General features: G+C 35.3%; 1 long non-coding RNA gene across 1 annotated transcript; it reads left to right on the top strand.

Annotated features, from left to right (window-relative positions):
• The first annotated feature begins 37,160 nt into the window (after positions 1-37,160).
• LOC112208345 (uncharacterized) lies at positions 37,161-45,291 on the top strand. Its single transcript, XR_002942761.1, has 4 exons — positions 37,161-37,223; positions 41,000-41,110; positions 41,957-42,194; positions 45,079-45,291. It is a non-coding gene; the product is annotated as an uncharacterized LOC112208345 (long non-coding RNA).
• The last annotated feature ends 26,798 nt before the right edge of the window (positions 45,292-72,089 follow it).

Here is a 72,089-nt window from a genome sequence, read left to right as displayed (position 1 = left end):
GAGAAAATCTAGATAATTGTGGGTATGAAAATAACTTTTTAGATACAATACCAAAGGCATGATTCATGAAATAAATAATGTATAAGCTAGACTTCATTAAAATTAAAAATTTCTGCTCTGCTGAAGACATTATCAAGAGAATTAGAAGACAAACCGTATACTGAGAAAATATATTTGCAAAAATATATCTAATAAACCACTGTCACCAAAAATACACAAAGAACTCTTAAAACTCAACAAGAAGAAAACATACAACACAATGAAAACATGGGAGAAAGATCTGAAGAGATACTTCACAAAAGAAGATTTACATATAGCAAATAAGCAGAAGAAAATATGCTGAACATCATATGTCACTAGGGAATTGCAAATTAAACAAATTAAACAAATACCACTACACACATATTAGAATAAAAAATGTCTAAAACACTAACACCACCAAATGCTGGCAAGGACATGGAACCACAAGAATAATCATTCATCGGTGTTGAGTATTTAAAATAGTACAGCCACTTTGAAAGACATTTTGGCAGTTTCTTTAAAAAACTAAACATAGTCTTACCATATGGCCAGCATTCTCACTTCTTGGTATTTACCCAAATAAATTGAAAACTTATGTCCACACCAAAACCTGCACATGGATGTTTATAGCAGGTTTATTCATAATTGCTAAAACTTGGAAGCAACCAAGATATCATTCAGCTGGTGAAAGAATGAATAAGCTCTTTCATACATAGACAATAGGGTATTATTTCATGCTGAAAAGAAATCACTAGCATTCCTAAACACCACCACCAACAGTCAAGCTGAGAGCCAAATTAGGACCACAGTCCCATTTTCAATGGCCACAGAAATAATAAAATAGGAATACAGCTAATAAGAAAGGTAAAATATCTGTATAATGAGAACTGCAAAACACTGCTCAAAGAAATTAGAGATGACACAAACAAATAAAAAAAATCCCATGCTCATGGATAGGAAATATCAACATCATGAAAATGGTCATACTGCCCAAAGCAATTAAAGATTCAATGCTATTCCTATCAAAAACTACCAATGACATCCTTTACAGAACTAGGAAAAGCTATTTTAAAATTTATATGAAACAGAAAAAGAGTCCTAATAGCCAAGGCAATTCTAAGCAGGAAGAAAAAACCTGGAGGCATCACACTACCTGATTTCAAACCGTACTAAAGAGCTACAGTAACCAAAACAGCATGGCACTGGTACAAAAGGAGGCACATAAACCAATGGAACAGAATAGAGAACCCAGAAATAATGTCACACATCTACAACCATCTGCTCTTTGACAAAGCTGACAAAAACAAGCAATTGGGAATGGACTTCCTATTTAATAAAAGGTACTGTAATAACTGGCTAGCCATATGCAGAAGATTGAAACAGGGCCCCTTCCTCACACCATATACAAACATTAACTCAAAATGCATTAATTACTTAAATGTAAAACCCAAAACTATAAAAACCTTAGAAGACGACATAGGCAATACCCCTCTGGACATGGGAAAGGACAACAATATCATGACAAAGGCATCAAAAGCAAATGGAACAAAAGCAAAAATTGAGAAATGCGATCTAATTCAGCTTATGAGCTTCTACACAGCAAAAGAAACTATCAACAAATTGAACAGACAACATACAGAATGGGAGAATATATTTGCACACTTTGCACACTATGCATCTTACAAAGGTCTAATATCCAGCATCTATAAAGGAACATAAATTTACAAAAAAAGCAACCCCATTAAAAAGTGGACAAAGGATATGAACAGACACTTTTCAAAAGAAGACATACATGCAGCCAAAAATGAAAAAGATTGACATCACTGATTATTAGAGAAATGCAAATCAAACCCACAATGAGATATCACCTGCAGCAGTCAGAATGCCTACTATTAAAAAGTTAAAAAAGAACAGATGCTCGTAAGGTTGTGGATAAAAGGGAACACTTAAACATTGTTGGTGGGAGTGTAAATTGGCTTAATCATTGTGGAAAGCACTATGACAATTCCTCAAAGAGCTAAACAGAACTACCATCTGACCCAGCAATCCTATTACTGGGTATATTACCCAGAGGGTATAAATCCTTCTGCCATAAAGACACATGCACGCTGTGCTCATATGTTCATTGCAGCAGAATTCACCATAGCAAAGACATGGAATAAACCTACATACCCATCAATGACAGACTGAATAAAGAAAATGTAGTACATATACACCATGGAATACTATGCAGCCATAAAAAAAACCAAAATTCTGTGTTTTGTGGGAATATTGATGGAACTGAAGGTCATTATTTTTAGCAAACTAATGCAGCAACAGAAAACCAAATGTTGCATGTTCTCACTTATAAGTGGGAGCTAAAGGATGAGAACACATGGATACAAAGAAGGGAACAACAGACACTGTGGCCTACTTGAGGGTTGAGGTTGGGAGGAGGAAGAGGAGCAAAAAAATAACTGTTGAACACTAGGCTTAGTAACTGAGTGATAAAATCATCTGTAAAACAAACCCCTGTGACCCAAGTTTACCTATATAACAAATATGCACATGTACCCTGAACCTAAAATAAAAGTTAAAATTAAAAAAAAAGAAATAAAATATCAAGCCATGAAAAGACATAGAGGGAACTTAAATTCATACTGCTAAGTGGAAAAAGCCAGTTGGAAAAGTCTACATACTGTATGATTCCAACTAAATGACATTCTGGAAAAGGCAAAGCTATGGTTAAATGGTTTGGCTCTATGTCCCCACTTAAATCTCGCCTTGAATTGTAATCTCCGTAATCCCCACATGTCAAGGGTGGGACCAGGTGGAGGTAATTGAATCATAGCGGCGGTTTACCCTATGCTGTTTTCATGATAATCAGTGAGTCTTGTGAAATCTGATTTTTTTAAGCATCTGGCATTTCCCCTGCTTACACTCATTTTCTCTCCTGGTGCCATATGAAGAAAAACATGTTTGCTTCCCCTTCCACCATGATTGTAAGCTTCCTGAGGCCTCCAGGCCATGTGAAACTGTGAGTCAATCAAACCTGTTTTCTTTATAAAATTACTCATTCTCAGGTATTTCTTCATAGCAGCGTGAGAACAGACTAATAGAGTAAATTGGTACCAGAAATGGGGTATTACTTTAAATACCTGAAAATGTGGAAACAACTTTGGAACTGGGTAAGAGGCAGAGGTTGGAACAGTTCAAAAGGCTCAGAAGAAGACAGGAAGATGTGGTAAAGTTTAGAACTTCCTAGAGACTTGTTGAATGGCTTTGACCAAAATGCTGATAGTGATATGGACAATTAAGTCCAGGCTAAGGCGGTCTCAGATGGAGATATGGAACGTATTGGGAACTGGAGCAAAGGTGACTCTTGCTATGCTTTAGCAAAGAGACTGGTGGCATTTTGCCCCTGCCCTAGGGATCTATGGAACTTTTAACTTGAGAGAGATGATTTAGGATATTTGGTAGAAGAAATTTCAATGCAGCAAAGCATTCAAGAAAAAGTAGAACATAAACATTTGCAGCCTGATGATGTGATAAAAAAGAAAAGCCCATTTTCTAAGGAGAAATTCAAGCCTGTTGCAGAAATTTGCATAAGTAATGAGGAGCCAAATGTTATTCAGCAAGAATTGGAGAAAATGTCTCCAGGGCATATCAGGGACCTCCACAGCAGCCTCTCCCATTACAGGCCCAAATGCCTAGGAAAGAAAAACAGTTTTGTGAGCTAGACCCAGGGCCCCTCTACTCTGTGCATCCTTGGGACATTTTGCCCAGCGTCTCAGCTGCTTCAGCTCCAGCCATGGCTAAAAGGGGCCAAAGTAAAGCTTGGGCAATTGCTTCAGAGGGGCAAGCCCCAAACCTTGGCAGCTTGCATGTGATGTTGGGCCTGTGGGTGCACAGAAGTCAAGAATTGAGGTTGGGGAGCCTTCACCTGGATTTCAGAGGATGTGTAAGTGCCTGGATGCCCAGACAGAAGTTTGCTGCAGGGGTGGAGCCTTCATGGAGAACCTCTGCTAGGGCAGTGGCAAAGGGAAATGTGGGGTCAGAGACCCCACACAGAGTCCCCACTGGGGCACTCCTTAGTGGAGCTGTGAGAAGAGGGCCATCATTCTCCAGACCCCAGAATGGTAGATCCACCAATAGCTTGCACCATGTGCCTGGAAAAGTTGCAGACACTCAACAACAGCCTGTGAATCATCCAGGAGGTGGGCTGTACTCAAGAAAGCCACAGAGTCAGAGGTGCCTAAGCCATGGGAGCCCACCTCTTACATCAACGTGGACTTGATGTGAGACATGGAGTCAAAGGAGATAATTTTGGAACTTTAATGTTTAATAACTGCCCTATTGAATTTCAGACTTATATGGGGCCTGTAGCCCCTTCACTTTGGCCAATTTCATCTATTTGGAATGGGTGTATTTACCCAATGCCTGTACTCTCATTGTATCTAGGAAGTAATTTGCTTTTGATTTTACAGGTTCGTAGGTGGAAGGAACTTGCCTTGTCACAGATGAAACTTTGGACTTGGACCTTTGGGTTAATGCTGGAATGAGTTAAGACTTTGGGGGACTGTTGGAAGGGCATAATTGTGTTTTGAAATGTAAGGACATGAGATTTGGGAGGGACCAGGGGCTGAATATTATAGTTTGACTCTGTGTTCCTACCGAAATCTCACCTTTAATTGTGGTCTCTGTAATCCCCACATGTCAAGGGCATAGCCAGGTGGAGGTTATTGAATCATGGGGTGGTTTCCTTCATGCTGTTCTTGTCATAATCAATGAGTCTCATGAACTCTGATGGTTTTAAAAGTATTGGGCATTTCTCCTGCTTGCACTCATTCTCTCTCCTGCCACCATGTGAAGAAGGATGGTTTGCTTCCCCTTCTACCATGATTGTAAGTTTCCTGGAGCCTCTCAGTCATGTGGAACTGTGAGTCAGTTAAACCACTTTTATTTATAGATTACCCAGCCTTGAGTTTTTTGTCATAGCAGCACAAGAACAGACTAATTCATATGGAGACAGTAAAATTCTCATTAGTGTCAGGAGTTAGGGATAAATCTGTGGAGCACCAAGAATTTTTACGATATACATAGACTATTCTGTTTGATACTATAATGGTGGATACCTGTCACTATGCATTTGTCTAACCCATTGAATGTACAATACCACAAATGAACCTTATAAACTGGACTTTGGGTGAGACTGACATGTCAACATAGGTGCACCAATTTTAACAAATGCACTACTCTGGTGAGGGAAGGTGATAGTCGGAATGTGGTATGGGTGTAGGTGGGGACAGAGGGATATTTGGGAATACCTTGTACCTTTGGCTCAATTGTGCTGTGAACCTAAAGTTGCTTTAAAATAAAGTCTATTTTAAAAAGTACTATGTAATATATTGGAATGTGATAAGTGCCACTAAGAGTAAGATGAATAGTAAAATAATTCAAGGAAGGCAGGATGAGAATGTGGGAGTTATGATTTTAGCTTGATTTTTCAGGTAAGCTGGTGGGCTCCACATCCAGACAAGAGACCATATGCAAGACCCAGAATGTGTGATAAGGGACAAGTTATACAGGGCTTTGGAGGTATCTGAAAGGAGTTTCTAAGAGCACAGGGAGCTATTGGAGCATCAGGTAAAATGTTCTTAAAACTAATTCAAATGAGAGAGGAAGAAACTCTTGATTAAGACACTGGCAAGGGAGGTAACTAGTGGAGAAGAGAGGCATGAGGAGTTTTAAAGAAAGAATGGCCGAGTGTACCACTGAGTTTCTTAGCCAGGGCAGATTAATAAGTGCAAAGGAGAAGGTAGGAAAGGCAATATGTAGACTAAAAATCAGTGCTCACAGCTAGAAGGGAATAGTAGACTACAGCTTGTCTAGGCTGAGGCTTTCAGGATGTAAACTATATCACTATCCTTATTGAACAGGACACCAGACAGGTGCAGTGTGATTAAGTGACATACAGCACAAATCTCTTTAATTGAAGTTTACTGAGTAAGTGCCCTTAATATACTGCAAAGTAAAATCTAATTAAGCACGGAGGCCAATAGCAATTTTAAAGCCACAAATTGTATTTAACCAATTATTGAGATAACAGGGACTAATCCTATCATCTTATTAAATAATATTTTGAAAGCAAGGGGCCAATTCTTGTTCCCCTTTCTTTTGGAATTGGTTATTGGAGAACAATGAGAAGAAAGTCATAAGCCATTTTGATATTTCAAACACTTTTAAAGTAATTTTTGATTAGCTTTTTAGTGAATTTTGTGGCCTTCTGTTTAGGCTGGATTTAATGAGAATGCTACTTACATATGCATCAAATATATGCATATTGCATTTTTTTGTACTTTGTATTAGTTTCCTATTGCTGAAGTAACAAGTTGCCATACATTTGCCAGCTTTAAAGAACACAAATTTATTACTTTACAACTCTAGAGGCCATAAGTGTGAAAACATCTTCACCAGGATAAAGTCAAGGTGTTGGCAGGGCTTGTTCCCCCTGGAGGATCTAAGAGAGAATCTGTTCCCTTGCCTTTTCCAGCTTTGGAGGCCACCTGCATTCATTGTGGGTTCAGACCCTTTCCTTACATAACTACAACCTCTTACATTTGTCACCATATCTCCTACGTCCTCTGCTATAGTAAAACATCTTTCTGCCATCCTCTTACAAGAACATTTGTGATTATATTCAGCACCAACCCAAATAATCCAGGATTTTCTTTGTATCCCCAAATCCTTAAAATAATCACCTCTGCAAAGTACCTTTTCCATATAAAGTAATAGTCACAGGTTCTGGGTATGAGGATGTGAATACCTTTGATAGATGACAGTCCAGCATGCCATACATGCTATTTACTGTATACCACTTCATGGATTAGAAAGGCAGTTTATTAAGTAAAATAGAGTGCAATTTAGAATAAGAAGCAGATTGACTCTAGTACAAGCTCCACTACATAATCACCTTTTGATCTTGGGCAGTTCCTAACTTTAACTTCAGACTTTCTGGAAGAGTCTCAAGCTGGGAAATAAAGGTAATACCTTGTAGAGTATTTTAATATGAAGAAAGAATAATTATAACAGCATCCATTAATTAAACCTATTATAAACCTGGACCAACCACTGAAGTTACAACTGTAATTGTACAGACCGATTATCATGCTCACAGAGAAGATAACTGAGCAGGGGAACAGACATTGAAATAAGCAAGAATGCTAACCAGTGATGACTGCAGGGACGGCAGAAAGATTTCATATGACAGTAAGCTGTGTAACATCAAAACAATCAATCTTGGACCACTTCCAAGAAGAGTGAGCTCCAAACTAAGATCAGCATTATGAGAAGGAGTTAGCAAGTCAGAGGAGAGTAAGTGTCTTTCAGGCAGAATGTTCCAAAGCTTAGGAAAAAAGAGAGGGGGTGGAGAACAAAAACTTGAGAAACTGAAAATATATTTTTTTCTGTAAATGTATCATGAAATTAATAAGACATAAAGCAAAAGAGAAATTTAAAAAATTAAACAGCATCAAGATCCAGACAGGCCAGATCAATTATGTTTGAGCTTTATCCTCAGAACCTTGTAAACAGACTAATGTTTTCAAGGTCCAGGATGACGATACTAGACTCTAATACAAGGTGCTACAGAAAGATCCATGGACAGCACCAAGGAATGAATGGGGTGATCATGCCCTGGGGGTCACAGCACCTTGAGAGTAAGAATTCTGTTGATATTAAACAGTTAGAACAGGCCGGGCATGGTGGCTCATGCCTGTAATTCCAGCACTTTGGGAAGCCAAGGTGGGCGGATCACGAGGCCAGGAGATCGAGACCATCCTGGTTAACACGGTGAAACTCCATCTCTACTGAAAATACAAAAACTTAGCTGAGCATGGTGGCGGGTGCCTGTAATCCCAGCTACTTAGGAGGCAGAGGTTGCAGTGAGCAGAGATCGAAACACAGCACTCCAGCCTGGGTGACAGAGCGAGACTCCATCTCACACACACACACAAAAAAGAGTTAGAATGGATAGGACTTGAAGGACATTGAGAGATAAGTGAGAAGTAGTAGTTAGAAAAATGTCAGCTTCTTCTCTTGGAGAAATGTTAATGCCAAGCTTGGAGATATTGGAGATAGGTGACAAGGGGATAAGGGGAGTTTGGGCATGTACATAGGGATAGAAGGGAGTGGTGGTGAGCTCTCACCCTTGAATATGTTTGGATTGAGATTCCTTTGAAAAATCCATGTAGCGTGCTCTATGGCAACACTGTTCAAAGTAGCCAGCTGTGAGCAGAGTCTATCGAAATTTCTTCATCATATTTTGGTAGAAGTGTTGTGAGTCACAGGGATGAGGAATGTATCAAGTAGCTACTGACTGTGGAAGGTGATGTGTGAATGCTGGTTTAAGGGTAGGTTAGGAAGAGAAAAGATGTAAACTTTCATGAAAAAGTACCACATGTGAGCCCAACTACAGGAATAAAGAGAGTCTGGCTTCTACCACATAGTTTGTGAGCTTCGGAATTCTTGGAGAAAAGCTGAGAAAATAAACATCCTCCTCAGGTGAGTTCCCTGGGTAAGAGAGGTAGGAGAAAAAGACGTATTGAAGTAGTCTCTCCCAATGTAAAATATGGAGTTGCACAGTCAGGCTAAAGCTGTTTTTTCATCTGTGCTCTTTCATTCTTTCTGATCACACACACAGAGACACACACAACCTAGATGTTAGTTGCTAATGGTCTTGAACTCCTCTGGGATTCTGGCACCTTTTGTTTCCAACAAGAAAGTGTGATCTTTTTAGGCAAATACCTTGCCCGGGCCACAGGATGGGGAAGCTCAGTAGAAGACAGAGCAGACACTGGAGACTATGCTGTACAGCCTGAAATCAAGAGCATCCAATGTGAATCAGACTGACTTTGTCAGAAATGGGATGATGGATTACCATGCAATTGACTGTTGTGACAGTGGAAAAACTCAAATCAGCTTCTGAATACTCAATTACAGGAGGGACACATAAACAGAGGCAGGCAGCAGAAACTAAGGATTCAATTTCCTTGAGTTCCTCTGCCTGATTTTCATTACACCCACTTTAATTTATTTGAGGCCTCAGGCTTGAGTACTCAGCCTTTCTTGATTTTCATGCATAAATGACATTTTCTTAGTTTCTACCTCATCTCCCTTCCTTTGTCATTTCCTAATGGGCTCTGCTCTGACCATGCTCAGCCTGGGGTGGCAGTGTGGCCCTGTGGGCTGCTGAGTGCCTTGAGCTTGGTTAATTACCATAAATGTATTTTAAGTAATTATCCAAGGAAGAAATGCCAGCACCTACCATGGGAACCACCAGTAGGTGAAAATAAGCAGCTCCTTAACAACAGCCTCCAGTCAAATTTGATCAGGAATATTGGGCTCTGTCCCTCTAACAAAACCAGCTAGTGCACATAAAGAGGCCCTTGCCACTGTCTTACAAAACCAAAATCTATAAATCAATAAGTCAATAATTATCAGCCCAGATAATTATAGCTTTCCTTTGTTGTTGAAAAAGCAAAAATTGTTTCTGTCACCTCCCTATAAACTTCTTTAGTGACAAAAAGCACATGTCAAGAAAATCTAATTGATCTTATTATGTCAAAAACAATTCTTATTAAGGGACTGAACAGATCAGAGCTTTTAGAAAGAGCTCATGATCAAAGCCCAGGATAGAACACACTGGTTAGAGCCATGGTTACTCACATGCCCAGAAATATCAGAAATATCAAGGCCAGGTATGTTTTTAATAAAAAGAACAATATAACAGCTAAAGTTTATTGTCTAATTATTATAAATTATTCTGATAAAAACTCAATTTTTAATTTGTAAATGAAAACTTAGAAAGATAAAAATTAACCTAAATTAATCCATACAGAGCAAGAGTTTGAAAACAGGTCTTCTAAGTGGAGCACCTGCACATTCAAGCAGGATCTTGATCTTTGAGTAGAAGCACTGGGCTCACCCTGGGTCCCTGCGATCCTCCCATGGCTTGCTCTTATCCTTCCTTCCACTAAATCAGGATGTCTCATGGACTTTTGAACAGTGAGTGCAGAGTGAAATGCATTAAGTTTTCAATAAGCTATCCTTGATTTCATATGTAGACCTTGCCACTTACTGTAGCCTCACTTTCTTAGTCAATACCATAGAATAATATTATTCCTCTAAAAAGGTCTACAAGAGAACATAGCATGTTGAGTTGATCCGTACCCCTTAAGAAAGGAAAGATCGTTTGTGTCTCTATCTGGCTTACTATGTTTTTTCCTCTGCATCCCATAGTATCGCTGCGCCATACAACAGTTTTTAATCTATCCTTCTCTTCTCCATTAAAATATGCTCTAACAAAATTATTTTCCATCAGTAACTTGATGGAAAATCTAGTTGTTAAGTTGATGAAAAGAAGCTCATTATCTTATTCTTCAAACAGCTCATTTTTTGCTTCGAATGTATCTATTAGGAATTTAATCACCTTATTTAGCTGAAGCATTCAATTTTAAAACTTTCATTTGTTTGGACAAACGTTCTTACTCTTTAATGACCCCATTACCTATTTGAAAACACACTGAGTGCCACTATAACTATTAACTACACTAGGCTAAATGATGCCAAGTTTTTTTAGCCACTGAACTTCAGGGGACATGTGTGTGTGTGTAAACATGTATATGTAAGGGTTTGAATGAAAAATTTTAAGCAAACTTAAACATAGCAAAAACAGTATGATATATACACATGGTAGCCATCACTCAATTTCCAAAATTATCTACATTTTATCAAATAATTTTTCACTAGAATAGCATATCATCTTGCTCTATTCCTCTCAGTCTTCCTCTGTTAAAAAATAATGGTACTCTGACATACTGAAGAATGCATCAGAGTCTCTTAACAGCAGAATTGATCAAGCAGAAGAAAGAATTAGTGAGCTTGAAACAGGCTATTTGAAAATATCACTCAAATGAGACAAAAGAAAAAAGAAAAGAATAAAGCATGCCTATAATATCTAGAAAATAGCCCCAAAAAGCAAACCTAGGAGTCACTGGACTTTAAGAGGAGGTAGAGAGAGAGCTATGGGTAGAAAGTGTATTCAAAGACATAATAACAGAGAACTTCCTAAACCTAGAGAAAGATAGAAAGATATCAATATTCAAGTACAAGAAGATTATAAAACACTAAGCAGGTTTAACCCAAATAAGACTACCTGAGGACCTTTTTTTATACAAATTCTCAAAGGCCAAGGAAAATAAAAGGATCCTTAAAGCAGCAAGAGAAAAGAAACAACTAATATACAATGAAGCAACAATACGCCAGATAGCAGACTGCGCAGTGGAAACATATGCCAGAGTGAGTGGCATGACATATTTAAAATGCTGAAGAAAAAAAAATCCTATAATAGTATATTCAAACAGCAAAAAAAAAAAGGCTATTTGACAAATAAGATAATGAGCTTCCTGTCATCAACTTAACAACTAGATTTTCCACTAAGTTACTAATATAAAATAATTTTGTTAGAGCATATTTTAATAGAGAGGAAAGGGATGGATTAAAAAGTATTATATATTGCAGTCATATGATGGAATGTTCTTCAAATATAAATAAGAAATAAAGACTTTCCTAGAAACACAAAAGCTGAGGTATTTTAGCAACACCAGACCTGTCTCGAAAGAAATGCTAAAGGGAGTTCTTCAATATGAAAGAAAAGGGTGTTAATAAGCAAGAAGAAATAATCTGAAGGTACAAATCTCACTGGTAATAGTAGGTACAGAGAAAAACACAGAATAAAATAACATTGTAATTGTGGTGTGTAGACCACTCTTTAATAGAAAGACATCAAGATGAAGTGACAAAAATAGCTATAATAATTTTTTAAAACATAGACAATACAATAAGATATAGATAGAAACAACAAAAACTGAAAAAGCATGGAGATGAAGTTAAATTGTATAATTTTTATTAGTTTTCTCTTTGCTTGTCTGTTTATGCAATCGGTGTTACATTGTCATCAGTTTAAAATAATGAATTATAAGATATTATTGGTAAGCCTTATGATAACATCAAGTCAAAAAACATAGAACAGATACACAAAAAATGAAAAGAAAGAAATTAAAATATATCACCTGAAAAAGTCATCTTCACTAAAATGAAAAAAAGAAGGAATGAAAGAAAGAAGATAAGATTACAAAATAACCAGAAAACAAATAACAAAATATAGTATTTGCTTATCAGTAACAACACCGAATGGAAATGGACTAACTTCCTCAACAAAAGACATAGAGTGACTACGTAAATGAAAGAAACAAGAACCAATGATCTGTTGCTTACAAGAAACACACTTCTAAAAAGATACACATATACTGAAAATAAAAGGAATGAAAAAGATATTCCATGAGAATGCAAACAAAAAATGGCCAGAGTAGCTATATTTAAATCAGACAAAATAGATTTCAAGAAAACTATAAAAAGAGAAAAAGAAAGTTAGTATATAATGATAAATTTGTAATTAAGCAAGAGACTGTAAAAATTATAAATATATATACAGTCAGCACTATATATATATATATATATATATATATATATATATATATATGGCAAATGTTATTAGAGCTAAAGAGAGGGATGGACCCCATTACAATAATAGCTGGAGACTTCAATATACCACTTTCAGCAATGGACAGATCATCCTGACCAAAAAATCAACAAAGAAATATTGGACTTAATCTGCACTATGGATCAAATGGACCTAAAAGATATTTACAGACCATTTCATCCAATGGCTGCAGAATACACATTCTTCTCCTCAAAACATGGATCATTCTCAAAAATAGACCATATGTCAAGCCACAAAACACATCTTAAAAGATTCAAAAGAATTGAAATTATATAAAGCATCTTCTTTGACCATAATGGCATAAAATCAGAAATCAATAATAAGAGGAATTTTGGAATATTGTTCACTTTCATGGAAATTAAACTACATGTTCCTGAATGACCAGTGAGTCAATGAAGAAATTAAAAAGTAAATTTAAAAATTTCTTGAAACAAATGATCATGGAAGCATAATATACCAAAACCTGTGAGGTACAGCAAAAGCAGTGCTAAGAGGAAAATTTATAGCTATCATTGCCTACATTGGAATAGTAGAAAAACTTCAACTAAATAATCTAATATTACATCTTCAAGAATTAGGAAAGCAAGAGCAAACACAACCCAAAATTAGTAGAATAATATAAATAATAAACCTCAGAGCAGAAATAAATGAAATTCAAACAAAGCAATACGAAAGATCCACAAAACAAAAAGTTGGTGTTTTGAGAAGACAAACAATATCAGCAAACAGCCAAACTGACTAGAAAAAAAAAGGTCTAAATGAATAAAATCAGACATGAAAAATGAGACATTACAAAAAATACTACAGAAATTCAAAAGATCATTAGAGGTCACTATGAATAACTATATGCCAATAAATTGAAAAACCTTTATAAAATGGACACATTTGTAGACACATCCAACCTACCAAGATTCAATCATGAAGAAATCCAAAACCTGGGCAAACCAATAACAAGTAACAAGATTAAAGCTATAAAAAAAAGTCTCCCAGCAAAGAAAAGCCTGGGGCCCAATGGCTTCACTGTTGAATTTTACCAAACATTTAAAGAAGAAATAATACCAATTTTACTCAAACTATTTCAAAAAATAGAGAAGGAGGAAATACTTACAAACCCATTCAATGAGGCCGGTACTACCCAGATACCCAAACCATAAAAAGGCTTAAAAAAAAAAAAAGAAACAAAAGGAAAATGACAGACCAATATCTCAGATGAACATTCATGCAAAAATCCTCAACAAAATACTAGCAAAGTGCATTCAACAATACATTTAAAAGCTCATTTACTGTGACTAAGTGGGATATATTCCAGGAATGCAAGAATGGTTGACCATATGCGAATCAACCAATGTGATAGATTATATCAACAGAATGGAGGACAAATCTATATGATTATTTGAATTGATGTTACAAAAGCATTTGATAAAATTCAACATCTCTTCATGATAATAATCCTTAAAAAACTGTGTAAAAAGCATATGTGACCGTCCCTCACCTAGTATACTGAATGGAGAAAAACTGAAAGCCTTTTCTTTAAAATGTGCAACATGACAAGGATGCCCACTTTCACAACTGTTATTTAACATAGTACTAGAAGTCCTAGCTAGAGAAATCAGGCAAGAAAAAAGACAGAAATAAAAGGCATTCAATTGGAAAGAAAGATGTCAGATTATCTTTGTTTTCAGATGATATAATCTTATATTTGAAAAAAACTAAAGATTGTTAGAACTTATAAACGATTCAATAAAGTTGCAGAATACAAAATCAACATAGAAAAATCAGTAACATTTCTATATGCCAACATCAAACAATCTGAAAAAGAAGTCAAGAAACAGTCCCATTTACAATAACTATAAATAAAATAAAATACCTGGGGATTAATCAAAGAAGTGAAAGACCTCTACAGTGAAAACTATAAAATATAAATTTAAGAAATCAAAAAGGACACAAAAAAGGGAAAGGTATTCTATATTCATGGATTGGAAGACCAATATTTTTAAAATGTCCTAAAGCAATCTACCTAAAACAATCTATAGATTCAATAAAATCCTTATCGAGTTAACAATGACATTCTTCACAGAAATAGAAAAAAAAATCCTAAAATTTATATGGAACCACAAAAGACCCAGAATAGCCACAGCTATGCCGAGCAAAAAGAACAAAACTGGAGGAATCACATCACCTTACTTACTTACTTACTTAATTTATTTATTTATTTAAGACAGAGTCTTGCTCTGTCACCCAGGCTGGAGTTCAGTGCAGTGATCTCAGCTCACCTAAACCTCCCCCTCCCAGGTTCAAGCAATTCTCCTGCCTCAGCCACCGGAGTATTTGGGATACCGGCCAGAACTTCCTTCCTTACAGAGGCCTAACTTTGATACAAACCTACATGCAATGTCACCGTCTGAGATGAGACACAACTCTTTAATTGGACTGACCTATTTTCAGATCTCTTACTACTCAGCTACATACCAACAAATTTTTTTCTCTCCACCGACATCAGCTCAGCTTTCACTGTGTAGAAGTTTTAGGAAAGGTTTAGACAGGGGGAATGAAAAGCTCAGAACATGCCATCCCTCAGTATGCCACTTTGATATGATAATTACTTCAAACTGAGGGCCTTTGGGGAAAGCAAATGTAAAAAGGGGCTTTCTCTGAACTTTCCTTATCTGCTTAGTAGATCATCCAAAAGAAACTTAATTGTCACCAACTCCCTCCCCAGGAATGTCATCAACCAAGGAAGATTAGCTGACAGAAGAGACTGGACATTGACACTACACCCAGACAGTCTTTGTCACAGGTTATTATCTATTCTTCTAAAAACCCATTCGTCTTTTCCAAAATCATTTACCATCTTCAAAATTGCCTACATCACTCCTTCCTTTTCACTTGTGAAGAGGTTAGTCAACCTTCTAGATCATCCTGGGTTTTGAAGTATTCACTTTTCTTTCCTGGGATGTCCTAAATGCATGTAATAAATTTGTGTATCTTTTTTCCTGTTAATTTGCCTGCTGTCAGTTTATTTCATAGGCTTAATTTTCAAACCGTCAGAGGGAAGAGAGAAAGTGTTTTATTTCCTGAAATTGTTGAGGATGGACTCTGTTTTATTTGTCACTGTAGACTTAGACTCTGTACAGTAGAAGAAAAGACAGAAAGAGAAGAACATAAGAGGGAGAGATAGAAAAGCTTTAAAAAAGGATAAGAGATGAAGGAATGGATGGAGGGAAAGAAGGAAGGAATAAAGACAAGAAAGTAGGAATTCAGGAAGGAAAGAAGAAAGGAAAGAGAGAATTAAGGAAGTACAGGAATGAAGCCTTCTGGAGTAACAATCTGTAATGTTTTTGAGGATTTGAAATATTGCTATGAGTTTATTATTGTAGGGAAAATTGTGCAGTATTAATTTCAGCAAATATTTGCATTTTGCTTTACACTTTGCAATGTTATTTAATACAAAATATCACAGTTTATATTACGACAATAAATAATATAATAAATAACTCACCAAGCCAGCCTGTGCCAGAGGAAAAAGGAAGATATCCACTGGGGATATTTATCTTTGTGATAATATAGCACACGTTTCCAGAAAATCTGTAATAATAGTCTCTGTCCTTCTATATAAACAAAACCACTGATTTAGCTACTTGTTCCCCCAAGTATAACTACAAAACTGATAATGCTATATTTGCATTTATAATTTATATTTAGAATTTTATTTATTTGTTTATTTGTTTATTGGACAGAGAGAAAGACTTATCTGGGAACATAAAACTACATGGAAGAAGAAAAGGACTTTTAAATATTTTAAACTTAACATTTAAAAATTTTCATAAGACTCCAGTCAAACCCAAAGTCAATCTTCTGAAGCAGACTCTACTTGACCCCGGAGGATGCAACTGACCAGAGGCTAGTAAGCTTGCTAAATTATTATGGATAACAGGGATGTATGGTGACAAGAATTTACATATGAACGAAATGTGAACAGTCGGCTTAATTTCCCTCAGGATGCAAACTTGGTAGAATACCAAGAATAAAAAGTCACTTTTTATTCAGAAAGCAGCATCAAATTATTTCACGAAACACACATGTTTTTAGAAGGAGCGCTGTAGTGTAAAATTAATTTTATCTTTTTTATTGCAATTTATTTAATAACACATTCTCTGATATATGCAGTCTGTCATATTAAGCTGGGTGATTTGAAAATGGAACCCCCTTTCCTCCAGCCTCCACACATACCCAAATAAATGATGAGTAGAAGTTCTACTTTGGAAGCTCTTTGTACTTCAACTTCTAGTTTTCTGTGCTTTTTCAATTATAAAGTCACGTATTTGGATTAGGTTTTTACATATATTAGCAAAATAAATGCTTTTCATAATGTGAAAATGCTTCTTCTTTTAAAGCTAAATGGTGTCACTGTGGTGATTCTAATCTATGACTTTCTAAACTAAAGCGTAAACTTTCTATTTAATATAGCTTCTTTATATCTCCAAGTTTGGGGCAGTTAAAGAAAGTCTTCATAGTCCCTAAATATTATGAAGATAGTGACAATTAATATTGTTTTGGTCTTCACACAGTTTTTTCTCTTCTGTCTGTGCTTTCTGGCCAAATATGATACTTGAAATTCTACCATTGAAATCACGCTTCCCTTCAGATTATATCAGAATGCTCCTAAATAAAAACTCATTTCCTAAAAAGGGGATACACCAAGTCATTTGTTTTTGGTCTTAGTAGGAAAAGAACCAGTGTATATAAAAAGTGTATAATATGTCAATGGTTTGCTAATCCAAACAACAAACATCATATTTTACTTCTGTTTTACCACAAAAGAGATTGAGGTTTAGAGAAGGTCTATAATTACTAACAGTCACACATTTCAGAGGAGAGGGAGTCAGAATTCTAGCCCTTTGATGGTCTCTTAAGATAATACAAAGCTATCAACCTTTAGGGATCTTTGTTATTGTAGAACTCACGAGAGAATTTACATGCCTTAGCATGATCTGAAACCTTAATATTTTCATTCTTCTCCTCCTCCTCCAGCATCATTTCTCATCATCTACCTCTTTCTATTTGATTTCAAACCTAACGTCACAGCCATGCTAAATATAGAAATGTGACAGTAAGATTGCACTTAGATGTCTAAGTAACAAATAATTAACCTGTCCTTTAGAATGCAGAGGATACTATCACGTGGAAATTTGGATCTGCAAAAAGAAATAAAGAGCACCAGAAGTAGTAAATATGTGGGTAACTATGATTTGTGAGCTTGTACTCTCTACCACTTTAAAAGCAACTGACTGTTAAAAATAAAATAACAATACTGTATTATGAGATTTATCAGTGAAAATAAAATATGCAAAATACAAAAATATCTAGATGGAATATGGAAATTTACTGGTCAAGCAGTACAAATATGTTAAATGAAGTGATACAATAGTAATTGTAAGTAAACTTTGGTAAGTATGCTTATTGTAATTCCTATGGCAACTGATATAAAAATACAAAGAAGTATAAGCTAAGAGGCAATAGGGAAATTAATGAAATATACATAATGTTTCAGCATGTTTTTTTCTTTTTTCATTATTATTATTAATTTTTATCTCCAGTTCTTCTACATTGACAAAAAAACTCACATAACAGAAAATTAACCATTTTAACGTGAAATTCAGTGTCATTTAATACAGTCACAATGTTGTGCAACCATTTCCTCCATCTAGTTCAGAAGCATTTCATCGACCCCAAAGGAGACCCTGTAGCCACTAAGGTACATTCCCTCCTTTTGTTAGCCCTAACCACTAATCTGCTTTCTGTCTCTATGGATTTACCTATTCTGATTATTTCATGTATTAGTAAAAGAAATCATATATTCCTGGCAAGAATGCGAAATTGTAAAAATACTTAGAAAATCTCTTTGAAATTTTTTCTTATAAAATTAAACATTCCTACCTTTTGATACAGAAATTCTACTCAGGTATTTCTCAAGAGAAATATGAAACAACTTTATTCATAACAGCTCCAAACTGGAGGCAACCCAAATGTCTATCATTAGGTGGCTTGAAAAACACTGTGTGCTATATTTAAACAATGGGCACTACTTATCAATTAAGCAAAATAAAATACTGATATAATACATAGCATGGATGCATCTCAGAAACTTTATTTTCAGTGAAATAAGTCAGACACAAAAGTATACATATTGTTTAATTCTATTAATAACAGATTCATAGTGAGGCAAAACAAATGTATATTATAACAATTGCAGCAGTGGTAGCTCCAGTGAGTAGGGATTGCCTGGACAAGACATAAGAAAATATTCTGGGGTAATAAAAATGTTCTGTATTTTGATTGGTGTGACCCTTTCACTGTATTTAAATCTGAACTCAATTTTAAAATAAATAATATAAAGCAGATACTTCTATACTATGAATAAAGAAGAAATTAGATCACTGAGATCCAACAGTTTGAAACAAACATATTTCAAAGTGATGAGTCCTCCATAGACACTTATACATAAGGAAGAACTTTGAAGTTTCTTTAATACAACTCCTTTCTTCCTTATTTCAGAAAAGTGAGGCCCAGAGATCAAGTTTCCTTTATCTTACTCTACATTAGAGATTGTGCTTTTATTGCAATTTAAAAAATCGTTTCCTATAATAACCAATCAGATTGTAATCCATGAACTAGAGAGAAAATTTCAACAAACATGTTAGCTCAATTAGACTAATTCATTTTTTGAATTATTTAATTGAAGGAAAACACATAAAGAGGAGCATATAAACATAATTGTACAGTGTAACAACCATAGAGATCAATAAACAGCTCTCTAGAAGACATCTATTTTCTAATCCGATTGCTATTTCTTTCCATATTCCCAAAGATACTGCCCATCCTTACTTCGAATCTAGCCAACTAAAGTAGATGTGGCTGTTTTTGAAATCTATGTAAGTGAGATTTTACTAGATTTACTCATTGATGTCTATCTTCTTTCCGTTAGTAGTATTTTTATGAAATTTAATCACATTATTTTTAAAAAACTATAGTTAAAAAAGAGTAAATTTACTATTGATAATCTATCCTAACAATGATTCAGTTTTTCCAGTGTTTATATTACAAATAACGAACATTCTTGTACATTTATTGTATATTTGTGCGTGTGCTATTGTTGAATATTTCACAGCAGAGAAATTATAGAATTATTTAGTATATGATTGCTCATTTTTAGTAAACCATATTCCAAAATGGATTGACTAGTTTATGTCTTCACCAGCAAAAGAAGAGTTGCTCATTGCTTCCTTTCCTCACTCACACGTTTTTACTCTCAGTCTTTTTATGATTACCCAGACTAGTGTGTGCCTATTAGTATTTCATGGTGGATAATTCTTATTTCCCTGATTGCTAATAAAATAAGGACTTTTTTATAGGTTGAACTGCCAAGTGCCCATCTTCTTTTTGAAAGATGACCATTGAAGTTTCTTGCCCATTTTTAAGTTAGGTTACCTGTTTTTGTAAGAATATTTCTATATTTTTAATGTACATCACTTTCAATTTATGTGTTTCAAATATGTTTTCTATTCTATGGTATTTTTTCTCCCTCTTTTTTGATAATAGGACCTTTCTAATTTCTTTTTTGCCAGATGTAACAATACCTTTACTTATTTACTGTTTTTGTCTTATTTTAAAAAACCCTTCCACACACCAAATTCTTGAATGTATTTTTTCTACTTTATTTTATAAACATTTTATTGTTTAGGCTTTTATAGTTTAATCTACAATACAACTGGAACTGCTTCATGTATATTGTGGTGTGCATGTCAAATTTTTTTCATATTTATATAAAAATTATACCATACATTGAAAATATTATCTTTTCTTTACTATTTTTATAGAATCAACAATGTCATAAATCAAATGTCCATATATATGTTTATAATTGTTTCTAGTTCATTCTTTTTGTTCTATTGCATATATCTCTATTGTACTCCCAATATTATACTGTCTTAATTACTATAACTGTATAATAAGTCTTAATGTGGTGTTCCTTTTTTGTATTAAAATATACATATGTGGTCAGCTTTTTAATTATCACACTTTTTTGTACACATAAAAGTAAGGCCTGGGTTATTGATGAGGATTTCACTGAATCTGTAAGTTAACTTAAGATAAATTTTTATTTTTACAACAACTTGCCTTGAAAAACATGACCATGGTGCACTCCTTCATACATATAGGTCTTCATTCATTTCTTTCAAAAATGTTTTGTCATCTCACCAAACCCTTTCAACATCATACTGGAAGTCCTAAATATGCAGTAAGAAAAGAAAAAGAAAATAGAATATATCCAGATTAAGAAGAAGAAATAAAACTACGTTGGATAGTAGATGACATAATTGTTTATGTAGACAGTCTGAAAAAATCAATAAAAAATTCTTGAAACTAGTAAGTGATTATAGCAAGGTTGTCAGATACAAAATTAAAATACAAAAGTCTATCACTTTCCTATATACCAGCAATGAACAAGTAGAATGTGACATTAAAACTGCAATACTATTTACATTAGCACTCTCACAATTTAATACTTAGGCATGTCTAATAAAATATGTGGAATATCTATATAAGGAAAACTAAACTTGGATGAAGCGAATAATAGAAAAACTAAATAAATGGAGAGGTATCCATGTTCATGGATAGAAAAATTTAATATCACCAAAATGCAGCTCTTTCCCACTTTCTTTATTAATTCAAGGCAGCTCCAATCAAAGTCTCAACCTTTTACTTTCTGGATCGTGATAAATTGATTCTAAAATTTATCTGCCGAGGCAGAAGAGCCAGAAGAGCCAACACAATATTGTAGGAGAAGAACAAAGTCAGAAGACTGACACTATTTGACATCAAGACTTACTATAAAGCTACAGTAATTAAAACTGTATAATATTGGTGAAAGAAAAGGCAAGTGGATGAATGCAACATAATAGATAGCTTAGAAATAGACTTACATATATATAGCCAACTGACTTTTGACAAAGGAGCAAAGGAAATACAATGAACAGCTTTGGTTTGTTCATTTTAATTTCTGTAAAGTTTTCAATTGCGTAAATAAAACACATTGTTTTATGTATTCATTATAATGCCGATGGGGCATTTGGGTTGTTTCAAGTTTTAAAACGTAATAGTTTAAAACTTAAAAGTTCAAAATCTAATAGTTTTAAATGCAAAAGTTTTAAACATAGTTGTTTAAATGCAATATATAGTTTAAAAGGATAGTTTAAACTATTATGATAAAGTTATGTAGATTTTTGTTGATTTAGGGGCATAAATGCAAATATATATTGGGTGCATACCTAAGAATAAAATCGTAGGGTTGGTATTCAGTGTTAGTAGATTTTGACAAATAGATTTTCTAAGATAGGAGTCTTTATTTCTATCATCAGTAAAAGATAGTTTTTATAGCTCCATATCTTCATTAAATTTTCATATTACATAATTCATCAATGTTAGCAATTCTGCTGAGTTTTTATTATATCTCACTGTGGAATTAATTTTTGCCTCCCTGATTTTTAATAATAGAAAACATTCTTTTATGTATTTATTGACCATTTTGGTATCTGCTTTTGGGAAATATCTGTTGAAATTGTTCCTTTTCCTTTTGGTTTGTTGGGTTTTTTTATTGTTTTTTATGGTGCTTAATTATATATTCAATGTATGTACCCCACATTAATTATGTCTGTTTTAAATACATACTCTATGACTTGGCCTTTGCACTTTCCTAATTGTGCTTTCATTAAAAGTTTCTTATTTTAATGTAGGAAAATTTATCAATTACTTCCTTTTAGCATGAGTGTTCTTTATATCATGTTAAAGAAGTCTCTGTCTCCAAGGCATGAAGCTATTATCCTATGTTATTTTGTAAATAATTTATTGTATTTTTTATTTCATAATTAAATATACAGTCCCTCTGGAATTTATTTATATGTATGGCAGGAAGTAGATTGTCAATGGCTGTTTTTTTAATACAGATTTGCAAGAGACTCCACAACATTTATTGAAAAAAGAAAATTTCAGTGTTTTTCAATGTATCTTGATAACGACTTTTGATTTTTTTGTGTAGAGGATTAGCACAACTTTTATTTATTCTTAGGTATTTAGTGCTTTTCATTAATTTAAATATTTTTATTTTCTAAATCTCAGCTTCTAATTGTTGCTGAAATACAGATATGTGGTTGACTTTTAATCAGGTAACATTTAAAAATTCACTTGTTATGTCAACTAATATGTGTCTTTTTTTTTTTTTAACAACCTCTCTTTTTTTTTTTTTAACAACCTAGTTACTCAAAATGTTGGTGGTTTTATTATTTCATGCCTGATTGCACTCATTAGAACACTCTTAGCATAATAGTGAATAGAACCTGAGAGTGTAATTGTTTTATAGTCTTCCAGACTCAGAGAGAAAACCATAGTATTTCACCTTGAAGTAATATGCTTGCTCTAAGTGTTACCTGGTATCAGATTTAAGAAAATTGTGTCCTTCTTAGTTTAAAATTCTTCAAAATGTATTTTGTATGTATTAAATGTCTTTGCATCTATTAATACTTTATCCTTTATTTTATTATGTGATATATATTGCAATAATTTTAAATAAATATTTTCTTATTAAACTACATAAGCAAAGAAAAGTGCACAAATCATAAATGTACAGGTTAATTAATTTTTCGTTATTTTCAGTTTTGTTTCACATGTGTTAACTTTTGTATTAGATATTTACCTAGTAGTGGAGTTCCTGGATTATATGTACCTTTCTCATGAGTTTTTCTTGAAAGTTCTGTTTAACTTGTAACATCATCTCACTCTCAGTAGCCTTTTTCAGGTTTGACAAACGCCTCCAAACTTAAAGAGATTCCAAATAATGGCGTATCTCTCCATTTCTCTTTTCCTGAATTCTATGCAGTAATATTTGTCTATATTTATATATTTATTTACTTAATTATTTACTTAGTATAGTTTTTCCAAGTGTCCTCATCACAAGTTTCGGGTCAGTTTATGTAGTAAGCTACCAGAGGCATCTGACAGACCATTTGTTGACTAAATTAGTGAACTGCCTATCTGGTCTTTAATGTTAAATTCAAAAGATTTGGTTCATCACAACCAGTAAATTACCTTTGTAACAACTGTATTTCAGATTATTTCTGACTCCTTTTAAAACAAGATCTAAAGTCCCACGCTATCATTAATTAATAAGGCAATCAGTCAGAAAACAGAAACTACTTTAGAACTGTCTTACATGTGCTAGAATACTATTAATTAATTTGGGAAAAAACAGTGAAGTTAAAATTTATACGTGCTGACTAATTTAAAGTCTTTAGCTCATGATTTTATTTTTGAAAAGTAGATTTCTTTTGACAAGTTTTCATTTGCAATAATGAGCAGATAAACCAAAAAATGGTAAAGATATTTAGAAGATGAGTACAAATGTCATAGAACTTGATAGTTTTGTGTGCATGTTTATTCATATTTATGTATGTAGCTTTTTCAGGAGTAAATCAGCTGTTAAAAATTTATGCATCTAGCCCAAAGATATAAGAATCCATGCATAAATAAATAAGACTTTGAATACATTTCACAGAGAAAGAAAGCACCAAAGATAAGGAACTATTTAAATCTGTTTAACTATTTGAAATGAGAATTATTTGGTATTCTAATTATGAAGAGATGCTCCATTTAAAAAATAAGTTTACTTAGGGATTTTAAGGTCTGCTGTAGTAACCAGAATACAATGTAATTTGTTGCTGTTATTGGCTCACAGATACAATGAAACATCTGATAGGGAGTTTGAAAGAACAGAAATCAATTGAAAGCATAATGTAAAGGCATTTAAAAAATCCTAATGCAATTCTCAGCCAGCTTTTTTTGTTGTTCGTATGTGTGTTTACTTATTCATTCATTCATTGTATATAGTAATATATTTCCATGTTGCAATATTGAACCATGCTTACTATACGTCTTTTGTGGTATCTGGTGAATTATTTCTATACTCTCACTAAGAAACAAGGAAGGCTTTATCACGGTGTTTAATTTTATGCTAATCATTGAATCATCTGTGTAAGGATTTATTTAACAAATATGCTGATTTATCACAATGTTACCTTCTTTACTGTAGAAAGTAAAGAGTTTCCTTTTCAAAGTTCCCCTTCTTGTTAAAGAATAAATCATAAGTGTTAGAAATAATAGTTTCTTTTAAAGACGAACTTTCTTCAAGCTTCCTTGCTTTGTGCTAATAACTCTTTGCTAAGCCCTATCCTATGTAACTGTTGGACATGCTCACAGGTACATTCCAGCTCACAGCCTATGCCCCTTCCTTATTTGGAAATGTTACTGCTTCCTTAAACCTTTCATAAGCAACTTCTTTGCTCTTCCTTGCACTTACCTATTTAGGAAAGTTTTAGGATATTAGCAAATTCGGTGTCAGTTTGAGAGTGTGAGGTCCCGCTGTAGCCAATGGATGCAGGACACAGCAGTAAGGACTACCCAAATGTGTAAGAGATAAATACATCTGCTTTTCCTTTGTTCAGGTGTGCTCTCGCCATTGTTCCATCTGCAATTGAGCACCCTTTCTGCTGAAAGCAAAGATGGCCTTGCTGAGAGATCTTTTGTCTCCGTGCTGACTTTTTTTTGCAGCACCCATTATCTATTTCTAACAATTTTGATATTTCTAACATTTATCATAGTTTACACAGAAACTTCACAATGGAGTGTAAGTGGCAGGGATTTTGTCACTCTAATCTCAAGTTTGACTCTTTTGACTGTGGAGATTTCTTAAGTTTTCTGTTCCTCAGGAATTATCACCTGATGGGGTGTTGTAGAATAAAACATGTCAGTACAAATGCTTGTTCTCTCTGCTTCTCACTGCGTCAAGAATCAATTCTTAGTCTAAAATACGTGGCCCTTTATTATATTCTATAATGAAGTTTTCTAATTATTTCCTGTTGCTCTTGTTACCCAAATTATTTTGACTTCTTTCAAAAATTAAAATGGTATTATAAAAAAGGAGTGTTGGATTTAAACTCAGAAAGACCAAAAATAGAATTTTCCCTCTAATACTTCTTAACTGTTGGATCTTAGGCAAGTTACTTCATCTTTCTAGTTTCATTTTCCTCATCTGTGAGATGGAGTTAAAAATGTCCACCAAATGGAATGGTTACAAGAATTAAATGAGACACTATATGAAAACTCATTAGCTGAGTTCCTGGCAGAATGTATGAATTCCATGAGTCCTCTATTTTTCCCTGCCTTTCTTTCTTGAGAGCAGGCATTATATATTTTTTCCTAAAACATTCCATTCCCCACTGCACTTATTGTCTAGCGTGGATTGGGTCTATGGCTGATCAGAAAGAGTACTTGGTGTTTCAAACACAACTTGATAGTCAACATGCTTCTTCCCTGATATTGCCTTCATCTTTTTTTCCACACATATGTTGTGAGTGCCTGCTGTACACCAGGCATGCTCCTGGCAGCTTGCTGAAACCACTGTAAGAAACAGCAACTATTAAGACACTGCTTTGCCAGAACTTGAGGGTTAATTGATTAATCAGATAAGATAAAAAGAGAACAATAAAGTCATAAAGGTGAGGATGGCAGTGAACAGCCTTCAAATAGCTATGTGTTATAGTCCTCCTTATTACCCACATCCCAGTCAGTGTCTTATCCTTCATGAGGGGGATCCTTTTCCTTTCGGTCACAGCATCAAAAAATATTTGGTGTCTTTGGGGCATCATTGTTTGAAAAGAGGCATGGGGAGAGAGAAAGTCCTCAGACTGGTGTACAAGGCTGTTTCTGGACGAGCTTCCTACCCTTCCTACATAACCTTAGTATCATGTACCCACCTACACATACACACATCCTGAGCTCTGTCCACAGAAACTACCCAATGTTATTATTCTGTGTGTGTGTCTTCATATGTGCATATGGATAACGGGACGACTAAACACTCATTTGAATCACTTATATGCCAAGTGGTTTAAAAATACCAGGTATTTGACTGACAGATGCACTTTTTATTTGCTCATTGATGACATTCAGACCCAGAATTGAAGAATCATACATAAACAAGTTGGAAATTATGCCCATATTGGTCTCTGGGAACTTTCTACTCAGCCCCAACATAGTTCTAATTAAGTTAAAATAATCACGTGGGCTATGTTTCAAAGACAGAGAGAGAGCACTCCCCTCTGAGAATTTATGTTAAAGTCAGTTATTATGAACTAAATTTGAAATCCAAAAAAAGATACTCAGTATTCTGTATTTAAATCCAAACCTGCATTATCATATTATTTTTTATTCAGCTTGTATTATGAATATTTGTTAAAGGCTTTTGTTTCCAACCCTTCTCATAATATATTAAGGTGGTTTCATCTCAGTCATTTTCTGAAATTGGATATTGTATCATGACAATTCCATGTGCATGTTAATTGAGAAGTTATTGAAAATAAAATTAAAACTAATGGCAGGCATTGTTATTACCATTGTTATTATCATTATTATTACACAGCTGTGTTTGGATATAATTTGATCTTTTCAATAGCTCTGTGAGGTAGAAAAGACAGTATTATAATCAAGAATTTATAAACGGCATCTAGTGCCTAGCTGAGGATATTTATCCGTTGGGTAAATAGTTATGTAGCTATTTTGTGCCAGGATTGGAATGAGGTCTCCCAACCTTTGACCTGGTTTTCTTCATTGATCATAGACTTCATTTTATTTTTTTTCCCACTGTAAGAATCAAAGTATTTAAGTGCCACCTACAGCAAATTCAGCCCTAGAAGGTTTTGGGCTAAAGCACACATGCAGACATTTCCTTAAAGGTAGCTTTTAAAGAACACAGTATTTCCTTTGCCCCCTTCAAAAATTAAGATTGTCTTTCTAGCCTATTTTCCATTGTGGTTGTGTCTTTCTTAGCTTTGGAAAGATTCTGCTAATTTTCCCTTCTGGTCAACTACTTTGCCCAATATTTTATCTATTTAGAAGAGAAAAAATGTCACCTCATTTGGCATATGGAAATAGAGAACTCTTTAGTTTCTCATCTGAGCAGGGAGATAATGGCTTTAAGCAAATGCTTGGGTATTTTGCACAAGGGTGTACTGCCTTCCTTATGGTCTCATCTTCTATCGGCACCTGCCTCTGATTCTTTAGGCTCCCGCGTTTCCTTCCATCCTTTCTTCCGCTTGGAAAGCTGATGGGATTGGGGATATGTGTTTCCTGCCCAGGTCTTCTGGCAGTGATTAGATAATCTTATCTACTTTGGAAAGATAAGCAAACAAATAAAAAACTTGGAAACAAACCTTTGACAGCCTCTCATGATAAGAGCATGCCCATCTTTCTACCCTCACACCCCACTTGCATATACTCAGATTCTTTTCTTGGGTAGCATGGGCCGTTGACGAAGGTCTGTACCTTTCATTAAACCTGTGTGTAAGTCCCATTATTACATTATCATTTATTTTGCCTCATAGCTTCCAATGTTGAGGAAGACATTACTTATCCGTGCCTTGGTAGAAGACACGTTTCTTTCTCTCTGTGTGCTATTTGAATGGGCTGTTTGTTGTGGCTCATCTTCAGTTGGGGCTCTTTCTAGACACTTTCTCTGTGGCCTCCAGCTCTGAGGTCTAGAGTCACATCCAGAGTTTCTGAGAGATAAGGTAATGGATAAATTTCAAAGTAAGTAAATAAATGCAAATAAAAATGAAAGTACTGCTTGCTGAGCTGCTTTGCAGAGGTTCCACAGATGCTCTGCACATTTCTCTGAGTTAGGCTCTACTTCATGAACTGAAGATCCTAAGGCCTAGAGAAATGAAGATATTAAGCCAAGTGACAAGTCAGTGAAATATCTCTGTATTTCACCCCAGCTCTCTTTTGCACCAAAGTGTCATCTCTTTCTGCTCCACTATATCACCCTGAATACACACAGGAAAAAAGGCATAATGAGAAATGGATGCATTGTTAAGACAATATATCTCCAGTGAAGAAGAAGAAAATTCCAGATCTCAAACCCAAGTTTTGCCATTACTACCTGTATCCTCAGTCAAATTTTGTAATCTCTAAGGACCTCAGTGTTTTCAACTCTAAAATGAGTCTAGCAATGCCTTCCTGAAAGGGCTGTTGTGATGATAAAATGTGAATAAAAACACTTTCACTACCTGGAAAGTGCAATGAGGGCTAAGACACTTGAAATGTCTTTGAAATGCATGTTATTCATCTTAAAACTGAAATAATTGCCAGTTACTATCTGCATGGTCTCATCCAGTTCTTAGACTTCATGATTCTATCTTGATTGTGATCTTTATATTTGATCCTTTTACTGTTGTCTGATTCTGTAAGTGCTTAATTCATCCTAACCCAAACAAAAGTGCATTGTTGTAGCATGTACAAGTATATCCACCACCATTCAGATGAAAGTTCAGCCAGAATACAAAGATATGCCCTTGGGCAGTGGCTCCTACCAAATCTGAGACATGTGCAGCGACAGGAAGCACCACTCACACATTACTCATACCAGTGCCAGGTATGAGAGCAGGACTAGGAGGCCATAAGGATTTTATGGCAGCCCTGGGCCATGCGAGTGCATAAGAGGTCCGTACTCTAGAGGTGCAATAGCACAGCCAATAGCATGGCAACCTCTGGAGTCCCACTGTCTGAGTTCAAGTCCTGTGTGACCACTTTCTAATTGTGTGGCAAGTTACTTCTACGCACAACTGTCCCATGTGTACAATGAGAATAATAGCTTCAACCTTTCAGGGTTTTGACAAAGATTAAATGACCTAATAAGTATTTAGCACTTAGAAAAATATCTCACAAATAATATAAATTAGATATATTTCTTGCTTGATTCTCAAAATAATCCTGGGTAATAGGAATTGTAATAAGCAAATGAAGGTTTGATAGGTAAAACAATTTTCCCTATATTATACCTCCAGTAAGGAGATGCATCTGGTATTCAAGCCCTGATTGTCTGGACTTAAAGCCTGGGCATCTCTAATTTAACACAACACTATCTGTGTCCAGTGAAATGATTATGTGTATGCAACTATAAGCCTGGAAAAGCAAATCTGCAATGACAGGTGTGTTACTCCAAAAAATTTTTCAGAGTAAAATGTCAACACTAAGAAGTATACCTGCTAAAACTTAGAGATGCTTGAGGGACAACAAATCTTGGGGCAGAACACAGCCACAGAAAATAATGATTTAACAAGTTTTCTAACTATCAGGGAGCAAAATAATATAAACACTTAACTGCTAATGGCAATGATTGTAAAATCAATGGAGTATTTCATGAGATTTAGTGCGATGCCTACGAAATGGGGGTTATGTTTTCTCAACTTTTGAAAGTGAGCTGAAAATAAAATTGCACATCATTTTATAATTAAAGACTTTGAGGGCCTCTAAAAATTTGTATGCTCACCCCTTAGTTATGTTACTGTATTGCCTGTTGTCAATGAAAAATCAAATGGCTTTAGCAGTAGTAAATTATCAAGGTATAACAATTTAATATTCAGTGTGATGAATGAGGCCCCAAATTAAACAAAAAAATCACACTGAATTCAAGGTCATCTAAGAGAAAATCTACCAGCTAATGTTAGGTACAGAGGCAAGTAACCTAACATTGACTAAGTATCACTATTTAATGTTCCAGGCTCTGTCGTGGGTGTTTTAAATGGCTACTTCATATCATCCTCATAACAGACCTAGGAGACCTAATTTATTAACAGGTAAATAGTAACAGAACTATGTTTGAAAAACTGGTCACTATAACATGTCCTTCTTATCGTTTTTGTTTTTCCCACCTTTCCTCTTGGACCCTCTGTTTTTCCTTCTTTCTCTTCTTTCTTTTTTGATTCCCACTTTCCCCAAATAATTTAACCAACATTTACTGAACATGGATTACATATGGGACACTGGATTAGTTGATAAAGATTGAATGGGGAGTGAAATCCTCTCTGGACCATTTCAGTGGAGCTGAACCTGAAGTGGAGGAAATGAACATAAACTATTACACCCATGAAGGTAAAATGACACCTAAGATAAGTGCCGTGAAAGAAAGAATATGATTCCACAGCAAAAAGGAATATGCAGTTAAAGAAGTCATCCTTAGGAAATGATACTTTAACTGCTACGTAGAAAGTGAGCAAATTACCTAGGATAATGGATGAATGTGTGAGGGCTTGAGAAGTATTCAAGGTAATTGAATTGTACCTGAAGAGGCCAATGACCTCGGTGAGTGGATTACTGGGATACAGAAGCAGGACAGGAAGGCTGAAGCACAAAGACCTAAGGTGGGTAGTGAAAGATGAAGCTGAGTACGAGAGCCTTCTGAGGTTCCTTTTAAAAATGTAATTTCATTGTGGTTTTGATTTGCATTTCTCTGATGGCCAGTGATGAAAAAAAAAAAAAGAAAAGAAAACTGCACTTGTAACCTCTAAATCTATAAAAATAAGAAAATTTTAAAATTAAAAAATAAATAAAAATGTAATTTCATTTTATTGTCCCCAGGATAAATATTTTATTTTATCTTAAGAAAAATAAAAAACAATAATACATCAGTGTTTCAAAAAGTTGAATATGATGGCTAATAAAAAAAAAGGATAGATAATTTGGGCGGGGGAGGAGAATAGGAATGAAGAAAATGTATGTGGTACTACCAAAAAGAAAAGGGAAATTACCATGCCCTGAGCAAGAAGAAATAATGTCTATAACTATAGAAGTAGAGGGGTGGTAGTGAAGATAAAGGGAAAATTCTTAAAAGAATATCCTTTATGTGAACTCTGTTATTTCTAGGTATTAGCAATTTTCTTCCCAAATGTGATTAAAATACTCCTATTAGTTAGGATAAGTAGTATCTGAGATTGTCACTAAATGTCCACGGGGGGGCTTAACTCAGTCAATGAACCCAGTGGATTGGGAAAAAAAATATCACTGGGAGGAATATGAGGACACAACGGTAGTCACAGCATAAGTGTCATAGCTTATACAAACATTAACTCAAAATTGATCATGGACTTAACCATAAATCATAAAACTATAACACTTTTAGGAAAGAACATAGAAGAAAGTTTTTGAAATTTAGCATTAGGTAAAAAGTTCTCAGACTTCACACCAAAAGTGTGACCATAAAAAGAGAAATTGATAAATTGGACTTTATTAAAATTAAAAAATTTTTTGTGTTATGCAAGTTCCTGTTAAAGGGATGAAGTAAACCTACAGACTAGAATACAATAGTGTGGCCAGGCGCAGTGGCTTGTGCCAGGCACAATGGCTAATCCCAGCACTTTGGGAAGTTGAGTCGGGTGAATCACAAGGTCAGGAGTTCAAGACCAACCTAGCCAACATGGTGAAACCCTGTCTCTACTAAAAATACAAAAATTAGCCGGGCGTGGGGATGCACACCTGTAATCCCAGCTATTTGAGAGGCTGAGACAGGAGAATCTCTTGAACCTGGGAGGCAGAGGTTGTGGTAAGCTGAGATGGCTTCACTGCACTCCAGCCTGGGAGACAGAGCAAGACTCCATCTCAAAAAAAAAAAAGTACAATAGTGCTTATCTAATAAAAGACTAGTGTGTAGAATCAATAACTCACAAAATTCAACATTAAAAAGCAATCAAATTAGAAAATACAAAAAAGACATGAAGAGTCACTTCACCAAAGAGAATATATAGGTGGAAAATAATCCCATGGAATGATCATCAGTCATCAGGGGAAAAAAAAAAGAACTGATTAAAACCACAATGAGATATCATGACACACCTATAAGAATGGTTAAGTTGAAAATTAATGGCAGCACCAAGCATCCAGGGATAACTTATGCTTCATCTATTGCTGGTGAAAATGTGAAATGGCAGAGCAACCCTAAAAGGCAGTTTGACAGTATCTTACAAAAATCAACATGCAGCTTCATAAAATCCAACAGTTGTATTCTTGGGAATTATTACCAGAGAAATAAAAACTTACACTCACACACAAAAAAACTGTTTATAGAATCTTTATTCACAATAGCAAAAAATGGGAAACAACACTGATACCTTTAATAGGTAAATGGCTAACAAATGGGTATGTTCATAACAAGGAATATTACTCAGAAATAAAAGGAAGTGAGCTACTAATACAAGCAACAACCTGCAGGATTCTCAAGAGAATTACGCTGAGTTTTTTTTAAAAAGCCAAAAAGGTTACAAACTATATTATTCCACTTATATAATGTTCTTAAAATGGCAAAATTATAGAAATGGAGAAGATTAGTGGTTACTAGAAGATTGAGTGGCATGTTTAAGCAAGAAGGAAGTGATGCAGATATAGAAGAGCAACATGAGGAATCCTTGTGGCGATGAAAATATTCTGTTTGTTGACTCTGTCAACGTTACCATTGGGAGCATGATGGTATACTATAGTTTTGCAAGATGTTAACATTGAGAAAACAGGATAAAGTGCTAATGGGATACTTACATTATTTTTCTACCTGCATGTGAATTGACAATTCTATCAAAATAAAGCATTCAATTAAAATAATAATTTCTCATAGAAACAAAGAGTAGAATGGTGGTGGGGTGAGATCCCAGAGATAGTCAAAGCATACAAAATTGCAGTTAAATAGGAGACATAAGTTTAGTAGCTGACGTACACATGGTGACTATAGTTAATAACAATGTATTGTAGTTTTAAAAATTTATTGGAGTAAAAGAAAAGAACAATTGAAATACATTTCTATACATCTGAAAAATATCTGTGATATATTAATAAATAAAAGAAGTAAATTGCAAAGTAATACAAATAATGAGACTCAATTTCTGATCTAAAGAAAAAGACAGAAAACAAAAAATTATATGTGTACATATTTGTATAAGCGGACACACCCCAGACTATTGACACTGGTTTCCTCAGGGATAAACTTATTAAGGAAAGGACTACTATTTTTCTTTATATATTTTTATATGGCTTAAATTATTAAAATAAACATCTATAGTTTTGTGATTAAGGAAAATATGAAAGATCATATTTTTGGAGAAAAAAATCCTAGCGTTTATAACACATAAAATGAATCATGTTTTTACTAAGTCTGGGTGTGTGCAAGCAAGTGTAGGGGCCTGCATAGAAGGTGGCCACCTTCTGTTGGGGTTTTCTGCCTCCTGCGTAATTAGCTCCAGCTGCTGATGTACTTTACAGAGTCCCTGCAATTCTATGCGTCATGGTTTGAAAACCACTGCACTACACAGTATCAAATATATTGTCAATGTCTAAGATTATTGAACAGATGGGAAGTCCAAAGTCAATGGGAAGATCTCCATGGTCTCAGGCTGCACATGACATTCAGAATGACCTCTCTAGTCTTGCTCCACTAGTGACTGTTCACTTACCCCATATACATGTCCACGTGGTCTCTTATACTTTTGTAAAAGTATAACCTAGGTCAAGGTCATCCTTATGAAAGTTGGGTGCCCTAGCCTGGATATAGGCTTTCTCTGGGAATACCATGTAACCACTCACCCTGTCAGCATTGCTGACCCTGTGGGGCCTACACTCTTTTTGGTAGTCCTGATCCTAAAGTGACTTCTACAGCAAGTTAATTACTCCCAAGTTCACAATTGTCTTCTAGATTCAGGGAAGGCTGCCATTCAAGATGCTACTCATTTCCCACTGAGACTCACAAATTTAATTGCACAAGTTCATTATACATTACTCATTTAAAAGATAGCTATGTGTTTAGGTCCGTGTGTGTGTGTGTGTGTGTGTGTGTGTGTTCCCCTAATATATACACATGTATCTTCATCTATTACTATTTTTATTTCTATATCTGCATCTATATAAACACATATGTACATACACATACGCGTGCGCACACACACACACACACACACACATATATATATCTTTTAGAAGTTTTAGATTCTGAAGGCAAATGAAATAAATCCTTTCCATAGTAAAAAAAAAATTGTTTATTTCTAGTATGGTTTTCTCAAGTAAAATCCATTTCATCTAACTTCCATTGCTTTCTGGAGATGGCCTTGTTGCAAAGGGGAAAAAGACACAAACAAATATACACACAGCAACAGCAAGGCAATCCTTTCCTGTTCCACACATGATTAAAAACATAATACATTTTCCATTCTGTGACACTATCAACTTTTCTCCAGCCGTGTTTAATCCCATGACCTTGAAAGGCTTCAGTCATAATAGAATGAAAGGAGGAGGAATGTGGGGTTTGATCTCGCAAGTGGAAAGAGTCTCCTATTTTGAGCCGGAGCTCCTATTTTGATCCAGAATTCTGAAAACGAATTAATCTTTTCACTCACTGAAGAGGCAAAAGACCCTTGGCTGCCCAAAGATGCTCAGAGATGAGTGTCTTTGACAAGGGCAGAGCCTGGGTCTTTACGTTAGTGATTGGCAATAAGAAAAGAAAGAAATATTGGGGCAAATGGAGGGCAGAATGCTTCAAAATCTCAGAAAGATAGAGTAGAAAACGGAAAATGTATCCCTTGGTCTTAATGGCTCAGCATGAACCAAAACACCTATTTGGAATGTGTAGAAGACATTGTACAGTTTCAAGAGTTCACAGAAATTCTTTCAAATGTTCTCCCACTAAAACAAATTAACACCTTTTTAGTGTTGGGAAAAGGTAGGGAGAAAAAATATTCTTAATCCTATCATCAAAAACAATGTGTTAACATTTAAGGTTATTTCCTTATAGAGTTTCTCTATACTCCATATATGTACTGTATAATTATGATAATTCTGGTTTAAAGCCATTTTTCCTATTTATTAAAGCTAAATACTTCCTCTATACTATAACAAGTTCTTGTTATAGTAGACTACATGGGAACAAGGAATATGGTTTTGAGTCTGAGTCTTTCACATGTACATCTTATCTGATTTAGACAAAATTCTAATTAAATTGATTTCATTTTTCTCATTTTAAAATAGTAGCTTGAGTAATACATTCCTTATAGGATTATTGAGATGCTCAAATAATAAAATATATAAATAATTACATAAAAATCATCATATGTTTATGACAATTTATGGTACATAGTAGTCAATAAAAATTAGCTAAAAATAATAACATGATTTGATACTCCTATTTTAGTTTATTCTATGACCGCCTAATAATTTAGTTAACCAAATAGCTATTGTTAGACTTTTAAATTATAGCAAATCTTTACTTTTAAAAACTGTCAAGATACTATGGATCACTTGACTTGTATTTTTTTTTTTAAAGCCTTATCCACCATGATCAAGTGGGCTTCATCCCTGGGATGCAAGGCTGGTTCAACATATGCAAATCAATAAATGTAATCCAGCATATAAACAGAACCAAAGACAAAAACCACATGATTATCTCAATAGATGCAGAAAAGGCCTTTGACAAAATTCAACACTTCATGCTAAAAACTCTCAATAAATTAGGTATTGATGGGACGTATCTCAAAATAATAAGAGCTATCTATGACAAACCCACAGCCAATATCATACTGAATGGGCAAAAACTGGAAGCATTCCCTTTGAAAACTGGCACAAGACAGGGATGCCCTCTCTCACCACTCCTATTCAACATAGTGTTGGAAGTTCTGGCCAGGGCAATTAGGCAGGAGAAGGAAATAAAGGGTATTCAATTGACTTGCATTTTTAATTATTATTTATTTAGGATAGTTTCCCAGAAGTAAGATTGTCGTGCTAGCAGTTATTCTCTTTTTAATTGTTCTTGATACATATGAATTTTGTTTTCATTAGGAATTTACCAATCAATTTTTTATGTCAACAACATATGAGCATGTATATCTCTTAAATACATTTTCAAGGACATAGTTTTATATTTATTTCTCTCAAATCAATACTTCATCATTGAAAATTAAGTCATTGTTTTTGTTATTCTAATTTAATGTTTTCAAATTTTATTAGTTATATATCAATTATATATTATATAATTTTACTTGTTAATCAATTATATATTACTTATTAATTATATATTAATTTTAGTTATTAACTATATATTACACATTTTTGAAATATTAAGTATCAAATGTCCTTATCTTTTTATAAAAAATAAATATTCCATTTGAAGGTCAATCATTATTTCATATTTACACTGTTTATTTATAAATACTACCTAATCAATACTTTATGAACTTTAAAAAATTTCTTACAGGTGAACAAAATAAATGTAGACATATTTATTCTTGCTTACTTATTTATGTGTGTTGGGCTGCCAGAGGTATGTTTATGAAGGGCATCATAAATTGCTAAATTTACTTAACAAATAATTAAGCTTACTTGTCAAATGACTCATAACACAATTTGATCAAGTTCCATGGCTAAAATTATGTTATGACAAAACACTACAATAAGGGGCTGGTTGGTTCTTAAGTATGTTAGATTTTAAAGGAAAAAGACTTCTATTTTTATGGTATCTGTTGACTTCTAAAATTATTGTGGTGTCATCATTCTCCTTTCCACCTCTGTGAATTCATCCATGCCATTTCCTCTGCCTGAACTGTCCTCCCAACAAAATCCTGCTCACCCTTTAAAACATACCTCTGACAGCTCCTTCTCTGGGCAAGTCGCATGAGCCTCTCCTCTCAAGGTATATAGGTACACTCTACACTGCCACTCAGCACATACCTATCATAACATATGCGTGGTTTTGGAATTACTTAATTTAGATTCTCATTTCCCATATTATCCTGCCAGATTCTTGAGGGTAGTAATTGTCTCATTCGTCTACCAGATCAATGTTTGGCTTTAAAAAGGTGCTTTGTAAATATTAACATGGCTTCATCTTAAGGAAACTATATTGGTCTCTCGAAGTATGTGCCCATGTGTGAAGCCCAGTGTCCTCTGGTCAACATTTCTCCAATTACATTCTCTAAGATTATGGACTCTTATGGTGCTCTTCCCTTCTAGGGCCCATCAAGGCAAATTGGCATATTCTCCTGATGTTTTGTCCACTGTATCCCACAGGTCATTAGGTGAATTTGTGTTATTTTTTCACTTGTCTAAAAGTGCTTATTAAGTATAGTCCAGAGTTATATGGAGATTTTTTACCATTCAAGGATGGATGCTAGTGGGTATACTGAGAGCCCAAAGGAAAATAGTAATATAAGATCTTTGCTGTAAGCTGGAGTCAAAATTTCATTGGCGATGTTGATGCTCCCGTGTCTGCTAATATCTTTGTCAAATACCATATGATGTAAATTGTTTGATCATGGTGAGAGGGTTTAGGGGAAGGGGTAGAAACATGCTGAAATAGAAGAATATTACAAAATGTTGCAGTTGGAGAACAATTTCTAAATTAACTTGATCTATATTTTCTTTTTAGTTAGGCCTGATGCAAACACATTTTTCACGACTCCACTGGAAATCATGTTGCTAATTAAAACTCCTGTGCTATTGGAAACCCAGAATTGTCCTTTTCACTGTATACTACACAAAACCCCAGGTGCAATAGCAATGCAAATATTGCTCTGGGAGAGATAATAGTTTGTTGAATGAATGAGTGATCTAGTAAATTACTGAGCTGCTAAAAACAGTAATTAACTGTGGATACACATGATAAATTTTATTTCTACCTCTCCCATTATATGCCTACATTTAGGATGGCATTTGTGCTGCAGAGCAGATACTCAATGAATGTTTTTATTTAGGGAATAAAATCATTTGCCATTGTATATGTGCACTTTTTAAGTCCTCTACCATTAGAAGAAAATCTCCATGAAGCCAGAAATCTATTTTGTAGTTTCTATTTTCTGGGAAGAATTTACTGAAGCACAGACTCACAGTGGGAGGCCAGTTATTCATTGACTGAGTGGATACTTGGATTTAAAAGAAAAGCATCAACGCTGGACTATGGCACAGGATGATAACAAATTCATCAATGTAACAATTTTGCTGATTTCTAATGGCTACCCGCCTATCACAGTTCCAATCAGATTGATGGTGTAATGAGCTAAATTTGCACCAAAATAACAGTTTGATTATTGAGTGGTTTTGTAAGCTAAGTTGACAGGAATGTAGTCATTAAATCCATTGTTTATCACTTGCTTTTTATTTATTTAATTGGAATAGGTTTCTTTTGAAGCCATTCGACAGATGTTTGATTACGATAAGATTTATTTTGGCTTGAAATGCTCAATTAAAGGGTCACTGATTATATCAGTCAGGGTTCAACTAAGGGAGCAGAAAAGTCAGACAGGTAGTCAGGAAGGGAGGGTCACAGGCAAGCTCAAAGCCACAAGCACAAGTTGAAGCTGTCATCCACACAGGAAGAGAAGCTCAGGAGCAGGACTGGAACCCCATGGGGATGGAGCAGGCTGCTATCCACAGGTGGAATCTCTTCCCCCTCCCAGGGAAGCCACAGTTTTGCCTTGGCACCTTTCAGCAGATTCAGTCTGAGCCATGCAGTTATCCAGGATAATCACCATAACTTAAAGGCAGCTAATTGGGGCCTTCATTACATCCGCATAATCCATTCACAGCAGCACTTACATTATTGTTTGACTGAATAACAGGATATGTAGCAGAGTCAAATTTACACGTTAAAAAAACCGTCACATCTTTCTCCACCAGGCCTAAGATTCCACTCCTCTACACAGAGACAGAAGGTCAGGGAACAATAGGAGAAGCATTTTGCCACACACACACACACACACACACACACACACACAAAATCCATTTCATGAAGTGTTCTCTATTCCACACAGGCAGGGAAGATCCTACCAAAATAAGCAAGCCCCTAGCTCACTAAATATTATTTGTCCCCTGCAGACTGGAGACTCCCCTTCCTTGCCTAGCAGCAGCAGGCAGCTCAAATATGGAAATGACTCCTGCCCTCCAGGAAGGAGGCCTCAGCTGCCAGCAAGGACCAGTGGGAGCCCCAGTTGTTTGAGATTGTTAAGTTTTTTCTAAAATTTATGTGAAAAGATGTGGGCCCTAAAATAGCTAAAATCATAAAAGATTAAAGTGGGAGGAATCACTCATTCAGCATCAATGCCTACTCTACAGCTGCAGTGATTATTTAGCCACACCAGTTTCGGTACCTTCTGTCCGTTATGCTCCCAAGCTGACCAAAGAGATAATTAAAAATAGTATATAAATCACTTCTGTCTTAGCAGTTGACTAATGTTGTATTTTTTAATACAAATATAATATTAAATGATTTCCAAGTTTTGTTAAATGTAATTTACTAATTGTTTCTGCAGTGGTGTCACCTTTCGAGGACAATATAGTCTCCTTTATAACGTTGTAATGAGACTTTTAAAAATATGAAAAATATTTGTTGATGTTTTAGGTGTGGCTCTGTGCTTCGTGATTTACATGCACCATCATTAAGTCCTACCACAGCTTATTGGCAAGTATTATTTATTCCATTTTACAGATGAAACTGGAGCTCAAGGTAGAAGTTAGATGAGTCAGAATTTGAATTAAGACATTTTGAGTAAAAACCCAAGCTCTGCCATTGTACAGACTCCATGCCCCCTTCACCAAAAAAAAAAAAAAGTCATTAATTACACATTTACATATTTTTCCTTTAAAAAATGTTACTTTGGGAAAATGCATTTGTTCATATATTTGAAACATTTTCAAATATCGAGCCCCCCTTTTGACAGGATTTTAGAGCCAGTATGCCAGCAGCAGGAATACAAACACAAACAAACGAAAACAGTTACTACTTTATAGTCACATTTCATTTTTATGAAATATGTTTCATCAACTTTGTAACCGGTCTTTTTCTCTAGTCTTCCTTCTAAATGTCATCTATTTCTCATATCAAACTCTTTCATAATATTTATCTGTTTAAGCAGGCATGCTACTGATTCTGAATGCAGTTGTAAACAGGAATTCCAAAATTAATTTTAGTTACAGAGGCATTTTGAAATAAGTGGATAACTGTTGTGTTTTTTTTCAATTTATACTGAAAATATTACAGTATTTAATATATTTAGGAAAGTAGAAAAACAAAACAATTTATGTATCATCACATCCCCTCAGTCCTAGAGTCAGGAAAATTGGCTTTTTATCTCAGTTCTGCTATTTAGTTGTAAGAAGTTCAGTGGCTTTGAGGAAAGAACCCAGAGATTCTTTTCTAATCCCCACTTTCCTAATTCTAGACATTCATGCCATAATTATAATGCCAGCCTTATGGGTTATTGTGGAATAAATGAGAATGTATGTGGCATGCTTTCATTGTTTGGACACTGTATCCTAGGATAGCCTATATTTCACACACATATTCTGTGTGGCTGCATTCATAATATGCACTGTTTTATGATGGGAGCTACCCATTTTCAAACATTTGTTATGAAGTTTTGTATAAAAAGTCACATGCATGGATGGATGTGAAAGAATTTTCATTTTGTTTAGTCTCACCAGGAATTTAAGAGTAATTCCCAAATTGCTTCCGGGCCTTGACTTTCTGTCATCCATTCAAATGACAAAACCTTTTCCTGGAAGAATGTGCTACACCTGCTGCAGGTATGACCACCACGTTTTTGGATTTATGTGCCACCTTTTGGCTTCTGAAGTTTGCTCATACTGAATAAATTCTGATCTAAGTTCTCTGCATTCCTGGAAAATGGTTCATAATTCAATGAAACTGTTATAGGTAAAGATGAAACAGAGAATTTAAGTGACATGTAGTAGATCTTGTGTTTGGTTAAATTCAGAACTAGAGTTTTATGTTCATAGAACATTTGTTTTTAGTGTCCTCCCATTTTCTCCCACCCCCCCATAAATGGACAGTGTTTAGATTGCTGTCATTTCATGAGATGAAGTGAGGGTGCTGCTGTTTTTCTGAGTCAAACCTCTGACCTTTCAGGGTGACGCTAAACACATTCTCATTTCACGTTTACAGCAATTATATTAGAGCTTCTTTACTCTTGAATTGCTCTTTCAAAGAGGACTTAATTCATTGTGTATTTTATAATGAATTTAATCAGTTACTTGAATAGCCAATATTCATTAGAAATAAATAATTAAATTAAAACACTATTATTTGTATATTATGTCATGATGTACCACCTTCACTCCTGTTTGACCTTGACAATGTAAATAAACCCATAAGATATATATTATTGTTTCTAATGTGTTATGTAAATGAGTGAGCATAGGCTCAGGAAATTTCAGTGCTTAGCCCAGAGAAAGAAGGTGACAATGCTGAATTTTAATTTCTGTGGCACAATTTTATGTTCCCTTTAAGGTACCGTAATATCATGTAACCTCCAATTAGGCAACATGAATGAGAAACTAAAGTTTTTTAATCTATTGTTTGATATATCTTATCACGGGCTTTTATATTTTCTCTCTTTTTATGTCACACAGCTCCAGTTATGCCCTTGATAAAATCAGTCAGAATTATTTGCTATACAAGAGTCATTCATTGATTTGTCCATCCTTTCTATAAGCATTTCCTGAACATCTATTATGAGCAAGATACCACATCGGATGCTAGATAAAAAGAACAGAGAAATAAAGTCTATTCTTAAAGGCAGCACAGTCAAGGGAGGTATGGACAAGTGAATAAAGTGTGACCGTCACTGTGATGAGGGCTATGCTAAAGGTAAGCACAGGTGCTTGTGAGAATGCATAAGAGAGAAAAGGAGAAAAGGAGAAAAGTCTTAATATCAATGTCAACTTTTTTTTAAGACTGCTTAACTCACAAACTAAATTAAGCAAACAAAACAAAGTGAGCCTCACAAAAGGAGAAAAATCTTAATATCAATGTTGACTTTTTTTTAAAGACCGCTTAACTCATAAACTAAATTAAGCAAACAAAACAAAGTGAGCCTCACAAAAGTATAATCTAATTTGGCATAAATTACATTTAAGAGTAAATCATTGAATAGAAACCTGAGTTACTCTAAGTTTTCTGAAAATGAAGATCACAGATTGCATGATAGGGCTTATTCTGTAACTTGAAAGAAGACTTTGTATTGTGAATGCATAGCTCGACAATGGGCTGTTGGTGCCAAGCAAGATAGCATAGGAAAGTGCAAATGCACAGGAATATTTATGCCAAATCCCATTGCTGATATATGCCTTTTAAAATGAATCCTTCAGGAAAATTCCATATTGGCTCTAAGGAAAACTTCCCTTAAACTTTGTCTTTGGTGCACTTTCCATACGCAACTATATTCTTTTGACAAGAAGATGAATGTTAATTTTTTTATCACAACAGTTTTTCTTATGCTTCATCTCCTGCTTGGAAACCTTTCTCTATATTTATCTAAATGTCCCCAACCCATAAAAGCTTAGTTTTAACAATCAACTAATATTGGGCAATTAGGTAATGTGCCAAGTACTTCAGTAGATGCTTGAATTAGAAAGGCAAGTAAGACAGTTTTGTCCTGTTCCTCACAGAACTTTTTTTTTGTGTGGTGGATTTAAACATGGCACTTATTTCACAGATATCTGATTACAACTTTGGTAAGTGCTGCGGAGAAGGTGAGGGTATAATGAGAGGGTGCTAATATATAATTGAGAATTATGGACAAATGCCATAAAAATAGTATTTGAACAGAGCTCTGAAATATAAATTTAGTTTAACTGAATTAAGAAGAAAAAAATATGTGATGAGGTCCCAGGGGCTGGTGAGTCCCTTGGAAGAACTCATTGAAAGCTATTGCTGCTGAATCACAGAAAGGAGACGGTGGTGCTTGTGGCTGACTCTAGGTTATACCAAATAAGGTAGACGCAAAGTTGTACATGATCTTCTTGATCAATATTAAGACTTTAAGAGTACTTATCAAAATTTAAGTTATTATTTTAAACACATTTATATTTTATAGACATATACTTGTTTATGGAGGTAAATACAAATTGAAAGGTTGATGTCACAAGACCAGACGAGAGAATATTTCTGTAAGGCAAGAGAAAAAATCTTATTCTAGGCTAGCATGTTACAGAGGAGATGGAAATAAATTGATAGAATTAAAACATATTAAACAAAAAAGCAGTAAATATTCATTGATGGAATATAAGAATAAACAAGAGATGAGTGAAAAGCATCTAATCTACTTGTTGGCTTGTGTGACTATGGGGGATAGAACACAGATAGCTAGAGAAAATAAGGTTAGAGATAAAGATCATGAGTTGAGTTTTCAGCATTGAGACTTTGATTACCTATACGAAAAGTCAAGATAGATGTATTGAGTAGAATTTCGAAGTATGGAACTAAGAAAGCAAGTCTGAATTAGGGATCCAAATGTGGGAACTGTAAGACAGAAATTTGAGCCATCAGGATGGAAAATGTACATATATGTACATTTGTACGTATATGTACCATTTGTACATATATGGCAGGAAGGGAAGAATATCTTTAAACAGAAAACCTTGAGAAGTGCTTATACATTTATCAATCCAGTAGAGGAGATTAAATTGGCAAATACAATAAATTAGGTATGCCTTAGCCCAACCAACTCCACTCAATCCAGATAATTTAAACTGAACATGAGATAACTCTGCTAACGCCTGCCCTTGACCTTGCCCAAACAATGTACTTAGTAAGTAAAGAACTTTTTTTCTTCATGTGCAAGGCTAATTCCAAGAACTGCCTCTCTCACGCCATCCTGGAATTATCCATCATCTCAGCAAATTAAAATATTTGAATACATATGAAGTTCATATGAGAAAATATATTATTTACAATAATGGAAGCCATGTTTCTTCTGCTTGAGAAATTCTCAAAAAGTACAAAACAAGAAGGTGAAATACCAGGGGAGTGAGCAACAAGTGGCTCAGGCTTAGACCCCTGGCAGTTACTTGGCCAGAATCCCTGCCCCTGTTTTCCCCTGCCCCATATCCAAGGTAGGAAGGAAATAAAGCTCTCTCCATCAGAGAAGGGAATTACAAACATATAAACAGGTAGGGTGAAAAAAAAATGAATTCTGTGACATTGGAGTGAAGTTGAACATATCAATATTAGCTCAGACTTAGGATAGAAGATAGATGATAGATGAGTAGATGGATAGATAGGTAGACAGACAGAGACACAGAGAGAGAGAGAGAGAAGAAAGATAGATGGTAGATTTTCTAATTCTGTCAGTTTAGAGGGCCTAGAAGCAATGAAATCCCTATATCAATGAACACATGCAGCACCCAGATTTTAGTTTTCTAATATTCTCCACTAAAGGGAACAACTGATCTTTTTGAGAAATAGCAAATTCCAGACTGTGTATGGGAAGTGTATATGAGTCTCAAATGTCTTCTTGTTCCAGAAGGTAGAAGATTGCTTAAAAAATGATGGGAACTTATTAGAAGGACAAAAGAACCTATTTAAATGACTTTTACTGGTCTAGTATGGGAGAAACTCATCATAAAATAAGTAATGGTAGTAATGAATCATAATCTATTGAATAAAATAATTCATTTGTCTAATACTGACATATATATACATATATATGTACGTACATAAATACATAAGATAATAAAGTTCTTCCTTATAGGAGAAAGGCAATTAATAAATGTAGAAGAAGAAATGGAATTTGAAAATCACTATTTGGCCACCATCATGGTAATAATTGCTTGAGTCAAGAATCATCAGTGGATCATTCTAATGGGTGGAAGTTTAAGCACTAACAGGATATTTCATGGTCTCAAAGTCCTCTTCCCACAAGATGTTTATAATAAAAAATAAAAAGCAGAAACTTCAGAGCAAAGAAGTCTGACAGACACTGCCAAAATCAGTCAAGCCAATATCATGTGTTTCCTAATACAATGCACTAAGAGAGGCACAATATCACTTCTGCAGCATCCTTGCCAAAAACACCTAATGATAGTTTTATTATGATGAAACAATGAACCACTTTCAAACTGAGGACATTTTATGAAATAATTTGTCAGAACTCTCAAAAATTATCAAATAAATGAAATATAAAAAGAGCTGTTAAGGACTTGGAGGACTGTTAGATTATAGAAAAGTAAAAAGACTTTACAGCTAAATGCAACAAATAAAGATGCAATATTTTTATTAAAAACGTTGAACAACTAGCAAAAATTGTGATAATGTCTATATATAATAGCATTATAGCAGTATTAAATTTTGATTTTAATTATTTTCCCCTAATCGTGAAATTTCTATTTTAGAAAATATAGACTAAAGTGCTTGGGGTGAAGAGAATATGTATTGAAAAAATACGTACATATATGAAGAAAAAAGAAAATGGTGTAAACTGTTAGCTCTTCGAAAATGAGTAAACAGTAAGGTAATTATTTGTGCTATTCTAACTATTTTTCTACAAGTCTGAAATTATATCAAAATGTTTTTTGAAAGAAAAAAATACGAGATAGATTTTTATGACTTGTATAGTTCCTGCTTATTGTAAATTTTTGAAATATAAAAGTGTATGTAAAAAAACAAATAAATGACCATTATCTCACCACTAAAGTATATTCATTGTTAAAACTTTAGTAATTACATTTTAGTCTTATATTCTCCACTGGAACACATACACACACCAATACACGATTTCAATACTTAACTTTCATTTGTTAATAAAAGCACATTTTCCTAGGTTTTAAAATATTCTTACACATTTTAATGAAAATATAATGATCTATACTTCAAATATATTATAATTCATTGAATCACTCTCCCCTTTTTCATTATTTATGTAATATTATGCACTTATATGTAACGCTATAATAAAAACACAATTGTGGATAAATTTCGTATGCATTTATTATTTCCCTAGAATTCGTTCTTAAGAGGAAAATTTCTAGGTGAGGTTATGTTAATATTTTTATTTCCTCTGAATGTATGTCATGCCTCTCCTGTTGATTAATCATTTCTCTGACTCTTCGGTCTCCTCAGTCATATTTCTCCCCCTACTCCCTCTCAGCAAATAACGTTTGTACCTACTACATCACAGAGAAGAAAGAAAATACATCTTAGATTTTCTGCTAACCAGTCTAGGAATAGATTCACATTTTTGCCCATTTTTCTCTTTCCTTCTGGTTACAATAATGGAGTTACCCTTCCACCTATCCAAAGTCAATCGCTTCACAAGATCTTTGCATCTCCTAACTTTATTTTTCAGGACCCTTAAATATTGACTATCCCTTCTATATTATTTATATTTACTTTAAATATTTAATATTGAAATATACTTAGTTGTCTTCCTATCTGACAAACAGAATATACTCTCTCTTCTTTTTCAAAGTCAGAATTATTTGAATATTATTTATTCTGTCTCCAATTTATCACCTTCCATTCCTCAATGTTGTTCAACCTGCTTTTATCCAAATAACCATGTAATAAAAGCTTTTCAAAGGTCATCTCCCCCTTGACCTTTAATCTAATGCAGATCTTTTGGACTCTAATTCACTTGCTTTCCAATAGTTTTCAACAGTATTAAACTATCTACCTGTCTTTTCAGTTTATATTCCCTTATCAGAATATTCCATCTAGACTGATAATTTTAATTATCACTTACCTACTGACAACTCCCAAATATTATTTTCGTCTTAATTTCTCCATTTAGATGTGCATTCTATGCATGTAGGACAAGAATGGCTCAAATGCTTTCTATGTCTGTGGTGAGGTAACCTGAACACCTATGCATATCAGTCATTTTACATTGTAAATGCCTATTCATGACCCAGGTGAAGTTGGGTGAAGATTGAGTAGCTATTCTCCAAGTGATGTCTTAGGGATTCAGTCTCCTTCCAAAATGTGACTTACTCAGCAATTTTGAAGATCTAGGCTTCGGTGAGTGGAAAAAAATTAGGGTGGGAGATCCCGAAGGACCTTATAGGCACTAGAAATAGAAATGGCTTATCTACTCACATTCTGTTGGCCAGAAGTGGCAATGCCTAGATCCTAATGTGCTGGAAAATGCAGTTTTCTTAGCTGCTCAAAAGGAAACCAAAATTTGATGAATGTATTATCTCAGCTCCTGTTCCCCAAATGGAAAAAAGGAAAACCCATTCCTTCCAGTTCCTCCAATGCTCCTGCTATCTTCCAATATTCTTCCAATGCTCCTATCTAAATAATTGGCAGCCTCTTTATAATTGGTACATTTTTAGCTTCATATTCATCTTCCTCCCCAGTTTAAAACCCTTTAATCATGTGCCTTACGATAGATGACACATTTATAATTCTTAAGGTATCACACAACAACCTGAACAATCTGACCTTATTGTAGCATCCTCCAACCCCCTATCATATGTCCTCCAGTTACCCTATACTTTGATAATCTTTTGATGTGCTATTTTGTTTTCTATCTAATAGTACTTGACTGTAGTATTCCCTTCTCCCAAAATTGTTTGCCTAGCCCTTACTACATCAATTATATATTTTTTTCTTTAGATTAGATCTCAAATATTGCTTTCTCAGGTAATTTTTCTTTGATCTCACAGTTTAGAGAAGATCCTCCTATTCTACACTTTCTCAATTTGGTGTGTTTTTCTTTCTTTTGCATACCACAGTTATAATTTTGCATTTAACTGTATGGTTAATTGAAATATCTCTATCTCTTCCATATGTAGTAAGAAGATATTCAGAACAGAATAAATACCATTAATTTCCACATGTTATACACAGGGCCTATCTCACAGCAGGACCTCAGTAACTATTTATTGAGTGAGTAAATAGATTAATGAATACATGAGTCAAAGGCTTATTTTCTCTTATTGCAAAATGTTTCACAGGAAAGTCATCTTCAGTGAGTAGAGACTCATCACACACTATCACAAATATGAACATTAATTTTACTTTCCATTGCGATTCAGGCCATTTCTATTAAATTGTCTAAGCTCTTTTGTGGTAAGTATTTTCATGGCTGCAACAATTTATACTCACATTCCACATAAGCAGTACAGAGAAATATACCCCTTCATTTTTCTTGAAGTTTGTAAAAAATAGGAAGTTCCAATTATTCTACCTTTTCTCAATCCAAGAGAATTTGCATTTTTAATTTTACTTCACTATTGATAGTCTCTCAACAAAAATGGAAACCAGTTAACCAGTTGTATCTATCCTTCTCTAATTTGGAGAATGGTCTTTCATTTCCCAAGATCACATATACTTGCAAAACGAATTTGTACTAAGAGAGAGACATTAATAATATGGTACACTAGGAAGTGCTAGGTCCTTGTTCCTACCTAAAGAAGCTATCATGGAGTAAAAATGCCAGACAACTGAAAATAAGCCATGTTAACAATGGGACCAGAATTTCACATTAAGTAGTAAAAACAAGATTTTTTAAAATCTTATAAACAACATTTAAATATACAAATTTAAGGATATTTTAGGTTTTTCAAAGGTACATTTGAAATTGTCAGGTATGGTTTCCGACAAGCCCCTCAATCCTAATATATATCATATTATCTTATTGTACCCTTTATTTCTTTTTCAACAAATTTAATGAAATTAATTTAATAATTTTTTTAATGTCAAGTAGACAACAACAGACTAACTAGAATAGCTTTGTGGGAGCTCTAGAAACCAGGCAAGGGTTTATAGCAGCTAAGTGAAGACCTAATAAAGAGAGAGAACACACACACACACAACACACACACATGCACACACAGCACACACACACACACACAACACACGTGCGCACACACACAAAACAAACACAACACACACGCGCAACACACAATACACACACACACCACACACACACATTCAAAACAGTGGGAAATTGTGTTGTGTTTTTGTTCACCCTACCACATTCTTTTTGCAATGCAATGTGGCTTGATGCAGTCAGGAGGAAGCTACCTAGTTGCCAGTTCCTCCTTCATGATGGAAGAGAATGAGTAAAATTAACTGGCAATGTTTGGCTTGTCTAGGGGCTACCCAAGGAACTGATTTCAGTCTCACCTGACTTGGAACTAATGCAGGAATGGAGGCATGGTTTGGATATCATGTTGAAGGTGACAGAAAGCAGTGGCTGGTGCTGTAGCATGTAAAAAGTGCAGAGGAATTGGAGACCTATGGGGATGTCTGACAGCAAGAGATTACAAGCAGAAAACTACATAGAAAATCCAATGCCTTGAGAGAAGCAGAGGTTAGATTCTTGGGAAAGTTAGACGTTTAAAAACAGCCATGTGTATGGATAAATTGAGTAAACAGCATACACACATGCTCAGGAAATGTGCATGCCCAGAAAGAACTAAAAGAACTTAAGCTTTCATGTTGAGTCAATTAGTGAAGGACTTTCCCTTCATGGAGTCAATCTACAAAGACTGGGAGAAGTGGCTGATTTTATGAATGCCCAATTTTCTATAAAAGATCACAAGTCATATGAAGAATCAGGGGAACAAGTCCATTCAAAGTAAGAAAATAACTCCAGAAACCCACCCTGAAGAAACATAGGATTCAGATTTACTAGACAAATACATTAAAAAATTAAAACAACTGTCCTGAATATACTAAAAGGGCTGAAGAGAAATATAAAGAACTAAAGTAAATCTGGATAATGATATGTGACAAAATGTGAATGTAAAAAAAAGAAATATAAATTATTAAAAAATTACCAAACAGCAATTTTGGACCTACAAAATACAATAACTGAATTCAAATGTTAACTACAGGAGTTCAACAACAGATTTGAATAGGTATAATACAAAATTAGCAAACTTGAAGACAAATCATTTGAAGTTATTGAATCTATGGAGGAAAAAAACTGTAGAAAAGCAAGCAGAGACCAAGGGACATATGAAATGCCATCAATTGGGCCAATATATACATTATATAGGTTCCAGAAAGAGAAGAGAGAAAGGCATATGTAGTTTATTTGAAGAAATAATGGCCAAAAATATTCCAAATTTGAGCAAAGACATATACAAATACAAGAAGCTTAACCAACTACTTATAGAATAAATTCAAGGAGACCCACACCAAGACACATTATATTCAAACTGTTAAAAGTTAAAGATAAAGAGAGAAACTTGAAAATAGTAAGAGAAAAGTGACTCATCACATCTCAGACTTCCTCAGTAAGATTATTAATGGATTTCTCCACAAGAAACCTTGCAGGCTGGCAAGCAGTGGAATGATAAAGTGGTGAAAGAAACAGAAATAAAGACAAAAACTGTTCACCAAGAGTATTATATCCTGCAAAATAATCTTTCAAAAATGAGAAATAAATTAAGGCATTTCCATGTAAACAAAAGCTAAGGGAGTTTATTACCACTAGAACTACTCTAGAAGAAATGATAAAGGAACTCCCTCAAGTTGAAATAAAATCATACTAGGCAGCAACTTGAAACACTACAAATTAAATATATGGACAAATATAAAAACCTCTATTATTTCAATTTTGATTGGCAACTCCACTTTTTGTTTATAGAATTTTTTTAAAAATAAAGAATTATAAATATGTGTTAATAAGTACACAATAGGCCGGGCGCAGTGGCTCAAACCTGTAATCCCAGCACTTTGGGAGGCTGAGGCGGGTGGATCATGAGGTCAGGAGATCGAGACTATCCTGGCTAACACGGTGAAACCCCGTCTGTGCTAAAAATAGAAAAAATTAGCCGGGCGTGGTGGCGGGTGCCTGTAGTCCCAGCTACTCAGGAGGCTGAGGCAGGAGAATGGTGTGAACCTGGGAGGCGGAGGTTGCAGTGAGCCGACATTGCACCACTGCACTCCAGCCTGGGTGACAGAGCAAGACTCCATCTCAAAAAATAAAAAAAAAATAAATAAATAATAATTACACAATATATAAAGATGTAACTTGTGGCATCAATAACATAAAGTGGGGAAATGTTTAGTTAAGTAGAGGGGAGGTAACATTTTATTTCCTGTACTCTTGCTGGTAAACTCATTCATGGCTTTCACAATTGCAGACCAAGCATTAATTTTTTTCCAATATTCTTAGTAAGTCCACTTTAATAGTTATTTTTAAGAAAGTTTTCAAAGAACATCTTTATTTCTGCCTTCATTTCGTTGTGTACCCAGTAGTCATTCAGGAGCAGGTTGTTCAGTTTCCATGTAGTTGAGCGGTTTTGAGTGAGTTTCTTAATCCTGAGTTCTAGTTTGATTGACTGTGGTCTGAGAGACAGTTTGTTATAATTTCTGTTCTTTTACATTTGCTGAGGAGAGCTTTACTTCCAACTATGTGGTCAATTTTGGAATAGGTGTGGTGCAGTGCTGAAAAAAATGTATATTCTGTTGATTTGGGGTGGAGAGTTCTGTAGATGTCTATTAGGCCCACTTGGTGCAGATCTGAGTTCAATTCCTGGGTATCCTTGTTAACTTTCTGTCTCGTTGATCTGTCTAATGTTGACAGTGGGGTGTTAAAGTCTCCCATTATTATTGTGTGGGAGTCTAAGTCTCTCTGTAGGTCACTAAGGACTTGCTTTATGAAACTGGTTGCTTCCGTATTGGGTGCATATATATTTAGGATAGTTAGCTCTTCTTGTTGAATTGATCCCTTTACCATTATGTAATAGCCTTCTTTGTCTCTTTTGATCTTTGTTGGTTTAAAGTCTGTTTTATCAGAGACTAGGATTGCAACACCTGCCTTTTTTTGTTTTGCATTTGCTTGGTAGAACTTCCTCCATCCCTTTATTTTGAGCCTATGTGTGTCTCTGCACATGAGATGGGTTTCCTGAATACAGCACACTGATGTGTCTTGACTCTTTATCCAATTTGCCAGTCTGTGTCTTTTAATTGGAGCATTTAGCCCATTTACATTTAAGGTTAATATTGTTATGTGAATTTGATCCTGTCATTATGATGTTAGCTGGTTATTTTGCTGGTTAGTTGATGCAGTTTCTTCCTAGCCTCGATGGTCTTTACAATTTGGCATGATTTTGCAGTGGCTGGTACCGGTTGTTCCTTTCCATGTTTAGTGCTTCCTCCAGGAGCTCTTTTAGGGCAGGCCTGGTGGTGACAAAATCTCTCAGCATTTGCTTGAAAAAATGCTCACCATCACTGGCCATCAGAGAAATGCAAATCAAAACCACAATGAGATACCATCTCACACCAATTAGAATGGTGATCATTAAAAAGTCAGGAAACAACAGGTGCTGGAGAGGATGTGGAGAAATGGGAACAGTTTTACACTGTTGGTGGGACTGTAAACTAGTTCAACCATTGTGGAAGTCAGTGTGGCAATTCCTCTGGGATCTAGAACTAGAAATACCATTTGACCCAGCCATCCCATTACTGGGTATATACCCAAAGGACTATAAATCATGCTGCTATAAAGACACATGCACACGTAAGTTTATTGTGGCACTATTCACAATAGCAAAGACTTGGAACCAACCCAAATGTCCAACAATGATAGACTGGATTAAGAAAATGTGGCACATATACACCATGGAATACTATGCAGCCATAAAAAGTGATGAGTTCATGTCCTTTGTAGGGACATGGATGAAATTGGAAATCATCATTCTCAGTAAACTATCACAAGAACAAAAAACCAAACACCGCATATTCTCACTCATAGGTGGGAATTGAACAATGAGAACACATGGACACAGGAAGGGGAACATCACACTCTGGGGACTGTTGTGGGGTGGGGGGAGGGGGGAGGGATAGCATTAGGAGATATACCTAATGCTAAATGACGAGTTAATGGGTGCAGCACACCAGCATGGCACATGTATACATATGTAACTAACCTGCACATTGTGCACATGTACCCTAAAACTTAAAGTATAATAATAATAAAATAAAAAATAAAACACAGATGCAGAAAAAAATAAAAAAATTAAAAAATAAAGGTAAGGTGGATGGTGTTTAAAGAGGAAGACTTAAAATAAAGTGATGAAATATTAACTGCTGTTAAAACTAAATCAGGATATCCCAGTATCATTTGATAAATACAATTGGTGAACTTCCCCATAATGAGAAATAATAAGTAGGTGCTAGAAGCCCACCAAAAGGTACAGAATGTCTCTGAGGTGACTTTGTTTTTGGAAAGAGTAAGAAAAAGCATTCTAAAGACTCTAATTTGATACTACGATTTTTGAATTGGCCCCACTTCTTTTTAGTTTCAGCTTAGCACGGAAACTCCAAGGGCACTCTCGTTTTACCTCTAGAGCCTCATCTCAACTTCTTAAAGAGTGCCCCTAAAACTGGATAAACACAATATTATGTTTGAAGTTCCACGTTTATACCTCTCTCCTGAGATGTTATCATTCTCAGGAGAGAGGTATATTTTATATATATATATCACTTTTATTTCACTATTTTCCATGTTTTGTATATTTTTCCTGACTCCTCCTTCTCTAACACCTGCCCTTCCAGCTCTGATTCCCACTCAACATTTGGCTTAACCGTCCACCTCCCACGTACACCTATATTTCCTGTCCATTCTCACCAACACTCTAGTTATTTACGTATAAACTGCTGTACATCAGATAAGCCCAAATAATTTCCGTTGCAGTCTTTCCTGATCATATTCTCTCTTCCCTGACAGCCACAATGAATTAATCATCTTCAAAGCACATCTGCATTCTGAAAAAAAAATGTCAATTTTAAAGCCAGCAATATGCATTGTGCTAGAAAAAAAGATGCAAGTACTTTGGGAAAACACAAGTGAGAAAATATAATGCACACATCTATAGGAAATTAAGGTGTGCTACACAGTAGAACTTGACAAGGTCTGGGATGTGAAATGCATAGCATTTTGTCAGAGCTGATGAAATCCATGTTATCCTTTCGAAGCCTGCCAGTACAAAGACAGCTCAACACAAAAAGTCTTGCCTAGCTTGACAATCAAATAGAACCTTACACAGAAGCTGCATAATCAGAGAGTTGAAAAAATTGGAATATGTTCTTTCAATCAGTACCACAAAGAACTCTATTTAAACAAATACAAATATATGTGGAAAGAAATAGAAACAAAATATTTTAAAATGACACAACCCGAAACAGCTGGATCATTTCAGCGTGGATGATCCTATTTTCTTGCCACAGCAATATAATTTATAGTTTTGTTAAATATGTTTTGTTTATTAGAAGAATCCAGACAGATTGCTGATTTTTGTCTCAATTGTAATAACAATTTCAGCAAACAAATGACCACTTAAAGCCACACTTTTATGGGATACAATTTGTTTCTGTTCCTTTCAGACTGCTACCATATTAAAAATATTTTTCCCACACCTGTTTGTTCAAGGACATTTAAAGAGCACTGATACATATTCAAATTGATGTACCTTCATAATGTACTTATGATGGTATCTTAGTCCATTTGTGTTGCTATAAAGGAACACCTGGTAATTTATAAAGAAAAGAGATCTATTTGGCTCATGGTTCTGAAGGCTGTGCAAAAAGCATGGTGCCAGCATCTGCTTCTGGTGAGGGACTCTGGCTGCTTCCACTCATGGTGGAAGGTGAAGAGGAAGCCCGTGTATTCAGATCACATGGCAAGAGAGGAAGCAAGACAGAAGGAGGTGCTAGGCTGTTTTAAACAACCAGCTTTTGTGGGAACTAATAGAGCAAGAATTCACACATCACCATGAAGGTATCACCAAGCAACTCATGAAGGATCCACCTTCATGACCCAAACACCTCTCAGTAGGTCTCACCTCTGATATTGGAGATCAGATATCACACTGAGATTTGGCAGGGCCAAACAAATCAAACTAGCAGATGGCCATTCTCAGCTAATCATGGAAGAAAAGCAAACCACGAATGACCACATCTACAAGGCATTATATTAAATAATATGTGTAGCACTAAGATGAGCCAGATGCTAACTCCTTCCTCCTATGCTTATCCCCTGAGAGAGATGTCTGGAACCAGCAACCAATTTATGCATTAATTCATTCACCCATGCAACTCCTTCTTCCAAAAGTAATTATAAATGTCAAGGAGAAGATTGTTATTGATCTACAGGGCAATGTTAATAAAACTGAAGAAGTAGGATGTTATCATTATTTTGGAGGTAGAATCATAGGTTTACGTAGTTGATTACATTTGGAACTCAAAGGCAAGGATCAAGCCAAATAGAACTGAAGTTTTGTAACCCTGAGCCAAGGTACTGGCTAGTTGAATAATTAGATGGACGACAATGTGTTAATATGTTTTGGTAGGGGGTTGATATGTTTGTTTCAGAAGGTATTAAGGTTAAGGCATCAAAGAAGTATCTTAGTAATGAAAATATAGAGCATTACAAGAAATAGCCTACTTCAGGCAAGCCACAATAATGCTCCAGAGTGTCTCTAAAACATTCAAGGCCTTTTCAAATATCCACGACTTTTGCAAATGTTTTTCACACTAAGACAGATGACCTTTGAGGCTCTTCCTATCAGACAAAGCATGAGGCATTTCTCAAAGTTCCAGAAACACATCCCATATTTCTTTTTTTATCTTTAATTTTTATGGGTACATAGTTGGTGTATTTATTTATGAGGTATATGGGATATTTTAATATAGGCATGCAATGCATAATAATCACATCAGAGTAAATGGGGTATCCATCACTTCTAGCATTTATCCTTTGTAGTACACACAATCCAATTATACTTTTTTAGTTATTTTAAAATGTACAATTAAATTATTATTGACTATAGCCACCCTGTTGTGCTATCAAATACTAGGTCTTATTCACACTTTCTATTTTTTTGTGTATACCCATTAAACATTCCCACTTCCTCCCACGTCTCTCAGTACACTCCAGCCTCTGGTAACCATCCTTCTTACCCTCTATCTCAGTGAGTTGAGTTGTTTTAATTTTTGGCTCCTACAAATAAGTGACAGCATGCAAAATTTGTCATTCTGAGCTAGGCTTATTTCACTTAGCATAATGTCCTCCAGTTCAATCAATCTGTGTTGTTGCAAATGACAGGATATCACATTTTGTTATTGCTGAATACTACTCTCTTGTGTATATGTACCACATTTTCTTTATCTATTCATTTATTGATGGGCAATTAGGTTTCTCCAAAATCTCAGTTATTGTGAATAGTGCTGCAATAAACATAGGAGTGCAGATGTCTCTTTGATACACTTTATTTCTTTTGGGTATATACATAGAAGTGAGATTGCTGGATAATATAATGGTTCTAGTCTAGATCTTTGAGGAACCTCCAAAGTGTTTCCCACAGTGGTTGTACTAATTTGCATTCCACAGTGTATGAAGGTTCCCTTTTTTCCACATTTGTTATTGCCTGACTTTTGGATATAAGCCATTTTAACTGGGCTGAGATGATATCTCATTATAGTTTATATTTGCATTTCTCTGATGATCAATAATGTTGAGCACCTTTTCATATACCTGCTTACCATTTGTATGTCTTCTTTTGAGAAATGTCTATTCAGATACTTTGCCCATTTTTAAATCAAATTATTAGATTTTTTCTGTAGAGTTGTTTGAGCTCCTTTTATATTCTGGTTATTAACACCTTGTCACATGGGTAGCTTGTAAATATTTTCTCCAATTCTGTGGGTTGTCTCTTCACCTTGTTGATTGCTTCCTTTGCTGTGTGGAAGATTATTGTATTAGTCAGGGTTCTCTAGAGGGAGAGAACTAGTGGAATAGATACATACATATGTAAAAGGAGTTTAAGTATTAACTCACAGAATCACAAGGTTCCACAATAGGCTGTCTGCAGGCTGAGGAGCAAGGAGAACCAGTCTGAGTTCTAAAACTGAAGAACTGGGAGTCCAGTGTTCAAGGGCAAGAAGCATTCAGCACAGGAGAAACATGTAGGCTGGGAGGCTAGGCAAGTCTCTCTTTTCACATTTTTCGGCCTGCTTTTTATTCTAGCCATGCTGGCAGCTAATTAAATTCTGCCCACCCCCATTAACACTTGATGACTCAAATGTTAATCTCCTTTGGCAACAGCCTCACAGGTACACTCAGGATTAATCCTTTGTATTTTTCAATCTAATCAAGTTGACATTCAGTATTACCCATCACAAGTCCACCTCTTTTCAACTTTAACCCATACACATCTCCTGAGATCATATATAATCTTCAAATAAAGACAATAATAAGGTCATAATTACCTCTAACATAACACAACTATCCTTCATACAAGCAGAAATGCACAAATCCCCAAATTATATCCTATTACAAAAAATTAACATTACTTAAATGGTGATGTGAAGTCAATAAATCTTATGTCACATGATAAAGGAGAAAGGAAATAAAACCAAGATATTTTCTTAGTACAAGTGTATGCATTCACAAACAAGTTTTTAACAAAAGAAGGCGAAAATACTCATGACAAATACAATCCTTGTTTCTGCAGCTGGTCACATGGTCATAGCTACTGTTGACTACCTTCTATTACCCATTCTGAATGACCTTTGCTTCAGCAAGCACCTCAGCAGGTCATGGTTTTGTTTTGTTTTGTTTTGTTTTGTTTTCCTGGTGGAGTGACCCAAAACTTTATTTCTAACACATCTGGGTCATTTGTAGTCCTCCCTGGATTTGGCTGTTGTAGTTTCCCATTGACCTTAATCACAGGGCATGGTAATACTAAGAGACTTCCCAATGGATCTCCTGTATTCCATGCTTACTCTTCCTTACCTCCGTTGTGGAGTGGTAGACTGATTTCATCTTGATAGTCCAGGTCAATCACCCCCACCAACACTATAACTCCCATTTCAGCCTGTTGACTTAAAGGTAGGAGGAGGCCAAAATGTCCATGTGGCAATCTTAACTTCCAGTTTAATGAAATCCTTGTTTTGTCTTCTGGTGGCAGCATTCCTCCCTCGGGAACAAAGACTTCTAGGCCGGCAGAAGGTAATGTTGTGGGAACAGGAAGAAAAAATGTTGCTAGTGGGTCACTAGGGGTGATGGTGAGTGGTGCCACTTCCACTTCCACCCCTTGATTTCTGGACCCATGAAGCCTGGCTATGGGTGATTCAGAGTGTACATGGCCTTCTGGAGAACTTTACCCCAGCCCTGCAAAGTATTGTCATCGAGTTGGCATTGTAGTTGTGACTTCAAACGGCCATCACTGTTGCCTCAGAGAGCACAGGGTTTATCTCCTCAAACAATGGTGGAAAGGCTGATGGGCTGATGGCAGCATGGGTCACAGAGGGGATGTTGCCACTACTGGGGATGGGAAGCTGCTTCTTCTAGCAAAAAGGCTTATCAGAGTTTACAATCTCAGTGTCCCCAGCTTCATCAGAGTCCTCCCACACATCCCCATTCCAAGTTGCAGGGTTCCATTCTTTTCCAATCACTGCCCTCACTGTAACCATAGACAACTGACAAGGCTGTGCATACACCTTTTGTTGCAGGTCAGCCACTTTCAGGATAAGAGCTTATGTCTGTTTTTCCACAATTTCAGCTTTTTCTCCACAGGAGATAAGACTCTCACTCAGGGCAATCCTAGTAGATTTGATGCTAGTATCTGCTTCTGAAGCCAGGAGATAGAACCCCTGAGTTCACCATTTTATTTCGTCACTTTTTCTACCGAACTTAGGAGCAACCAACCAGCTTCCATATGTTCCTTGGTTCTCCACATATGGTCAAAGGTGTTATGTATGGAGTCACTAAACTCCTTGCCTCTCATGAGCAATGAATCAGGAGTGTCAAATGCATTTATTTTGCATAATTCTCTAAACAGTTCATGCTAAGGATGATCAGTGTTCTCCATACTATTGAAAGTAGAGTTCTTAGCATTTTTGGGTCTAACCATATTAAGCAGCCAACTCCAGAAACCCCAAAACCAACAAAAGAACCCCATATTTAATATTCTGTTCCTCTAGACCCCACTCCTGGTACCAAAATCTGTATCAGTCCTGGCTCTCTAGGGGGACAGAAATATATATTTCATTAGTTCTGTCCCTCTGAACAATATATATATATGGGAGTTTATTAAGTAGTATTAACTCACATGATCACAAGGTCCCACAATAGGTCATCTGCAGACTGAGGAGCAAGGAGAGCCAGTCCAAATTCCCAAACTGTAGAACTCAGAGTCTGATATTCAAGGGCAAGAAACATTCAGCATGGGAGAAAGATGTTGGCCGGGAGGCTAGGCCAGTCTCTCTTTTCTCATTTTTCTGCCTGCTTATATTGTAGCCATGCTGGCAGCTGATTAGATTGTGCCTGCCTAGATTAAGGGTGGGTCTGCCTTTCCAAGCCCACTGAGTCAAATGTTAATCTCCTCTGGCAACACCCTCACAAACACACCCAGGATCAATACTTTGTATTTTTCAATCCAAGGAAGCTGACACTCAGTGTTAACCATCACATTCATTAACATACTGTGATCTCATTTGTTTAGTTTTGCTTTGTTTACCTGTGCTTCTGTAGTATCACTAAAGAAACTTTGCTTAATCCAATGTGCTGTATAGTTGGTCTATATGTCTGTTTGTATGCTAGTATCATGATGTTTCGGTTACTATACCTCTGTAGTATAATTTGAAATCAGGTAATGTGCTTCCTCCAGCTTTGTACTTTTTGCTTAAGATAGCTCTGGCTATTCTACATCTTTTGTGGCTCCATATAAATTCTAGAATTTTTTTTTATTTCCGTGAAGAGTGTCATTGGTATTTTGATAGGAGTAGCATTAGGTCTGTAGATTGCTTTGAGTATTAGAAGCATTTTAGGAATATTGACTCTTCCAATCCATGAACATAGAATATCTTCTCATTATTTTGCATCCTCCTCAATTTCTTGTATCAATATTAGTTTTGTTGTTGCTGTACTTTAAGTTCTGGGATACATGTGCAGAACGTGCAGGCTTGTTACATAGGTATACACATGCCATGGTGGTTTGCTGCACCCATCAACCCATCATCTACATTAGGTATTTCTCCTAATGCTATCCCTCCCCTAGCCCCCGACTCCCCAGCAGGCCCTGGTATGTGATATTCCCCTCCCTGTGTCCATGTGTTCTCACTGTTCAACTCCCGCTTATGAGTGAGAACATGTGGTGTTTGGTTTTCTGTTCCTGTGTTAGTTTGGTGAGAATGATGGTTTCCAAATTCATCCATGTCCCGCAAAGGACATGAACTCATCCTTTTTTATGGCTGCATAGTATTCCATGGTGTATATGTGCCACATTTTCTTTATCCAGTCTATCATCGATGGGCATTTGGATTGGTTCCAAGCCTTTGCTATTGTGAACAGTGCTGCAATAAACATATGTGTGCATGTGTCTTTATCGTAGAAGGATTTATAATCCTTTGGGTATATACCCAGTAATGGGATTGCTGGGTCAAGTGGTAGTTCTGGTTCTAGATCCTTGAGAAATCGCCACACTGTCTTCCACAAATGTTGAACTAACTTACACTATAGTTTTTATTGTAGACATCTTTCATTATTTTCATTAACTTAATTTCTAGGTGTTTTAATTGTTGATATAATAATAAGATTACATCCTTGATTTCTTTTACAAATTGTTTGCTGTTAAAATATAGAAATGCTACTGGTTTTTGTATGCTGATTTCGTATCCTACAACTTTACAGAACTTGTTCATTAGTTTTGATAGTTTTCTTGTGAAGTCTTAAAAATTTTCCAAATATAAGATCATTTCATCTGCAAAAAAGGAAAATTTGACCTCTTTTTCTTTCAATTTGGATGCCCTTTATTTCTTTCTCTTGTTTATGTGGAATAACAGTAGTGAAAGTAGCTCCTTGTCATGTTCCAGATCTTAGATGAAAGATTTCAGAATTTCCCCATTCAGTATAATACTACATGTGGTTTTGTTGTATATGGCTCTTATTATGTTGAGTTATGTTTCTTCTGTACCCAATTTTTGAGAGATTTTTAAATTAAGAAGAAATGTTGAATTTTATCAAATGCTTTTTCAGCATTAATTGAAATGATTATATAGATTTTATCCTTCATTCTGTTAAAATGTATCACATTGATCAATTAGCATTTGTTGAAACATACTTGCATTCTTGAGATAAATCTCACTTGGTCATGATGAATAATCTTTTTAATGTGTTGTTGAACTCAATTTGCTAGTAGTTTGTTGAAGATTTATGCATCAATATATATAAGGGATATTGACCTGTAGTTTTCTTTCTTAAATGTGTCTTCATCTGGTTTTGGTATCAGGCTAATACCGTCCTTGTAGAATAAGTTTGGAAGTGTACATTCCTCCTCTACTTCTTGAAATAGTTTGAGTGGGATTGATATTAGTTCTTTAAGAGTTTAGTATAACTCAGCTCTGAAACCATTGGGTCCCAGGCTTTTCTTTGCTGGCACACTTTTTTGTACAGCTTTGATCTTGTTACTTGTTATTGATCTGTTTAGGCTTTGGATTTCTTCATGGCGCAATCTTGGTAGGTTCTATGTGTCCAGGAATTTATTCATTTTTTCTAGATTTTGAATTTATTGGCATATAGTTGCTCATAGTAGCCACTAATGGTCCTTTAAATTCCTGTGGTGTCAGTTGTAATGTCTCCTTTTTCATCTCCGATTTTATTTAATTGGGTCTTCTGTGTTTTTTTCTTAGTCTGGCTAAAGGTTTGTAAGTTTTATTTATATTTTCAAAAACAGCTTTTTAATTTTACTGATCTTTTGTATTATTTTCTTCATTTCAATTATATTTATTTCTGCTCTAATTTTTTAATTTATTTTCTTCTACTAAATTTGGGCTTGGTTTGCTCTTGCTTTTCTGTTTCTTTAAAATGCATCATGAGGTTATTTATTTGAAGTTTTTCTTCTTTTTTAGATGTAGACTCTTACCATAACATTTCCTCTTAATACTGCTTTCACTATATCCCATAAGCTTTGATATGTTGTGTATCCATTATCATTTGTATCAAAAATTATTAATTTGTTTATTATTTTTTTCATTGATCCACTTATTCATGAACATAATTTTTAATTTCATGTGTTCGTATAGCTTCCAAAATTCTTGTTATTGATTTCTAGTTTTATTCCTTTGGAGTCAGAGAATATGCTTGATATAATTTCAATTTTTGTGAATGTTTTAAGATTTGATTTGGGAGCTAGCATATGATCTATCCTTGAGAATGCTCCATATGTTAAGGAGAAGAATGTGTATTCTGTAGCTGTTAGATACAATTTTCTGTAAAAGTAGATTAAGTCCACTTGGTGTGTAATGTTGATTAAGTCTAATGTTTCTTTGTTGATTTTTTGTCTGGAAGAAAAATGCTGAAAGTGAGTGTTCCAGTCTCCAGCTATTATTGTTTTTGGTCTATCTCTCTCTTTTGCTGTAATAATATTTGCTTAATATAACTTGGTGCTCCATGGTGGAGAGCATATATATCTACAATTCTTATATTATCTTGCTGTATTTGCTCTGTTATCATTTTATAATGATGTTCTCTCATTATATAGGTTTTTCTTCAAATCTTTTATTTATATAAACATAGCTACCCTGTGCATCCCCGCCACCCCACAATCATTTGGACCGCACTTGGTCAGATTGGAAGCCAGCACAGCTGTAGGTCTCACCCAAGGCTTGCTGTAACCACTACCTGTGCATTGCCTGATATGGTTTGGCTGTGTGCCCACCCAAATCTCATCTTGAATTGTAGTTTCCATAATTCCCATATGTCATGGGAGGCACCTGGTGGGAGGTAATGTAAACATGGGGTTGTGACCCTCATGTTATTCTCATGGTAGTGAGTGAGTTCTCATGAGATCTGATGATTTTATAAGGCACCTTCCCCACTTTTTGCTAGACACTTCTTACTGCTGCCATGTAAAGAAGGACCTGTTTGCTTCCCCTTCCACCATGATTGTAAGTTTCCTGAGGACTCCCCAGCCGTGCTGAACTTTGAGTCAGTTAAACTTCTTTCCTTTATAAATTACCCAGTCTAGGTATGTCTTTATTAGCAACCTTAAGAACAGACTAATACACTGCCTATATTCACTCAAGGACCTTTGGATCCACAATTAGCACTGGTAAAGCAAGCCAGACTTTGGTTTTTCCTTTCAGGGAAGGGAGTTCCATTAGGCACTGGGCATGTTCAGAGATGCCCTTCAGGAGCCATGGACTGGAGTAAAAAAATTTAGAAATCTGTCTTGTGCTCTATTGTATTGCAGCAGCTAAGCTGACACTGAAATCAGGAGACAAAGTTTTTATCATCTTTTCCTCTCTTTTCTGCAGGAAGAGGAACCTCTCCCCATGTCCACTACCCTCATAGTACCATGGCGAGTACTGACAGGCTACTGCCAGTGTTTATTCAAGGCACACGAGCTCTTCAGGCAGCTTGTGGTGAATGCTGCCAGGCCTGGGACTCACCCTTCAGGATAGTGAGCTCTTCTCTGGCCCAGGGCAGGTCCAGCAATACCATCCAGAAGCCAAGACCTAGAATCGAGCACCCCAAGAGCCTGCTTAGTGCTGTACACCACTGTGACCAACTGGTACCCAAGATACAAGATTAAGTCCCCTTTACATTTTCTTCCACTTGTCTCAAGCAGAAGGAGTCATCACCATAGCCACCACAGCTCAGAATATGCTGGGTCTCACCTGAAGCTAGCAAATCTGAGTCTCACCCAAGGCCCATTGTATGTTGCCGGGTATTGCAACTGGTTATTCAGAACCCAAGGACTTTTTAGTCAGCAGGTAATAAATTCTGCCAAGAATGAATCCTTTCCTTTAAGGCAACAGGTTCTCTTCTGGCCCAGAGTGTGTCTAGAAATGTTATCTTGCAGGTAGGGCCTGGAATTGGGGCCTCAAGAACTCTGCCCGGTGCCCTATACTACTATTGTTGAGCTGGTATCCAAGATTCAAGACAGAGTTATCTTTACTCTTTTCCTCTCCTCTCCTCAAGCAGAAGGAAGGAGTTACTTCCACTGATGCAAATGGCACTGCCTTGGGTTGAAGGAGGAGTAGTGCAACCACTCCCTTAGCCACTCTATCTGGTTTCTCACTAGGTCATATGTCTTCCAAGTCCACATGCTGTAAGTTCAGTATAGCACTAGGACTTGCCTAGGAATTACAGGCCTTGTGCCCTAGATTGCCTTTCAAGATTATTTAGGACCCCAGAGCACTTTATCTCAGTGTTGAGGCTTGTCAGAACTCAAGTTCTGACTACTGGGAAGGGTGATTCCCTTCTGGTTAGGGCTGGTCTAAACGCTACCTCCATGGGTAGGAACTGGCTGAGTTCTGCCAGGTTTTGCTTTCTGCTGTGACGGGGCAGCACTGAGTTCAATGCACAGTTTCACAATCACTGCACTCTCCCCACCTTTAGTGCACAGATTCTGTCTCCATGACATGTGGTCACTGCTGGGGCATGGTGAAGAGGTGGTGATGGTGATTCAAGACTGTCTTTCCTACCGCTGTCAGTGCTTCTTTCAGTGCTACAAAGTTAAAACCAGGTACTAGGATTGCTCATCTGATTTTTGGTTCATAAGAAGGTGTTTTTGTTGTGTAGACAGTTGTTAAATTTGGTGTTTCTGCAGTGGGGACAATTGATGGAGGCTTCTATTCAGACATCTGGCTCTGCCTCCCACTCCTTATTTCCATTTCTTTAAAACTCAGGTCTCCAGTTATGCCACTCTGCTTCTAATTTAATCAATGCCTTTCCTTGGCTAATACTTATAGCATAGTTACTTCTCACTTCAGTGTGTGTAGGCACATGAGTGCAGAGACAACCATTATCTGATTTGTGCTTTCAAGGGGAGAGGGATTACATACCAGTTGGAAGATGTGCAGTTAAATACTAACGTAAACAAAACAATTCTAAGCCCTTCTTGTACCCTCCAAATATCTTTTCTGAAGCTTGATTACATTCAAAATTTCTGAAGATGGAAGTTTAACTATTGGATTGCAGTATCTTTAAAGGTAAAGGTGTTGTTATTTATTTATTTTTTTTGCCTTCTACAGAGCTTTGTTTATAATGGAGATCAATGAATATGTGTTTCAGGAATAAATTATGAATACATTGCCTTAGAAGTTGAAAAGCAGAGACTGTTTTAGATATGCAGAGAGGAGATAGGCAGTGCTTGAATAAGGGTCTTATTCATTCATTCATTCATTCATTCATTTAGTCATTATTGATTTAAAATGATGAATTAACATCTCAAGCAGAAGAAAAAGCCAAGATGAGGATACTGAAGTGGGAATGAGAACTTAATATTTTCAAATCTGATTTTATTTAATTGGATTGAATTAAATCCAATTCATGTCAAATCATTGACATGAATGGCCTGAACATCATGGAGGATTTTTATTCAACAATGGGGAGGGATCATGTAGGGAGGCTAGAGGAGGAAGCTCACACAAGCTAAGAATCATAAATCTGATGACTTGGGGATTGACAATGCTTGTAAAACCCATTTGTAAAAGAACACAATTGACTACATAATCTACATCCAAATTATGCACTTTTCTGTCTTATATATTTCATATTTCAGGCCCAGTAATTTCCTTTTCTATCTAAAAACTGTGTTTGTGTGTGTGTGTGTGTGTGTGCGTGTGTGTGTGTAAAGCTTAACAGTCAGTGTTCAGCACTCTTAGGGACACAGACTTTGGAACTCTGAGTGTTGCCCAGTGGGAGTTTCTGGTAGGCTGCCATTGAAGTCATGCCCATATCCATGAGAGAGAAACTACATATCGTGTGCTTTATTTTTAATTTATAAATTATACTTTAAAATTTCAGTAAAATATGAGAATCAGGGAAGTTTTCAAATTATGACACCATTTAAGTGGTTAAAATTCCTGAGTCTACACTTACTGTGCTTAGTCACAGCAACTGAAGCATGTAATATGTGCCCCATGCTATGTTTATTCCATTGTATTCCAGGAAGCCTTACCAAACGATGTGTGTATGCATGCCTGTGAGAGACTGGTAGATATTCCTTTAACAGTCATATGGACAATAATTAATTTATGGTGCTTTTCTATTTGAGAAACTGTATAATCTTTAGTCCTTTATAAAAGAAAGATTCCTAGCTGATGTGGCTGACATTTCTACATCTGAGCTACTGGAAGAGACTCCCGTGTAGTTTAGAAGCTTCTGGAAGAAGCAAATGTAATGACAGTAGGTAGAGAGTTGCTTCCTGTTTTCTAGCTATGACCTGAGGAGTCACTTGACCTCTTTGAGTCTCAGCTTTCTATTCTAAAAGTTAGGTAGCGATACCTTTTAGAGCTCTCTTATTATTAATGAGAAAACAGTACCTTGGCCATGGTAAACCTTCAGTAAATAGTAGCTGTTAAATCCCTTTATACCTTTCAATATGGGCCAGGCTTGCCAGCAAATGTAATGCGGAGGTGGGAGAGAATCCTGAAAGCTTTCTTGAAAACATCTATTTCAGTTTATCTGCCATACCAGAAAAGAGAAAAGCAAAGCAGAGTTTGGGAAATAATGTTGAAGAGAGTAAAAGGAAATGAAATAAAAATTCTAGACCTGGTGAGAAAAGGGGAGGGGCAAATTAGACAATGAGATGAGCACCAAATGTCCTCCTCAAATCAGAATCTTGGGAGCTTCTCTAAAGGAGCTAGAGCCATGGCTCGCTGTGTGGATTAGAGAACCCTCAGTACCCTTGGCCTTACTGTCCTTCAGCAGAAGTCAGAACCCAGTTAGGCTTTTGTGAGAATCATCTCATTCCTATGAAAATGTTCATACTATTTTTCCATCTAATTTATTATCTATGGTGTTACTCCTTTTAAAAAGTTAAAACTGTATTTATTTTTACACAGGTGAATTTCACCCTCCTACTTGTGTCTTTTGACCTGTCCTGGACCAGTGGATACTGATCCTTTACTGTGTAACCTGTTCAGATGTCCTGTCCTGGTTTTTAGTTTACTTCTCTGATCTAAGATATTTCGTCAAGCTCCTGACTTTATCCACTCCCCCACAGATCCTGGTTTCTTAACATTTTCCTTGAGCATCCTGGAAATCACATTTAATCTTTTCTCAATTTTTTTATACGGAGTCTTGCTCTGTCGCCCAGGCTGGAGTGCAGTGGCGCCATCTGGGCTCACTGCAAGCTCCGCCTCCCAGGTTCATGCCATTCTCCTGCCTCAGCCTCCCGAGTAGCTGGGACTACAGGCGCCCGCCACCAAGCCCGGCTAATATTTGTATTTTTTTTTTAGTAGAGACGGGGTTTCATCGTATTAGCCAGGATGGTCTCCATCTTGTGACCTCGTGATCCGCCCGCCTCAGCCTCCCAAAGTGCTGGGATTACAGGCATGAGCCACCTTGCCTGGCCAGATTTAATCTTTTCATATGCCATGGCCTCCCACTAGAGCCCTCTGATTACTACAAATATCTTTCGCAGTTTGGTGTCTAACCCAGGTGGTGGAGGAAGGGGCCTAGCAATGTCATTCTGAGCTTAACTCATGGAGTAAGAAGAGGGAGTGACCAAGCAGGCAGCAGTGGCCATGTGAGTGTGGTCATGAAGCCACATACCTAGAGCTCTCTAGCCGTCACAGAATCACTGACAGCAAGGTTGGCTCAACCAAAATAGTCAAAACCGGTTTCCTGTGCCGAGAGACATCTTAGAGCTACAGCAAGCAGTGCATTCCCCAACATCTGCTAATGGTGATCTCAAGTATCCAAAAGTGCTTAGAATATTAGCCATGTTTTTTTTTAAGTTTGTGTATTAAAAATATATTATTTCAATGCAACATGATCCCTTACAGTAAATCCTAAAACAAAAAAGAACTAGAGATTAGTGAAAAAATATGCAAAATCCAAGTAAAGCCTGGAATTTTACTTGATATTAATGTATTATCAACAATAATGTCTAGTTTAGAAAAGTGTATTATAGAAATGGAAAATATTAATATTAAAAGAAGTTGAGTAAGAGGTATTTACGTACCACCTGTACTACCTTTGCAACTTTTATATAAATCTAGAAATATTCTGAAATAAAGTTTATTTAAAAAATGAATGATAGCCTTGGGGTACAGCCAAGATGGAGCAAGCAAGAAAAGCATAACATTTCTCTTAGTGATTATAGCAAAACCTCTGGATAAATACCATAGCAACTACCTGAAGACTCTCAGGAAACTGAATAATAACAAAACAACCGGGGAGAGAGGCAAAATGTGAAGAATTATCCACAGTGTATTGGTGATCATCTTGTTTCCTTTCCATTTATCTCCCAGATGAGCAGGCCAAATCAGAAACATATGGGGTGGGGACTGCAAAATCTCCAAAAGCAGTTATCTTTATAACAAGAGGACAAAGAAAAAGGCCCCACAGAATGTGAAAAAAGAATCCTCTTAATAAAAAGTCAAAACCAGAAGCTTAATTTTTTTCTTTTTAAGTCCTGTTCCAAGAGCAACTCCATTCACAGAACTATATTACAGGAGCATGTCTATTCAGCAGAGGTGTTAAGACACCACCAGAAAATCTGCCCCTTTGTATAGAGACAGCAGGAAAAAAATACGACTAGAATTCCTACTGCATTTTCTTTCTTCCCTTGTCACATTGCACAGGGCAGGCCCAATCACGTGAAACTGTGTGACAGTGTGGGAGGCTAAAACTATGAGAGAATGTCACCATGATGGACATAAAAATGGATAAAGGGAGCCTCTTATGGCTCCCTGAGAAAACAGACCAGGAGAAGCAGATTCCTAACTGTGCATGATGTGACATAAGTCCTGGGGTAACCCTCAAGCTGCACTTGCGTGGAACATCTCCCTCTTTCCACGCCCATATCAAGGGCTTCGAGAATTGAACTTTTATGTACACATCTGCACAAGTCCCAGATTATGTTCTGAGGGGCATATACATGGGAGAGATCAAATAGTAAAGCAAATGCTTTAAAAACTCAACTGATATTAGAACCACTGTCCACAAAATGTGAGGAAGAACTTGCAGTCTGAACTTAATTGATTGATTACTTGCTTAAACAAAACTAAACAAAACTAAAATCAATATTCTCAAGATTTTAACAGAAACCGGAGTTCCACAATAAATTATTTAAAATAATTTATTTTTTATAAATTAATATTTAAACCTATAAATTTGTTTATAAAATAAATCTGGAATACAATCCAAAATTACTCTACATGCAAAAATCAAGGGAAATATAAAAATCTTGTAAGGAAAAGACAACTAACAAATGCTGACCCTGAGATTATCCAGATGTTTCAATTATAAGACAAGACTTTAAAACAGATCTTATAACCAGTTTCATAAATTAAGGTGACCAGATCTGAAGCAAGTAAAAATATAGAAGTTTTCAGCCAGAGCAGATAAACTACTTTTTAAATGGAATATAACTTGTGAAATGACAGAATGGACTCAATGGTAAAATGGGGATGGAAAAGGGATGAGTCAGTGAACTTGAAGGTATGTCAAAAGAAATGATTGAATCTGAAGAGTACAGAATATATTGTGTTTCAAGATATTTCAAAATATATTGTGTTTGAAGATATTTCAAAATATATTGTGTTTCAAGATATTTCAAAATATATTGTGTTTCAATATATTTCAAAATATATTGAAAAAAATATGAACAAAGACTCTGAGACTTGTGAGCGAAGATGAGAAGAAAAAGAATGGTGCAAAAAACATTTTTTAATAAATGGCTAAATACTTTTCCAAATTCAATGACAGTCATATTAGTCTTCAGTTTGGCTTATTCTGTCTATTCTGAAATTATCCCTACTGATATCTATAGTTAAATTTTATTCACTTTAACTGCAATGTAGTATTTCATCATATAAATATGTTGTCCGTTCTCCTAATGAACATTCTGTTTTTTTCTCAAATATTTAACTATTATAAATAATTCTTCACTGATCTTTCCTATACATATCCCCCATTCACATACATATTAGTTTATCTAAATTATATATAATTAATAAAGAATATTGGTGATTCAAAGTATATATATGTTTTTTCTTATGTTGATAAATAATGATCTAAAATGATTATAACAATTATCACTCCCTTCAGCACTTTAAGAGAATTTGTGTTACTGTCCATGTTCTTCACCCCGTCCTCTAGGAAAATATGCATAACTGGATTTTCTGTTCCTCAATTTAATTTTTATTAGATTTAGGCCAGTTCAAACTTGATATCTCAAGTTAATTTTGGAGTCATTATTTTATTGTATTCTGTATAGTTTTTTTTTTATTTTTTGCTTTCCTTGAGCATATGCTCTTGTTCTTTTTTCTAACATCTTGAGTTAAATTCTTAGCTCATTAATTTTCAGTCCTTACTTTTTTATAAACATGTAAGTCTATACATCTTGTAATAACAATTATAGTTGAATCCCTTAAGTTGTCTCTATGTTAACTTAATTTTCATTTAGTTCTAAATATTTTGTAATCTACAATTAGATTTTCTTGGATTCATGAACTATATAGGATCTTCTTTTTTCTCTCAAACATACAATGAGATGTAGTGACTTCTGGATTTTTATTCTGCCATTGGCATCTAGTTTAAATGTATTTCCTTAAGATAACGTATTTTGCTTGCTATTGATTATTAACTGTGTGTAGACTTTTGATTTGTGGAACAGTACATTATTTGTAAATTATTCGTGTGTGTTCAAAAAAACTTTTGATCTCCAATGGTTGGGTGATCTAGAGTCAAAGTATTAATTGAACTATATTAATTGAACTAACTATATATATGCATATCTTCTTACTGAATGATATTCATCTGCTTGATGTATTATTTATTGAGAAACTGGCTTTAAAATCTGAACACTATAATTATAAAGTTTAAATTTTCTCAGCAATTTTATCATTTTAATTTTAAGGCAATGATATAGGCTATACACATTTTACACTTATTGTGATTGCTAGAGCATTGTTCTTTTTTCAGTTTATAATGACATTTTTATTCTATCACCTTTTAAAAGTGTATCTTTTATATGTAAATATATATTAAATATTAATATTTTGCATCAGCTTTATTTTTATAATATTCACCTGATATACCTTTTGTTATACCTATAACTGTCCCTTTACTTTCAACCTTGCATTATCCTTTGTCCCTCTGCTAAAGAGCATATAGCTGGCATTTAAAAAGCCAAATCTGAGAATCTTTGCCTCTTAACTATAAAATGTAGGCTGTTCAAATTCATTTTGTTTAGTGACATTTAAAATTAATGTATACTGTCTAACTTTTTTAACATGAATATTTGACATAAAATCCCATACTTACTTAGCACCTTTACTATTCCTTACTATTCTTCTAAACCTTATACAACAGGCCCCTTGACTTTTGATTTATTTTTTCTTCTCTTACATTAAATTATTAAAAATGTTAGTTTCAACTTCCTTTTATAACCTTCCAATTAATAATTATTTTGACAGTTAATGAATATTTATATTTATGCATGATTTTAACTATTCCTTTGCTCATCATTGCTTCTTGTATCTCATTTGTTCCATCTGGATAAGTTTCCTGCATATGGAAATGTAATATTTGATAGGAAGTACAGCGACAAGGATTCTGTTGGTGACCTCTCTGTCTTCGTTTCCAAATTACTTAATTTTGTCATTATTCTTGAATAAACTGTTTAGTTGATATAGAATATTGTATTAACAGGTGTTTTCTTTTTTATTATTATTATACTTTAATTTCTAGGGTACATGTGCACAATGTGCAGGTTTGTTACATATGTATACATGTGCCATGTTGGTGTGCTGCACCCATTAACTCATCTGACAAAGGGCCAA

Source organism: Pan troglodytes, chromosome 13, assembly GCF_028858775.2.
Source record: "Pan troglodytes isolate AG18354 chromosome 13, NHGRI_mPanTro3-v2.0_pri, whole genome shotgun sequence".
Classification (NCBI taxonomy): domain Eukaryota; kingdom Metazoa; phylum Chordata; class Mammalia; order Primates; family Hominidae; genus Pan; species Pan troglodytes.
Note: the sequence above shows the minus strand (reverse complement) of the source record. Positions and strands in the feature narration are given on the sequence as shown.